At 42.6% G+C, this 71,604-nt stretch overlaps 3 protein-coding genes across 6 annotated transcripts; 1 reads left to right on the top strand and 2 right to left on the bottom strand.

Moving 5' to 3' along the window:
* Positions 1 to 4,673: 4,673 nt before the first annotated feature.
* Positions 4,674 to 7,038, bottom strand: LOC134628789 (nesprin-2-like). Its single transcript, XM_063475555.1, has 4 exons — positions 6,930 to 7,038; positions 5,916 to 6,064; positions 5,007 to 5,141; positions 4,674 to 4,928 (listed from the first exon to the last, which is right to left on the bottom strand). Exons 2-4 carry the CDS (start codon positions 5,970 to 5,972, stop codon positions 4,761 to 4,763), a joined length of 360 nt encoding a protein of 119 aa, XP_063331625.1. The 5' UTR covers positions 5,973 to 6,064; positions 6,930 to 7,038; the 3' UTR covers positions 4,674 to 4,760.
* Positions 7,039 to 12,968: 5,930 nt separating this feature from the next.
* LOC134629582 (SLAM family member 7-like) lies at positions 12,969 to 50,904 on the bottom strand. 4 transcript variants are annotated; one of them, XM_063477048.1, is made up of 8 exons: positions 50,810 to 50,904; positions 50,599 to 50,713; positions 35,818 to 36,126; positions 25,024 to 25,317; positions 24,831 to 24,947; positions 16,440 to 16,501; positions 15,714 to 15,878; positions 12,969 to 15,034 (listed from the first exon to the last, which is right to left on the bottom strand). In XM_063477048.1, the coding sequence occupies exons 2-7, from the start codon at positions 50,633 to 50,635 to the stop codon at positions 15,765 to 15,767; spliced, it is 933 nt and encodes a 310-aa protein (XP_063333118.1). In that variant the 5' UTR covers positions 50,636 to 50,713; positions 50,810 to 50,904; the 3' UTR covers positions 12,969 to 15,034; positions 15,714 to 15,764. The 4 variants fall into 4 exon arrangements, with proteins under 4 accessions (XP_063333118.1, XP_063333117.1, XP_063333119.1 ...); XM_063477047.1 differs by lacking the exon at positions 50,810 to 50,904 and having other exon boundaries at positions 50,599 to 50,803; XM_063477049.1 differs by lacking the exon at positions 50,810 to 50,904 and having other exon boundaries at positions 12,969 to 13,836; positions 50,599 to 50,803.
* Positions 50,905 to 66,630: 15,726 nt separating this feature from the next.
* Positions 66,631 to 71,099, top strand: LOC134629845 (uncharacterized). Its single transcript, XM_063477354.1, has 5 exons — positions 66,631 to 66,931; positions 69,275 to 69,568; positions 69,645 to 69,767; positions 70,384 to 70,433; positions 70,680 to 71,099. Exons 1-5 carry the CDS (start codon positions 66,631 to 66,633, stop codon positions 70,761 to 70,763), a joined length of 852 nt encoding a protein of 283 aa, XP_063333424.1. The 3' UTR covers positions 70,764 to 71,099.
* Positions 71,100 to 71,604: the final 505 nt, after the last annotated feature.

Raw genomic sequence — 71,604 nt, 5'->3', positions numbered from 1 at the left:
ACAGTTTAATTTTTCTATCGAGAAAAAGTTATTTCGCAATACATATCGTTATCGTTCTATCGCCCAGCTCTACCGCTGACTAAACTGGTTTACTAAAATGCAAACTAATAAAACTAAATATGCAGCAAGCCTTAAAAAAGTGGACAGTCTTCTATAACAGTGCATGACTCCACAGCTGCTGACACTCACAGACACTGGTGTTATACAGCACAGGTCATAAGAATTAAAATCGTTACATCTCAGAAACCGTAGCAGCACAAATGATCATTTTACCTGCACAAATCAGCACAAACGAAGCACTAACCACTCCGGATATTTGCCTTCACGTTTCAAGTGTGTGTGTGTGTGTGTGTGTGTGTGTGTGTGTGTGTGTGTGTGTGTGTGAGGGGGGGGGGGGGGGGGGGGGGGGGGTCAGCTTAACTCTGCTCAAATCAGCTGCTGTGAGCGTGCGCTAGGGGCTTTTATCCATCTGCCGCGTCTGCGCGAGCGTTCTCTGTGACGTGGCTGACAGACCAAAGGAATCTGCTTTTGCTCATCTGTTTGCAAATGTTCAACAGTCGGCGTTCTCTGAAGGAAGAAAACTCTCACACTATTAACTTAAATCAGGAAAATCACAGTTGCGACACAACAATGGCACCACCCAGCAAAGATGAAACTTCAGTCGTGGTCACACCAGAACAGATTATGCCACCAATCAACCGGTGCTTTGAGAGGCTCTCTGAAGTTCAGTGGAGCGTGATCGAAAATGGCACGTGCGACTCGGGCGTCCAGGCGGTGACCCCGCCGTTTATGTCAGCGGCAAATGTAGTAGTATTAAAAAGCTGCACCGCATGGTTTGCCACGCTGCCTCGTGCCTTAAAAGGCATGTAGCACATACGCTGCGCTGCCGGTGCGCGTCGAGCGGCTCTGATTCCGGTACAGAAAGCACGGATTCAAAGATGTCCGTGAAATCAGCAATCACAGAGATTTCTGTGATTCTGTCATCAAGGAGCTGAGATGGAGAGATGACAGATAAAGATGAGGATGAGGAAGAAACTCTAACAGAAAAGGAGGAAATCAAACCAGCTGCAGGAAGCCAAAGTATCCGAGCTCCAACCCCAGTAGAAGTGGTTGCAGCTGACATCGTAAATGAGATACTTGGCAACATGGATTTAAGCAGTGAAGAGCACTGTGAGAGGTGCAGCTTACCCAAAACTGCCTTTAATGCAGGATTACTTATCAACAAGCTGAGAGACTTCTTCTCCAGATGTTTGCCATCCACCTCTCACTCCGGGCTCAAAGCACGCAAACAGCGCTTTTCCATGTTTGCGAGAAAACAATTTGACAAAATGAAAAAAGAGCTGAGAAAAGTAATAAAGGCAAACAGAAAATTTTTTGTTTGTCTAAAAAACATGTGCAAGTACCCCAAGAGTGACACCGTGCCCTCAGATGAAGGTATGGTTTCCAGCCTCCCAGGGTCCCAGAGTACAGAGGCTCATCGAGCCCCTTCTCGAAACACACTGCTCCGTTACATACGTTCCTCTCCCGTCGACTTTGACGCCATTGGAGCAGACGTTAATCAGTTATTCGAGAAAATAACGAAGAAAGAAAAACTCTTTGTCGTCCACAAAACAGTGGAAAACTTTAGAACTAGTGGGGGAACCAGAGATTTTACTGTGGAGTTAACGGCAAAAATGTTTGATCTACTCATGACGGATCGGCTGTATCAAATCCCCGAACCTGTAATGGGTAGATCTCTCTCAGACACCGTCATCTGCAGGACTCCACAACCAGCACATGGATCAAAGCGTCCCTTTTCTCCTGAAGTCCTCTATGTGCTCGTAGAAGACGCAGTAGAAAGGTTTGTACAAAAGCTTTTACTCTGGGTGGAGAACGAAGATCAAGACCAACTGATTGAGGACAAAGTTTCTGTGGCTGTGGAAGACATCCAGAACCTTATGAAAAGAACAAGGACCCCAACAAAGGAAACAAGCACAGATTCAGATGGCAGTGGAAGAGAATCTGTTCCATTACCTGTAACACCAAAATCTGGGAGCATTACCCCAGAAAAATGCTCTCTGGAACCTGATCGGACACCTGATCAGACACCACAATCTGGGAGCATTACCCCAGAAAAATGCTCTCTGACTCCTGATCAGTCACCTGATCAGACACCAAAATCTGGGAGCATTTCTCCCCAAAAATGCTCTGCCAGTGTTTCAGGCTCACCCAAGGATTCCTCTGACATGTCAGAGATGAGATCTGTATCAGTGTCATCTTCTGATGCTGAGAAAATTTCCAATGACCTCGCCCTTATCCTCATGATGAGAATCATCAAAAAATCAAAACCTGAAACTCCACAGTTTTTTACCAGGATCTCATGTACTACAAAAGAAATAGACGCGCTCCTCAAGCGTCTGAGAGATGTGATGCAGCCTGAACTCAGCAGCACAGAGTCCGCCACAAGTCTGATGAAGGACAAGAAGAAGTTCATCAAGAAAATAGCCAAATGCCTCATCAAGGAGTTTGGCTCCCCAGACAATGTGTTAAAGGCTGCGATGGCAAAGGATGCGTCTTTTGATGAGGCTCTGATAAAGCATCTAAAAATGCTCCTTGGAGTCATCCCCAGTCCTCCCAAAAAGTCCAAAATTTCCAGGTTTTTTTCAGCGGTGGGAAAAACTCTGGGAAAACCCTTTAGGTGGTTCACTAAAGCCAGAGAGGATTAAAATGACCATCCTGGCTTTTCCCCGCCGCCCTGCTTCTTTTAACATCTCGAAGCAGAATTTTAGCACCAAATCCAAATTTTAACAACTGTAGTTCACGCCATCTCGTCTCCTTTTTTGATTTCCATCCCCCCAACCGGTCGCAGCGGATGGCCGTCCCTTCTGAGCCCGGTTCCGTTGGAAGTTTCTACCTGTTAAAGGGAGTTTTTCTTCCCCACAGTCGCCTCGTGCTTGCTCAGAGGGGGATCATTTGATTGTTGGGGTTCTCTGTAGTACTGTAGGCTTTTGACCTTACAGTACAAACAGGGAGGAGACTTTGTGATTTGGCGCTTGATTTTTAAAATATCTAATTCGGCATCAAATAAAAAAATCTAAATGAAAATACATTCTGGCTTTGTTTGTGTTTTTCTTCTGTTGTCAAATATGTAGAAAGTGTTGCACGTGTGATTTCAGTCATTTTGCATCAACATGTAGCCAACATGTGTCTGTTTGTGATCATGTTGCATCTATTTTTGTCTGATTTGTCTTACTTTAGTCGGTTTACATCTATTCTGTGGACCAATTTAGTTGTCTTGCATGTATCTGTGGCAGAATGTGTGGATCCTGTTTGACAGCTTTGTCTTAATGCTTCACTTTGGTTGTTGGTGTTTGTGCTCATTTTGCTTCTACGCAGAAAAATAAAGGTGCCAACTGGAACCAAAAGTGGTTCTTTAGACTGATGCCATAGAAGAACCACTTTTGGTGCCACAAAGAACCTTTCAAGCAATGTTTCTTTGAAGAACCATTCCTTTCAGTGGTTCATTGAAGAACCTTTAAAGGTGCCCCAAAGAACCATCAAGAAATGGTTCTTTGGGGCACTTTTAATGGTTTTTCAAAGAACCTTTTTAAAAATGGTTCTTTGAAAAACCATTTTTAAAAAGGTCCTTCAAATGGTTCTATAAAAAACCATCTTAAAGAACCTTTTTTTTTAAAAATTGGTTCTTTAAAGAATAATAATTAAATATTTTTACTAGACTATAAATAAATACATATAAAAACTATACTAAGATAACACAACAATAGACTATGTGCACGTTAGCATATGCTACTTCCGGTGCGGAAACTCCTGTGGGGAGCTTTGTTTCCGGTGTCCTATTCGCGCCTTGTTTACGGTCCAAAACAAGTTAAGCAAATGAATGAATCAAGCAGTGATTTACATTTCTATAGATGTCTTGGGCATTTACCCAATCCATCCATCCATCCATCCATCTTCATCCGCTTTATCCGGGGTCGGGTCGCGGGGGCAGCAGCCTAAGCAGAGAACCCCAGACCTCCCTCTCCCCAGCCACCTCCTCCAGCTTATCCAGGGGAACACCAAGGCGTTCCCAGGCCAGCCGGGAGATATAATCTCTCCAGCGTGTCCTGGGTCTGCCCAGGAGGCATTTACCCAATATATCTGTAAATGATATATTGGGTAAATGTCACTATACAGAGATGTGCTTCTGAATGTGGACGATGTGTCTTCTGATTCTGTAATGCAGTTCTGCTTGTGTTGAGTGATGTAAACAACTGATCGATCCAAACTCTTTAAACGTCAAAATTGATCATTAGATTTTTTATGACACAACAGTGGTGAGTGTTCCCACCTTCTGCTCTTTGTAACTTAACGCGATCTTTCCGTTTTCGAGTTTTGGACATGATTTTGGAGTATATCTTCGCAGTAGCGATTGACCGCAAAGTAAAGCTACCGGAAATGTACAACCCTACATCCGGTCTCAAACCAGGAAGTTAGCATTTTCTCGTGCACAGGGTCTATTAATACATGTATTGTTTAATTAATAAAACATCAGAAAGTGATAAAAACACATTAGAAATAGCAATAGCTTCATAACAGACCAATAAATCAAGACATTTTCATCAGCAGATGTTTGCATGTACAGTAAAAATATTTCAACAACAATATTTTGATTAAAATTATCAATGAATTTCAGCTTTATGTTATGTAAGGTAAGTTTCATGTTGGACTCATGGTCCTTTGTTAGTCCAGTTTAGGACAATGTCTCTGACGTATGTATCATATCAAATATATGTCATATCAAAACAAGCCCACACCTGCAGTTGTTTCAGTTTTTCACAGGTGTTTCCTGTCAGCTGGTCAACCTCACTCGGATGGAAATCTACATCAGCCAACCAAACGACAAGCTCCTCTCTTTGTGCTTCAAACCCCTCCCACTCTGAGACAAGGAGCTGAGAGAGAGAAAACAAGGGTCAATTATAAAGAAGAGAGAAAACTGAAACCCTCCTGAGAAGGTCTGACTCGCATACCTGCAGTCGAGCTGTGATGGACTCCGGTTTGGCGTTCACGTCATCCCAGCGGTGGCCGCACTCCCTCGCCGATGCCAGCAGCCAAGCCTGCAGGGTGCCCTGGAAGAGCTGATGTCCTGCCTCTCGCCGCAGCCTCTGAACACACAAACACAAATTGCATGTGAAGCAGGAGGTGCAGATTGTTTTTTGCTATGCTTTTCTAATTCCAGGCTTGATCACGTGGAAGTATTTGGAAACTATTTTGGCCAGCGGACGACTGTTGTCTTGCAGAAGTAAGAACTGGAACCCAAATCAAATGTATGCGATACACAATCAATTCACAAGGACGCATTATAAAATAAAGTCCCATTCTTGCCTGATTTCAACTGAATTCTGCATCTAAACAGGGTGACAGAATTATAACGAGTGTTTGCAGCAAATGTGAGCACAAAGCTTCACTTTGTACAAGCCTGCTATTAAAGTTCTCCTCTATGCAGAGGACTTTCCTGTTTTCAAGGCACAACTTGGTTCTGCTGTATGAATTTTATAGATACACACTAAATGAAACAGTAGTGTGCACAACTCCAGAGTCTGATCCCTCATCCTAATATGGTCCCAAAAGGCTCACAAAAACCAACATAGCGATAAAGCAAATGTTGAGGCTTCAAAATACAAAGTCCATAAACCAAAGGCTGACATGGGTTTTATCACAAGGGTGATAAATATACAACACATGGTCTTAAGACTAAAAGTATGATACAGATTTTAGTCCGTCTGAGAGATCTGATGTTCATTTACCTGCAGACGCACTATACGTGCCTGCTCCGTGGTCTTGCACAACGTTTAGCAAATAACTATTTAATACAAGAAGTAGGTGAACTACAACAAGGTCATCTTTCTTTGTGAGAGGACAATATTAATGAAACAAACCTCAATGACATCATAGAGATCCCTAAAGATGCTCCTGCTGCTTCTCTTCCTCCTCATCCTAAGCTTCCTTCTCCTTGTCCTCGACTTCCATCCAATTGTAATTCAGCCTAGTTGTTTTTCTCCCCCTCCTCTTCCTCATTTTGTTGGAGCTGTGAACAGAATTAGTGTGAATCTGAATTAATTTGTGAAAAACGAGAAAAATCAGCTTTTTGGTCAGAGGTGGTCTTGTGATTTAAGCCGGGTAGATGTACGTGTTGATGCGACCTGCTTCATCTCTGCGACTGGCTGCTGAGTGATATTTACACCCCGGCTCGATTACAAACTTTATGGGCCAATGTTCAGTGTTGATACCTCTTGTTAGTATAATGACCTCTTCTTGACTTAATGTACGATGGTGGATAAATGAAATGTACAAAGAAAATTTAACTATATTACAAAAGGACATCTATCTTGGTAACATCAAATGACCGGAGCATAACTTCTCAACTAGTCCGAAAATAAGTTATACAGTAACAGTCAAAGACACACCTTCTCGTGTGTCACATTTTTATTGATTCAAAACACTTATGCATAGCTGTATTTTATACAGCTCTTACAGAATTCAGTACGGGCTCTTGTGAGTATTTAATGTACGGCTCAGCTCTACTGAATTTCTGAGTTTCTAGAGCAGACACACAGCTCACACAACAGGCTTCAGGCGCCATTTTGGTGACTTTAACAGTATTATAAATTTTAATATCGGTCTAGCTGGCATTACGTTATGTACGCAGCACGCAACAGAACCACATATTTCAGAAGCCAAAGGTTCAAATTAGTTGGGAGCACCTTCACTTAATTATAACAGTGGTTTTGTTAGGAAAACAGTTCTGTATACCGGATGCTAAATTGCGTTAAGGTCAGCGGCTAACGTACCTAGCATAGCTAACCGTTACTGTTAGCACAACATTAACAGCAAGCTACAATGACGAGTAACAAAAACAAAACAGTAAAAAGGTTTTAATGAAAATGTTTTACCTTTTCCAACAGTCCCAGAATCCAGAGCTTCAAAGACCAGCAGGTACTGAAGACTTTATCCGCTTCGCTGTCACCGTCCGTGAGAAACAGTATTTTTTCCCTTAAAAAGGTCAAGGCCCGCAGCTCGCGCGATCTGTCTGCGCATGCGCATCCCAACGTACGACGTGTTCTAACGTCACTCTCTCTCCCTCTCATTTATTTGGCTCGACATACATATTGATAAATTGCTCAGTGATAAACAAGTACTCCGATCATTTACCTGAGCAGTGTGCTTTGTCAAAACTAAACATTATGCATACAAAATGTTACATTATTATAAGGTTCAAGGTTCTTTATTTGCCACATGCATAGTTATACAAGTATAACACACAGTGAAATGTATCCTGACACGCTCCTCGACATGTGCAAAAAAAAAAAAGGGGGGGGGGGGGGGGGGTAAAGGAAGAACATTATATATATATATGTAGTATATACATTGGGTGAATGTGCAGTAGTAGCAGCAAGCAGGTGGATTCTGTACATTAATAAGAATAGACATCTGACTATTTTACAGAATAGACAATATAAACATATTTAAAGTTAAAGGAATTTGAAATGTACATTGTGCCTGGGTTTAGAGTGTCTGGAAGAGAGTCCTGTCTCAGTCAATTATAGATGATGTGAGAGGGTGGGTGTGTGTGTGTTTAGGGCCCGGATGGCTTGAGGATAGAAGCTCCTCTTGAGTCTCTCTGTCCTTGCCCGGATGATGCGGAACCTTCTACCGGATTGCAGAAGTTGGAACAGTTTGTTGCCAGGATGGGACGGGTCCTTCAGTATCTGCGCTGCTCTAGTCCGGCATCTCCTGGTTGACATTGATATTGACATTCTGTTGTGCAATTGTTATTTACTTATTTTATTTTATAACTTGACTTTACATACTGCTGGGTGGTTTGTAAAGTTCACAACAACTATTATTATCATTATGCTATAATTCTTAAAAGTAATGCCTTGAAGCAGAAAATAGTAATAGTTTATTGAAACTTAAAACTAAAGTACAGTATTTGAATGTGTGTATTGTGTCTACTGTTTGTTAACTTACCATATTCATAAACGGCTTAATAATAGATTCCATATTCTATTACCACATTATTTGTGATAAGTGGGGTTGCAGGGTTAGGGGTGTGGGGGGGTAGGGTCTTTAGGCTTGGCCCCCACTCCTGCCGCCAGTATATTTTTAAGCAAGTATTTCTAACTTTTATTTGAATGTTCAGTTTTCTACCATCTGCTCTTAAAGGGTAATCGCCACGAAACCCGCCCTTCCCCTTCGCACACACATGCACACAAACAAAACACGCAGTATAATTCACAGCCTCATTATAGTGAACAAATATTTATGCTATTTTACACCATCAAACTTAGATAGCTAAGCATGAAGAACCTTTTGTTCTTTAAAGAACCATTTGTAATAGCTAAAGAACCATCTACAAAATAAAAAGGTTCTTTGACGTATGATGGTTCTTTATAGAACCATGAAGACATCTGAAGAACCATTTAAGAACCATAATTTTTCTGAGAGTAGATGTAGACCTGCCATCTGAAAATCAGCACCTCGCTCACTTGGACCATTTCCTTTTAGTCCAGGGGTTAGCACCTTTGTTCTTTCACTGACCTTGTGGAGTAACATGAAAACAAGCACAAAGCAGTAAAAGCATCGTCAGTTTCATTGACCTGTAGACCCTTCTGCCCCCGCTCTTTTATTACCAACATGAATTTATGTCAACTTTTCTCACTTAGTGGAACAAATGATTTAAAGCACTGAGTGAGCTCTTCAAACTGTAGTCACATTTATAAAAGTCGGTGTAACTGCACTGGTGATGGATCAACTTTTCGTTGATGACTTACTTGGCATTTGTGTATCAGTGAAGATGATATTAGTCAGTTACTGGTGTCAAACCAGTAATAACGCCAGCCCCCACTTTCTCTTCTTATTTGTGCATATAAGTATTGTTTGATGTTTAGTAATGACGCTGGATTCGTGATTCCTTGCAGGCTTTGTTTACTATGTTGTTTACTATGTTGTTTACTATGTTGTTCACTATTTTTAAAGATAACTGTGTGAAATCATTTCACCCAGCCTCACACTGATCCCGCTCACCTCCATCTGTGACACACAGTGGCGGTCCTAGCCTGTTTGGCGCCCCGGGCGAACACGCCCTCTGGCGCACCCCCCCCCACACACACACATACACACACACGCACACACACATATATGACCCTATATATGAAGAGAGAGAGAGTATGCATAGTATGCAAACGGCTACCAAACAGACATCATAATTCGTCATACAATGAGAACAGGACAAATCAACAATTGACACTGACTAATTAATATTATATTACTGTATATATTGTTTGGAGTTTAGTCTGTTACTGTTACTATTTTTACCATTTCTTCTTGGAGGAACTGTAACCCACATAATTTCCTTAGGGATTAAGAAAGTATTCTGATTCTTAATGTTTTAGGATACATGACCTGCCATTATCCAATGACACATCTGCTTACCTGTAGCTTTTGCTCGCTTCTCCTTGTAGGAGCCATAATTAAATGTATTGAATTTTAATGATCACTGGGTTTTCATTTGTTTGGTTGCTATGGTGATGTGTAACGGGAGTCACGTGGGTGCTAGCGGTGACATTAAGAGGGCGTTGTCAGTGTGTCTTTCACTGGTTTGATTTTGACAGAGAGGAGGGCTGGGTAGCCGTAGTTTTTGTTGACCGCAGCACAACGAGTTTCCCCTTGTTGCATTAGAGCTGTGATGTTTTAAGAGTTTGAATCGCGAGCCGATCACATTGCTCTGTAAACTTTTCAAGCACTTTAATAGACAAGCAAACAATTCCACCTCTCGCATTATTGCGTACAGTTGACAGCGCGTCAGGCAAATAGGCAGGCTCCATCCCCGGCCTCTAGCGACTGTGGAAGTCGCTACACTCCTCCTCTTCTTTCTCTTTTTTTTAAACTTTAAAAACGGGTTGTGTGTGAGACTTTAAATCAACAAAATATAAAATATACATTTTAAATTGTTATTGATCCCTTTACCCCTGGTCCTAAAGTGTATATTTATTTTCTTACTCTTCTTATATTTATTGTTTGTTTACTTGCACTGCTGTAACTGGAGCCTCGTCGTCTCGTCTCTCTATATACTGGACTGTATGTAGCGGAGATGACAATAAAGTTTACTTTGACTTCAGCAGCGAGCAGGCGCACCGAGGGCTCTCGCGCTCACTTTTCGCGTATAGAATTTAGAAAAAACATCGGTGCAAATTATAAGTCTGTATCATAATGTCTGCTGTTTTCGTGTTGTTGGTTTGTTTTTATTTTGTTTTATTTTGCGAGTTGGTTATTAGACGCTGCTCCAGACACCCAGAGAATCCCCCGCCGCCCCGCCCTCTCCTCCCTGTGCCGCAAGCAGCAGGCGCACCTCGCAAACGGAGGGCGCCCTTACTCCCAGCAAATGGGCGATAGAAAACCGATCGGTGCCTATGCCATTCCCAATATGCGCTGGCATGATGTCGGGGCAGCATGAGTACGAGCATTTATTTATTTTTTTGCCGATGCCCGCGATGCCGCCCCCCACCACGATGCCGCCCCGGGCAACCGCCCGTGTCGCCCGTATCTAAAACCGCTACTGGTGACACAGCAGCTAAATACTGATAGCTGATAATACGCAGACTGACATTAAAAGAGACACCACACAATAAACCTTTGTTACCGCATTGAGAGCTCATTATTATGAGCTCAGGGTGCAGGAAGAGAGAGAGCAGGAACGTTTCAGTAGGCTGGCAGGGCTGGAGACAAAACAGAACGTGAGTCAAAGGATGAACTCACTGAGGACAACAAGACTGGCACAAAGATCTGAGGACGAGTGGGAACCAAAGCCAGTGAATAATGGAAGTGTTGATGAGACCAGGTGTGTCGTTGCTAAAGGGCACGTGGAAGGAACAAAGAGGCAGACAGGAAGGAGGCAGATAGGAAATAACAAAGCTCAGCCAAGAAAGACCTCACAGACAGTGAGTTATCAACGTCTGGCTTCTGTTTTTAATGAACATGCCCACTCAGTGATCTCAGTCAATGAAGCTCTGTGATGTTTTATTTTTTAAATACAGTTTTCAATTACATTCACTTAATCACAACAACAGTTTATTATGAAGTAAATGTAAAGAGAGAGCACACCAGTGCAATGACCACACAGCACCACAAGGGGGCAGAAGCGTCTCACTGGTGACAATTTTTACACCAAAACAATGAATACAAGCAAAGAAAGACTGTTTAATAGATTTTATGTGAGTACATTTTAGTAAGAGGGTTAAGCCATTGCTGTTGTTGCCATATAAGGGAATCCCCACAGTTTTATAGCAGGTTTTAAAGCTCATGCGGACCCTCCCCCAAAGGTCGAGGCTGAATGTATATATGTGTAGGACTGAGGGAGGGGCTGCCCCTCAGATCTGCTGGTTACAATTACAGGATCTCCCTCTGCACAGAGGTTTGGTTTAAATAAAAGCATTACAAGTGTTTGTGATGTCAGAGTTTCTTTTCAGCTGCGTGACAAACAGATGTGATTTATAACAGTTTGAATGTGAGTGTGCAGGTCTGTGAAGCCCCCAGAGGCCCTCCACACCATAAAGAGGGTCTCTGGGTGGGTTGTAGAGGGAATTGTGTAGGGTGTGGTACATTCTTGAATGTTAATAACCCTGCAACAGACAAAGAAAGAGCCGGAGGAGGTGCTTATTCTGGCTGCCTCGCTGTGTTTTCATGTTCTCTCTCGTTCTCTCTCTATGAAGCTGTCACAGAAAGTGTTTCTCTCCTGTTTCTTATTAAATATTCAAAGGTTGATTATTAGTTTGTTTACTGTTTACATTCTCACCTTCCTGTTTTTCTTTCAGTTCTATTATAACTGTTACTTTGATAGTTACTTGTCTCCATCTTCTCTGATTGCCTTGCTGTATATTTGTAGCGCTGTCACGTGTGCTTCCTGTAAACACACATTTCACAGTGTTTAACCTGCGGAAACGTCGCTGCCTCTCATATCTTTGGTTCGTCGGAGTGATGGATTTGGAAACTGTAACATTAATCTGAAGGAAATGTTCTCTGATCTTCATGTTTTCACTCAGACTCAGTTTTACACTTTTTTGTACGTGATTCCAAAAAAACCCAAACATACGTCGCTGAGACAGATCAGCTATTAGAGTCATAAATAATAATACATGAACAGTTACAGCCCAGCTTTCACATAATCATTAACTGACTCTCACATCTGAAGCCAGACATCATGTCTGCATGTGTGTTGAAATGGTGAAAAACATTAGAACAAAGAAAATGGTTCAAAACGTTCCCCATGAACCGGGAGAGCCTGTACATCACATCCTGTCCTCGTCGGTAACATTATCCCATCGACTGTGCCTCCTGCCATCAGCTCATGACCTGTAACACTGATGGTGGCTGAGAGGAGTTTGGATTTAATAAAGTAGCTGAAAACAAACTCCACACTTCCTGTTCTCAGTTTTCCAGGTGAAACATTTACAGCCTGATATCTGCAGCCTTACAGATCATCGGCTCTGCAGTGTTTCGAGAATAAACTCGGCCTCTCCCTGTCTGTGCTCAGCTGTTGATAAATAATTCAGAGGAGTTGTTTCTGTGCATTCCTCATTAGTGTGTCACTCATGATCAGATTACACCCACAGCAACTCATGCTTCACCCTGTGAGTCTTCCCCTGGATATCAGCTGTTTGCAGACTTTAAGGGGAAAGTCGCTGTCCCTCCATCCAGTGTGATGTAGAGGGCGACCAGAGGGGCGTTAAGGGTCTCCAACCAGAACCATGTGCACTGCTACCTAACCAGCACCAAAATCCTCAGACCTAATTAGTAAGTCATTTGGTATCTTCCAAACGAGCTCACTTCCTGTTTTACTGACCTCTGATGTTAAGAGTCCACCACAAAAATGCTCTTTTCCAGCAGCACTCAGTATCTGTAGCAGCGTTATCAGTAATACCAACTTCACCATAACAGTCTAATAAGTTCAGTCTTTATTGGCATGCAAATATAAATAAATTCATGTGTCATTAGTTACATGTTAATTACATGTTTGTAGAATATCACAGAATATGTGGGCAGAAGAAAAAAAACATTTTAGCTGTCAGACATTATTAAAGTAAAACTGACATCATACAGGCACAGGTGTATTATTGATTAGGACATTATAAACTAATAAATGTTGTTGAACATCAGTGGTCACGTTTAGCTCCAGAACAGGACAGAAACCAAAGCTTAAAACGTATAAAACCACCAAATATTAATTAATATTAATTAAATAATTAATAACTAATGATTAATAATGTTGAACTGATATTAAGGGGAAGATATGACAATAAGAAGTAGATAGATGACAAACAGAACAGACCCCAGTTTAGATCCTTGGGTGGGAGTTCAGAGAATAAACTGGGTGCTGACATTTACCAGCCTGTTTCTGTGCTATGGAGGAGGCGGAAACCACATGTTATTGTTCATGAAGGTTACTGGCAGAGAGGTGAGCATGAACCTCAGGAGCCGTTTCCTCCAGGATTTTAAACACAAAGCAAAAACTGGACGCAGGACTAAAGCGACTGAATCACTGGATTGTGCAGGAGTGCAGTTATTATAGCTGAGAGACGAACAGATACCAGAGGTGAGGTGTAAGCTGGCTTTAACTGAGTCAGCAGAAAAGAGGGTCTGATTGGCAGATGGATGGATTTCTGATTGAGGTCAGACATTTCAGTATTCAGCAGTGTTACAGTGAGCTGGCGAGGACATATGAGGTGCAGAGAGTTGGCTGGACTATGTTGTTGACTGTTGAGAAGACGGCTCCAGAGCTGCTTTGACCGGACCTGGTTGGACCTGTTTAAGGAGTAGATGGTGCTGCTGAGTGTTCTTGTAATGTTCAATATGGTTATTACCAGTGTTGGGAAGTAATGGAGTACATGTACTGCCGTTACGTATTTAGAATACAAAATATGAGTAACTGTATTCCGTTACAGTTACCGTTTAAAAAGGTGGTATTCAGAATACAGTTACTTTGTTGAAATAAATGGATTACACGGCGGTATTTTCATGTTTCATATGTCAGGCTGTCCCCTCTCTATTTTTGGTAACCCAGACAAAACACGCATTAAGAGGCTCTAATGTCTGTGTCTCAATCTCACGGCTCATGTCACCTCTACTTGTGGCTGCAAAATGACACGAAGAAATATTTTTTAAAATTATTGTTCAAAAAATGATTTAATATGAAGGCAATAGGCAGAGTGTTACAGGCATCGCATGTATGAAGCATGTAAATATAATAATAACCACTGCAGCCAAGAAGAGTGCCTGACGAGCCCAGCTATAAGTAAGCTATTAAGACTCGACTGTACACTGTGTTCATGTTTTCCTCTGAAACAATAAGTTCAGTTGGAGCCTTTCAACACCTCTCTCTGTCTCTGCTAGCAAAGTTGACCCAGACAACAAAGTAAAGCTAGTTTTCAGCTACGAGCCCGACACGAACCCGACGTATTAGCCAGAGGTCCCTTTACTACGGTTCGGAGCCGCGGACCTGTTTTATATACGCGCAGAATAGTTTTCTATACGAGATCGCTGCAAAAAGAGCAGCCTTACCTAATGTCCACCTACTGTTACTCATTTATATTAAGATTTTAACATCTAGTTGGTATGGCGAGTAACCTTCAGTAATAGTAATAAATCACATAGCAATAGGACATTCATGTAGTTGTAAAAAGCATGATAATATATTAAGTAATCCAAAGTATTCAGAATATGTTACTCTCATTGAGTAACGTAACGGAATACGTTACAAAATACATTTTGGGGCATGTATTCTGTAATCTGTAGTGAAATACATGTTAAAAGTAACCTTCCCAACACTTATTACACATTTCTCAATTGGAAAAAAGTCTTTTTTTTGTAAGAGAGGTTCCAGATGATGTTGATCCACTGCTGCTGATGGAGAACCAGAGGACGGCTCTGGACCAATGGAAGCATCCAGGGTAGGGGATAGATTTATGGGAGTATCACCTGACAAGCAGCATGTAACACTAGTCTGCAGGCAGAAGGAAGGACCCACATGCTGAGCAATAGAAATGTTTGAACAGGTTTATTTACAAAATGAGGTTATGATATTTCCAAGAAAACACACAGAGAGAAAACCAGGAGTGGGAGAACAAGACAGAAAACATGAAGGATGAAAGGTTTTTGGGAACCAGTCTGAACATAAATCACCAAAAGTATCAGCCAATAGTTCTGGTGAGATTCCACCATCAGCCTGCACAGTCTGGGCTGAACAAGGAAGATAATTTTAACACTGGATGGAGAAAACATGTAAAGACTGACTCGCTGCACGTCTTGTGGTACAAAATTGTGTAACTCAAAAGTGGAACCTGGTTGATCTCTTTCACACAAAGCCGATGTTTGGACATCATGGCTGCTTCGCTGCATTCAGTCGACAGCTTTAACTATGAAACCAGTCCAGCTGTACCTGAGCTGAGTGTGTTAGTTGTTTTTAAATCATTGACTCATTTCCCAAATTCCTTCATGCACAGACTTTTTATTAGCTGCAGGAAGTGAAAACAAGCTTTGCTGTGAATTAAACTGAAATGTGAGACTCAATAACAGAAATCTAACAGGGTGACGCAGAGGCACATGCAGTTCATAAAATAAATGAAATGATATAAATTAAATGAAAGCAACTCATTCAGTCAAAAAACAAACAAAAAAAAAACCTGAAAATTTTTCTTTCTGGAAACTGTCAGTTGGGAATTTCTCGTGTGGTCTCAGGTATTTTCAGCATCGTTGTCCGTGATCATGCGATGGACCTCCAGCTTATCGTATACTGTGGTCAGGTTGGCGTGGTAGATCGTTGTTGATGACTCTGGTAAATTTTCCCCCTGGAGAGGAGAAAATACAGGCATCAGATAACAGAGTAGAGTGGAAGAGATGAAACAGATACTGCTGTTCCCGTAACAGCATCAGGGCGTTCCTGTTATCACAGTCCATTCTGCTGATGTAAACAGGGCTACTGAGCATGACTCAATAAATGGCAGGAAATGAGCTTCAAGGTTATTGTTTTATTTTCCTTGGAAAAAAGAAGGATTTCTCCAAAATGTTCATGTCAGGCAAACAACGCTGTAAACGCAGACGCTACACCAGCCGAACATTTATGGTAGATGGAATACTTACACAGCACCTTCCTACTGAAAGTCTCATTCACACACACGCACACAAACACACACACACACACACACACACACACACACACACACACACACACACACACACACACACACTCGCACACAGGTGCTGCAGGTGCTATTTGCATTCAGTTTCCAGGAACTGGTGAGAACAAACACAGCATGTTTGCTAACAGACACATGATGACATCTGCCATGGAGACCGGCCGGATGAGCACAGCTGCTAATGATAGAGTTTCTCAGTGAAACATCACCAACCTGTCTGTTGTTGTTTATTTGTATTTCACTATATTGGACCTCTTCCTGCGTGCCTGCGGGGCCTGCAAAACATACAAAGCTGAAGTTAACACACTTTAAAACCACAAACTGACAAGAAAAAGTGAAACAAAAAAGTGAAAGAACAGAAAATAATCAGGTCATGGATGCAATAAAATGCTTCTGATGATTTATGGTCCAGAGGAGAAAAAAGAGGAAGCAGGAATAAACTGTCAAAAATCCCGTTGGATGCACGAGTAAACCCCTAAAAAACCCCTAAAAAACCCAAAAGAACCGAACCAAAGCAAAGCTGTGAATGTGACAGAACGAGGCTCAATACGGGCTGATTTGGAGGTTACTACTATAACCTGGAAACCAGGGCAGCAAAAATGTTTGGGAAAGTACAAGAGGATGCTGGAAAATGGGGAAAACTGTGTGGAATTCCATCCTGTTACAAAGTAAACCACATCAGCCACACCTCTGCTGGCTTTTCTGACCATCACAGCTCTCCCTACAATCCTGTGGAGTCTTTAGTTTAGAAATCTCCATGAGAAGACAGCTGCTGCTGCCTGCAGCTATGGATTTGAACTGATGCCAGAAAATGAGAGCACATGGAAACAATAACACACAAAGACTCTGTAAGGTTTGCACCAGTCAGCACAAACTGTTAAATACAACTTTCTTGATTAAAAACTGAAGTTGAACCAGCAGAGAAAGGTGTTCCAAGCACTGCATTCAGTTATTCATGTGTATATAAAACGAGTCTCAGTGAAACCAGAATGAATCCACACAGATTCATGTTCATGGGAAACAAATGTCTCCATAGCAACTCTGTTTGCATCACATCCTCCATCAGGAAGGTGACACTGGTGGTCATAGAAACACTTCAGGTGCTTGGATGCACAAAGGAAAGATACACAACCCTTACATGACCTTCAGACTCACAAACATACCTGTGCTGTGCGCTTGGCTAACTCTAGATGAGCGTTTGACTCTTGCAAACGCTGAGCGAGCACAGACACGTCGAGGCCTGAAGCAAACTCTAAAACTCCCACAGCCGTCGCAAAAACAAAGAACAGGAGTACAGAAAAACCTGTGTTCACCTCCATGTAACATCTGGCAGATGTTATGATGTTCATAAAAGAAGAAGTTCTACGTTCCCCTCTGCTTTTAATTAAAATGAGCTTCCTCTTATAATTACCAATAATACAGCAGCAACGCTGAACCGATGCTAACACTAATCAACAGCCTGCATAAATTTTAAGCAAAGTGTTAAATTCATGAGTTAAAAAGGTAAAAATAAGTATCTATATTCATGTACCCAGTGTGCATGTACAGGGTGTTTCTAAAAGCAGCATGATGTGAGGTTACTGACTCAGCAGCCAGTTGACACCTGATAACGAGCCGAAGGTTAAAAACTCACACAGTCTTCTAACTTCATCTACAGACTTCCTGTCTGCGATCAAGTGTTATTTCCTCTCCTGCTCCTCTTCTTGGTTTGCTTCACCAGCTCTGTGCAGGCTTCAGGTATGAACTTTGACTCTCATGCATCAGTGGAGTGTGACTCTGCAGCGCTGCAAACCTTATAGAAGAGAAAGTGTGGAACCTCTGAGGAGCCACAGCTTTGCTCTTTATGTGCCCACCACTGAGCTGAGCTACATCAAAGCTCTCAATCAAAGATTATTTGCCATCTACTCTGATTAATCACACAATCAGATCAAATCAAATCACCTGGTGGAGTTAATGCACTACTACTGTCACCAAGGTGCTGCTTAGCAACCACCATTAAACAGCAGGATGGAGGAAGAACTGCAAACCAACTAAGGTCTGTGAAGCAGGATTTCATCATAGTCGGGTGATGGCAGGGTTAACCTGGTGTTCAGTATTACCAAAGCCTCTGAGGTAAATCACCTCAGTAAGAGATCAGCAGGTATGAGGTCACTGCCTGATGATCAGTCAGGTCTCCATAAAACAGAGTCGCCATTCCCAGAAGAGTCCTTGGAGCTTTGTGTGGACAGTAGGAGGGAAGTTTCCCCACAAGTGTCAAATCTCTGTTTTATTTTCTCCTAAAACAGGATTTTATATCAAATGTTCATGTTTGAGTTCTTTATTTTCACACCTCATGAGGCGACAACCAGCTTTGTGTAACAGCTGACTGCTGATGTTTGGTAAGTGATCCTGATGATGGAAAGATAACAACTGTAAATCGTCATAACTCACTTTGATTGTCTAACACAGCACACCTTTCACAGGCTTCTGTATGAAGAATCTGTGTTTTTATATCACTGGAAACTGAATGTGAGTATTTTTAAAGCATTTTAAAGCTTCTGTTTAAAATTTGTGATTTAGATTAAACTGCCTGGACTTGACAGCTGACATGAGAGGAGATTATTTTCATTCATTCTTATAGTTCAAACCTCAGGTAAACTTTTCAACTCTAATAAAAAAATCATGAATTTGACACTTTTCATTGGCTGAATACTTTGACTGTGTGATTATAGTCTGCAGGTAATCAGTCTGCTGAGGTAACAACTATGATGATCAATAACAGTTTAACATTAACAAACACTGAAGACCCAACAGCAGTCATGACTGAAACACTTTCACCATCAGAGCCAGGAAGTAAAGTACAAATACTCTGTTACTGTATGTAAGTGGATTTTTTTGGTTTGTCTACATTTGCCTCTAAAAAACAGACTTGTTACTCTCAGTACTTCAGTGTGTAGCTCGTCCTGCAGAAGAGGAGCGAGCATAAAGGGAGCAACATGTTGTGTCAGGTAATTTAAAATGCAGCCTTTCTATCAGCTCAACAAACATCATTAACACACAAACTGTTCGTGTGCAGTTTGTCTCACAGTGTGTCGCAGCCAAAGGTCCAGCTGCTGATTTCACAGGGAGAGAAAAGTGTTTGTACAGAAATATTCACTGCTTCAAACTGGAGCAACACAGAATATGAGAGAGACTAAAGTAACGATCGATTTGATAACAAAGTGAAAGGTACAGTTTAATGTACTTTTAATAATAGATTATTCAATAGATCAGTTGTGTGAATTCAGCTGAAAACGTTCTTTCTTCCCCTTCACCACATGATAACGCCCAGAAGCCTTCAGAGCTCACACACTGCTTCTTATTGATAACAGTTGGTGGGTGCGGTTACTTTGCTGCTGCTCTGGCTCCTCGAATGCTCGCGTGTCCTCTTTCACTTTCCTGCATTAACGTCTGACCCTCCTCCACCCTACATCCTGCCTCGCCCTCCTCTGCTTCCTGAAGTATGAAAGTCCTGCTGTCCACACACAGACGACACTGAGTGAATGTTTTGCTTGGAAAAGCTTCAAACTACTGCAGATTTCTGAAAACCTTTTAAGTTTTCAGGTAAAGAAACTATTGGATTTTAACAACAGAAACATAATCTCTACATAAAACAATCACTTATTGCTGAAAACAGACGTCCTTGTATTTGAATCAATCCCCACAAATGTAGCATCACTGGAAGTCCAGGATGTCCTCTTTACAGTACAGTAGGATCAAATTAATCACATAAAGTTTGCCTGATGTAGATCTCTCAGATCCACGTCTCCCACAGAGGGAGAGTATCAATTAAGGTTATTGACTTGTAATCATCGCTGATGTGAGCAGGCAGCACTGAGAGGAAGAAGAGTCACAACTATCAGAACCAGAAGCACAAAAACAGATTCACTGATGTTATGATCAAAACTACGAAGAAACAAAAGGACCGTTCATGGACACAGGATCAAACAGGAAGTGGACACAGCTGGGGAACGAGACACAGGTGCAGGTAATCAAGACAATGAGACTGTAGAAAGAAAGAACTGCAAAGTAAAACATGGACAACAACCACTGAAGCAGGAAGACATGAAGATAAAAACACTAAACACGAGAGAACTGTGTCAAAAAGGAAAACAGGAATGATGTTTGAAAACACAGCGGGGAAGAAACGGGAAAGACACAAAGATGGAGACCAGAATACCGTCACACTTAACTCTGAAAGTGACCCAATAATCTCACAAGACATGAAAGTCACAGTTAGAACAAGTCACACAGACAGGAAGACGATTAGTCCTCAGTATTATTAGATACAGGAAACCAAACGTTAGCTTAACAATGAAACCCAAAATCAGTTTTAGAGCTTCTGGAACAAAAACCCTACGACCCCGACACACAACCTCACAGAGTCCCACATCCTGCTTTTAGTACTTGAGTCCAGAGTGGGCCGTGTCCTCCTGAGACCAGCCTGCTCATTACGTCCTCTGTAGTGGATTCAATACTTTTGTTCTCAGGAGGACAAACGACGACAGACCCAAAGGAGTTAATGAGCAGAAGCATTTACAGTTTTGAAGTGAACAGAGGTTTACCTTCACTACGTGTTTGCTTTCTTTTCAGTCAGTTCCTGTTGTCATATATAAGACGCACAGTTTACATGTTAATGGAGATTTAAATGACTTCATTGTTTTGCAGAAAATTCTCTCACAGAGTAAATGACACTTTAACTTTTGCTCTAAGCTTGGCTCGTCAGGTTTAGTCAGATGTGATCACACACAGCGCTCACAGTGACAGCTGCATGTTTCTACTGAAGCAGCTCGTATGAACCAGAAGATCCTCTCTGACACAACATGGCAGCATCAAGCTGTCAGCCTCAGCGGCCTGTTCTTAGTGCTGATAGTGATGCACTGGAAGCAGCTCATAGTTCACTAACAGGACAAAGACTCTACTGAAGTCAGTCACACTACAGTTAAATACAGATGTGTTACAGCTGGGCTGAAATGTAGTTTGGTCTAATATGATCTGGATCTGAAGGTCAAGGTCAAATTTATTTATATAGCACATTTCAAACAGCCGATGCTGCACAAAGTGCTTAACAATATAAAAATAGCATTAAAAAGCAACAATGTAATACAATAATAACAATAAAAAAATAAATAAAAAAATAAATAATAGGACAATAAAAGAATTAAAACAATAACTAAAACTAATTCAAATAAGACCAAAATGCTTGGATCATAGTGTGTTAAAAGCCAGGGCATAAAAATGTGTCTTTAGTAATGATTTAAATTCATCAAGTGTTTGTGCAGATCTAATATTTAACGGGGGAGACTATTCCAGAGTCTGGGACCTGCCACAGAGAAGGCTCTATCACCACGAGATTTGAGATAAAGGGATGGACAGCATTAATTTTGAGCTAGACCTCATGGTTTTTCCTGGAGCATAGGCAGAGAGGAGCTCAGACAGGTAAGGAGGGGCTCGGGCATTAAGTGACTTAAAAACAAAAAGTAAAACTTTAAATTGGATCCTGTAGGAGACAGGAAGCCAGTGTAGAGAAGCTAAAACTGGGGTTATATGCTCTCTCCGTTTGGTACCAGTTAGCAGGCGAGCAGCTGCATTTTGAACCATCTGAAGACGATGGATGGTGGCCTGATCTAGACCATAATACAATGAATTGCAGTAGTCTAATCTGCAAGTAAGAAAAGGTGAATAACACGCTCAAAGACGTTAGCCGGGAGGTATGGCTTTACCTTGGCTCGCTGTCTTAGCTGAAAAAAGCAGGACTGAACTACTGCACTCACCTGCTTATTCAATTTAAAAGAACCATCAATGTAGACACCGAGGTTTTTTACATGTGTTTTACAATACGAGGAAAGGGCGCCCAGGGTGCTGTCGATATGATTAAAGGTGCCAAAAATGACAACCTCAGTTTTATTTTCATTTAGCTTTAAAATATTTAATGACAACCACTGTTTGACATCGTCAAGACAGCGTAATAAGAGCTGGGGATGGTATGACCCTGCTTTTAAAGGGAGATAAATCTGCAAATCATCAGCAAAACAGTGAAATGAAATGCTGTACCGCGAGAAGATGGAGCCCAATGGCAACAAATAGAGTGCGAACAGGGCAGGACCCAAAATAGAGCCTTGAGGTACACCGTATTTAAGAGGGGCTATTTTGGAATTGTGGGGGCCCATATTGACATAAAAAGACCTTTCTGACAAATAGGACCGAAACCACTGTAGGGCAGATCCTTTTAGGCCAGCATGAAATTCTAGCCGTGATAGCAGGATGTCATGGTCGACCGTGTCAAAAGCTGCTGACAAGTCCAACAGTAAAAGGGCAGCAGGGCTGCCAGAGTCCAGAGTTAAAAGAATATCGTTAAAAATCCTTAAAAGTGCCGTCTCAGTGCTATGTAGTGATTTAAAACCAGATTGAAATTTTTCAGAGATCATATTAAAATCAAGGTGGGCCTGCAACTGTAGGTAGACCACTTTCTCCAAGACTTTAGACAGAAAAGGAAGCTTTGAGATGGGCCTGTAGTTGGACAGAACAGGTTTTGTTTTTTAAGAAGAGGCTGAACTACAGCTTGTTTAAAGCATGATGGAATGCAGCCTGTAGCAAGGGACATATTAATTAATCTCAGGATAAAAGGCCCAACAGTATTAAAAGCTTGGAGGGAGACAATCAGAGGGGCAGCGTGATGATCTTAGGTTACTAACTACCGCAGTCAAGTCATTAAGGGAGACGGGATCAAACTGCTCTAAGACAGCTGAGCACACAGGAGAAAGACTCGGATCTGAAGCAGCACACGACGAGACAAGAGCCCTAATCGATAGAATCGATAGAATCTTTTAGCATTAAAAAATGCTAAAAAATCATCGCACATACTTGGTGAAGAAATGACTCCAGCATTATCACGTGAACTAAGAAAACGATTAAGGACATTAGAAAGTACCTGAGGCCTGTGACTGTTTACTGACACTAAGTTTGAGACAAACTTTGTTTTTGCAGTTTTTACAGCTTCTTGGTAAGCAGAAAGACGAGTCCTTAAAATCTGTAGGGAAACGTGCAATCTGTCCTTTTTCCATCTCCTTTCGGCGCGTCTGTAGTCACGTCTGAGGGAGCGCGTATGTTCGTTCAACCATGGCTTTGATAAATGTTTAGCGCGCACAGTCCTGAGCGGAGCAATAGAGTCCAAGATATCAGTGCAGGTAGAATGAAGAATGTCCGAAACACTTTTACAGTTGGAGTTCATTATTCCAGAATCCATAAAGGCAGCAGAAAAAGCGGGCGCTGTTAGAGCGTTAAGCGCTCGCTTTTTGCGCGCTGGAGCGTACGGCTTGTCTACCGAGCAGCGCAGCGTTAGAGTGAACAACACAGGAAGATGATCGGAGATGCGCAACTCGGATATTTCCGTGATGCACACATCCAGCCCGTGGGAGAGCACCAAGTCCAGTGTGTGACCTTTTTCATGCGTGGGACCGGTAACCCACTGGGTCAAGTTAAAATTGTCAATAATATTTAAAAAGTCCTTGACCAAAGGTTTAGAGTCACAGCAGACATGGATGTTAAAATCACCAAGGATTAAAAAACTGTCGAAATTAAGAACAATTCCAGCCATAAAACCTGAAAACTCTTTGATAAAATCCTTATTAAACTTGGGAGGACGGTATATGAGGGCACACAGCAAAGGCGCAGCAGAGTTTAGGTGTAGCTCAAACAGCTGGAGTTCAAAACTAGAAAATGAGTCGTGCTGTAATGTTTGATGGCAATGAAATCGAGCGTTGAACACGGTGGCTAAGCCTCCCCCCCTACCAGAGGGCCGAGGGAGGCTGAAGAATGAGAAATTAGGAGGAACCAGTTCCGAAAAAGCTACAGACTCACCGGGTTGAAGCCATGTTTCTGTCAGAAACAGAAGTCCAACTGTTGTGACTTTAGGAAGTCATTTAATACAAACGTCTTGTTTGCTAATGATCTTACATTTAGTAAAGCCATTTGGAGAGCGTAGATCCTAACATCAGATGTTCCAGCTCGGTTAAGTGTGCGAAGATTTCTGTGGTCCACACCGCATCCACGGGTCCGAGGCCGCTTAGGGAAATAGAAAGCTGAGAACGGGGGATCAAGTGTCGTGGGAGCTCCAGGGACAACAGGCAGGATCCATCTAAAGATGCACTCTGCTGGTTCAGTAGTTCCACGAGAAGCACGGAGAAGAGCTCGGACTTTGATGAGTGTACCAGCCCGCTTTCCTCGTTTCCTTGGGCGCTTCTTCCAGGAAGTGGTGTAGGAGTGTTGGCACAGATAAACCGGAATACAGGGCTCAAAAAGTGGTGGAGGAGGCCCATAATCATCTCCTGTCTCTGTTTGTTTAAGAGCCAGGTCATACGATGCTTTGATTTCTAAGAGTAACTGGCGATTGTACACACGCAGAGCGAGGGCATTTTGGGATAAAATAGAAAAGGATAAGGCTAGCGAAAGCCAAAGCGAAGCTAGCAGAGTTGACTGACGTGTCGCCGTGCATGCTGCTGGCGCCATCTTGCCTTGAAGGTTTAGACCTACAAGCTCCAAAGAGGTTAGACGCAAATAAAATAAGAAGAGAAAATAAATACCTGCCTTGTGCCTGTCTGTTTGTCTTCTTGCTTTGGGGAAGACACTTTGACTTGATGAAAAAAGCAGCAAGTACGATCATCACAACCGACAGGACACAGAAGATTATAATGAGGATGTTATCTGTCAAACAGGAAATCAAATGTCAGCAAACACAGTGAACAACATGTTTAAAAATGACAGTTAGAAATAATCTCACAGTTTCTTGGTTCAGTCGAGCTGTTGGTGTCGTTGTTGTTGGTGTCTCCACAGGTCGTTTTCACATGGACAGGAAGAGTTTTCTCCTCTGCAGGGTTTGCAGCCACACATCTGTAAGAGGAGCTGAAGTCCTGTTTGTGCACAGTGAGAGGCAGAGAGAGCGCAGAGCTGCTCTGGTTCAGTATCTGCTCGTCTTTAAACCACAGCAGTGTGGTCTCTCTGTCCACCAAACACAGTAAGGAGCAGCTCTCAGAGCTCACACTCACTTTCTTCACTGCAGGAGTCGGTACAGAGTCTGGGGACGAAAATTGATGGAGAATAAAAATTAACATCAGAAAAACGTTTTTAACTTTCAGGACAGCAGAGCTCTGGTTATAATTGCTTTAATGCAGTCAGTGAACATTAATATGAAACTGCTCGGCTCAAATTTTAATTTTTTAACCGAAGCAGCTTTGCCTGATTTTTAGCCCCACCCCATACCAGCCTTCTTCTTATTGGCTGTCCCTCACAAAAAACTGTTTTGAATAACGTCGGCTTCTCTGATTCGATCGTGTTTTTATCACAAGAGAAATATTGCTAAGTGAAGTACTGCTGTGTAACACTGAAATGAAATCATGTATTATACAAATAATAAATAATAACACATGCTTCATGCATTCATTTCATCATGTTTGGATTACAGTTGTTCCTTGTTCACATTTGTAAGCAGAAACTCGCTGGAACATCTACAGGTTGTAGCAGCTTCCATCTTTGAACCTTTGCAGCCAAACCAGCAGGAGATGATGGTCTGCTTACATCACACAAGGCTGAAAACTAAAGGAGACAAAGCTTTTGTCACAGCGTCACACTCTGCAACTTTCTCCCTCTGAGTTTGAGCTCCGTGGACTCAGCGGTCTCTTCTAAGAAACAAATAAAAACTCATCTTTTTAAACTTGCCTTTAGTTCTTTTTTAAGCTCTTTGTGATGGCTGTCTCGAAAGGTGCTATATGAATACTATTTTATTTACTTACTGGGGCTTCTCTGGTCAAAACCATTGAACTATTGTATTAAGGATATCTTTATCTGTTATATCTTACAGATCCAAACACAGAACAGTCTAAGCTCTTCTGTTTGATTAGACAAAGGTCAAAATCAGCAGGGAGGTAAATTCAGCTGTGGGCTGAGGTCAGGCTCTGGATGCAGCAGGAGGAAGACTGTGGTGGAAACACTGATCTAGCAGCTGGGAAAAGTGAGGTCTGCCACAGCAGTGTGGGCACTGAGAGGAAAAACAGGAAGCAGAAAAGGAAACGTGGCAGTTTAAGCCAGAACATAACAATCACATCACAGAATAGAAACACGCAGTGAAGAGTTGCTGTCATAGAGTGAAGATGTGATCATCTACAAAGGAGGTCAACACGTTTCCAGACAGTCAGTCCTGGAAAGCCTCACAGAGCTGCACATGTTCACATCACTGACAGACTGTTGGTTTCATTTCTTTGCATTTAAACTTTATGAAAGCAGCACTTTGGTCAATATTTCTGAGATGAAGGAAATAAGACTGGAGGAGCTTTGACATTTGTGGCAACGTCAGATCAGGATTCACTGAGGCAGGAGAGGCTGTCGGTGTTGAGGCTGACAGAAAAGTATAACTGTGTGTCGTCTGTGTAGCAACAGAGAATTCACTGATACCATTAACTGGTCCAAGGATTGATCCCTGTGGGACTCCACACAGCAGCGGTGCAGACGAGGACTCACACTGATTAATATGAATTCTGAAGTATCGCTTTGATAAAGTGAAGAAAAGGATTATAGAGCAGCAGCAGCGATGAGCAGCATGATCAAACAGGCTGCAGACACGTCGAGCAGGAAACAAATGTCTTCACCTTCGAGTGCAGAAGTATCATTAGTAACTTTAATGACATTGTTTCTGCCTGTAACTGGAATTTATTGACGATGTTTCCTTCAACAAGCTGAAGAAGCTGACAAACAACAACTTTTAAAAGATTTTGGAAACAAACAAGTTTGGAAATCGGCCATTAAACATCTGAAACAGTGGGATTGTTTTTTCCAGTAGAGCAAAGACGCCGGCTGCTTTAAAGTAATCTGGAATGCAGTCAGATGATGATTTATCAGCCAGAGACAAAAGAAAATGATGTAGGAGAGATGATGTCACTGACAGGATGAGGCGTGCATGACGAGCTCTGCAACGTTTCACAGTATCTGAAGACGTGGGAGTGAAAGCAGAATGAGGAGGATGAAGGATGCTGATGGCGTCAAACACGAACCCCGAGCTGGTTTTCATGAATCAAACATGAGATGTTTTCACGTCTTTGATGAGCTGGTGTGATCAATAACTCCTTCATAAGGAGAATGAACATGGAGATCAGGCTTCTTCCATCTACATGCAGCTTTTCTGCACTTTCTGTTGATGTGATGATCCAGGGGGAAGGATTCATGATTGGTGCTAATCTGACTTTGCAGTAAGGAAAGAAAAGAGAGCAGAAAACCTGAGTGCTCATTAAAGATGTGAGATTTAGACAACAGTGGATACAAAACTGTGTCAAAGAGCATGAACGTGTGATCGCAGCTCAGACATGTGGAAGGAATTTAGAGATGAACTGAGAGTAAAACCCAGATCTGTTGTTTGGGGCCAGTAACATGTCGCACTAAATAAAATGATTTTTGTAATGTTAATAAATTCTGTATCAGGGCAGTTAAATAAATCATTAATATGTAAATTAAATGATTTGATCAAAATAAATATTTACAGGTCAGAGGAGATTAAAGAATTAATTCAGGAGATTATTGCAGGATTTGGGAGGTCGATAGATTACAACACGCCCTCATACAGACTGGCGACCTGTCAGGGTGTAAGACAGCTGGGATAAGCTCCACCCCCCTGTGACCCTGGAAGGGTAAGTGGAAAAGAATGGATGATTACAACACAGTAAACTGGATCTTCATGTTGAATTTTAATGGTTAGAAATTTGAAGGAGTTAAAAGAACCAGGATTAAATGGGACACAGTTTAGATGATCCTTATAAATCACTGGTGTTCCTCCACTATAAAGACTCCATCACAGTGCAGATCAGTACTGAGTCTGGGTGCACAACTATGGAAAACATCGGAGTTTTTCCTCTCTGTTCCTTATAATCGCAGGAGTTAATAAAGAGGTGGCCGACTTTGAGACTGAGAAAACAGGTGAAGTCGTGGTATCAGTGGTTATGCAGGTTAGCAGGTGTGACACCGTTTAGTAGTGATGGTGAGAAAATATCAGTAATAGCATGATAACATGACTTTAGGCGACACGCTGGTCTGGGCTCAGTCCTACATGAGTGAAAGGTTAGTTCAATGATTGTGAGCAGATTACTTGAACCCCAGAGGTTTGGGTGAAGGGGGTCTTGTTTAAAAGTTCAGGGTGCTGGAGGACTGTCTTTACTCCTGCAGCAGCCCTTCAGCCAAATGTGCAGCTGATGCAGATGGCTGAACAAAACCAAACAAGGAGAGCACCAGCAGACTTTCTGGTGTCCAGCAGACTCTTCACAAGGTGCACAAAACCTTGTTCGAGGGTCTCCAACTGACTGTTTTTAAGTGATTAGGGTGATCGTGGCTCAAGAGTTAGCAGTTTGTTTTGTAATCGGAAGGTTGCCGGTTCGAGCCCCGGCTCCGACAGTCTCAGTCGTTGTGTCCTTGGGCGAGACACTTCACCTGTTGCCTACTGGTGGTGGTCAGAGGGTCCGGTGGCGCCAGTGTCCGGCAGCCTCGCCTCTGTCAGTGCGCCCCAGGGTGGCTGTGGCTGCAATGTAGCTGCCATCACCAGTGTGTGAATGTGTGTGTGAATGGGTGAATGACTGGATGTGTAAAGTGCTTTGGGGTCCTTATGGACTAGTAAAGCACTATACAAATACAGGCCATTTACCATTCATTAGAGCCAACTAGTGCTGAGGCTTTGTGGTGAGTTTTCTACATCTACAGAGCAGGTCAGAGTAATCCTCCACACAGGCGCCATAATAGCAAAAGGCATGGCCACCATGTTGGAGGTGCCAACAACCACACTGTGGACAGACATGGCTTTGAGGAGATGGCAGATGATGTGGACCTCGGGGGCTCAACATCATTTGAGGTTGGAGATGCAGCTGTGGAGGCAACAGGAGGAATGGCAGCAGTGCTCTGGAGAGAAAAGCCTGGATGCTCAGCTTGGGTGTCAGGCAGGTGTTTGCACTATAGCCAGGTAACTGGGAAGAGTAATGGCAAGGGAGCCCAGGAGAGGACACAGCTGCGGCAGCCAATCACAAGAATTGGCAGGCTGACGAGTGAGGTTAGTGAGGCATCCCTGTCAGTCAGCCATTCCCCTCTTCAGTGCCGAGTGTCGTCAGGTTTAGTGAGGATGTAGATGGAGTACGACCCTTATTGTCCTTTACCACCACCCACACATCTGGGTTGCAGGTTGCAGACTCTGGACTTTGACCTCGCCCCTGAGGAGCGGTCACATCTCATCAGACATAGATAAGAGATCGACTGAGACGACTGGCCCTCCTGTAGATGTGGCTGAACTGGTTCCAGTGGAAAGTGGTTTGTGAGCAGCTGGGGCTGAGCACCGAGTGAACGGGCAGCAGGTTTCTGTACTGAGATGTGTAGAGAAGCCAGGTGGTTAGCTTGCGTGGTGGCCATAGATGAAAACTCCAGGATAAGCTCGTCCTTCATCCTAAGGTCCTGCTTCAGTTGTCGGGTATCATCTTGTAAAAGTATGTCAGTAGGTAAAGCCCACAGACAGCCGTAGCTTCAGGGCAGCAAACAGTTAGCAGACAGGCTAAAAACAAGGCTAGCTAGCATAGCCCTGGTAACAGACTAACAAAGTTTGGAGGTTCGGCAAGAAGACGTCCCAGTCTCAAAACCACCCAAGAGATAGCAAAACCATAGAAAACACATGTGGTTTGTCCTGTTCAACAACACCTGCCCACTGTGGGCGTTCACAGGGATGTTTGCTGGCACACTATTTATAATAAAGGGAGCCCCATAAAGAGTAATGTGACTATTGTGGGGAAGATGAAATAAGAGAACATTTTTTAATTTCACTGTCATAAAAATTGGTGGCTGTAGCTCAGGTGGCAGAGCAGGCCAGCCACTAACCAGAAGGTCGGTGGTTCGATCCCAGGCTCCTCCAGGCTGCATGCCAAATATCCTTGGGCAAGATACTAACCCCATGTTTACCTACTGGTGGTGGTCAGTAGGCCTACTGTCAGTGCGCCCCAGGGCAGCTGTGGCTACAATGTAGCTTGCCATCACCAGTGTGTGAATGTGTGTGTGAATGGGTGAATGACTGAATGTAGTGTAAAGCGCTTTGGGGTCCTTAGGGACTGAGTAAAGCGCTATACAAATGCAGGCCATTTACCATAAAAATGCAGATTAGAGACAGCGACTTATTCCGATCTTAAACCGGATATCACTGATCTGAACAAGAACTCAGGAAGTGAAAGATGTCAGGACATCTTCTATTTACTAACACATACTGCTTGTTCTATAGTATTTTATGTGATGTCTTTGAGGGCAGGGGCATAGTGCGGTAACGTGTTTGTGTAACAACCACAAGAGTGTGGGAAGAGACAGCGGTGAGAGCTGTGCAGCAAAGAAGCACAAACACACTGAACAAAGGAACAGTGTGTGCATGTGTGAGGGTTCCTGCAGTGGCAGACATGATAAAAACACAGACGCTTTGGTGTTTGGACCAACATGTGGAGTAAAAATCTGCCAAAATCAGCTCTGCTATGACCTCCTGTAAAAAAGGGAGGAGCTAAAACGACCTCTCTTTTTGAGGATTATTCTGGTGCGTACTACATACCAACTGGTGGCAGTAAAGTCCCACACTGTCTGTTGTAGACCATGTGGCCCACACCTCCCCATATGAACTGTAAGGGTCTGTTTGTTGGGTAAGCAGCGATCAAGCCGGTAACCAGAGCTTTGGATTTCAGGTGAGCTACTCTGATTCACAATCAACACAAACTCTTTTTGTGCTTGTTTCCTTCAACCAGCAGCTTCTGACTGTTCTGTTCAATCGTTTGTCTAAACGTGCTCAGTCACATCTTTCCTGTGAAGCTCTGTGGACTCAAAACCTCAACTTCTGTGGAAGCCTTTCTTCTTCCTCTACAAGGAAACAGATTTTCTTCCTGTCTCAAGTTATTTGTGTTACTGGTTAAATCAACTACAGGTAACATGATGATGGTGATGAGAGGAGATTTACTGCAGAACTGTCTGAAAACAAACCCACAGGAGAGACAGCAGACTGCCAAACCACCATTATATACAGGTCCTTCTCAACAAATTAGCATATTGTGATAAAGTTCATTATTTTCTGTAATGTACTGATAAACATTAGACTTTCATATATTTTAGATTCATTACACACAACTGAAGTAGTTCAAGCCTTTCATTGTTTTAATATTGATGATTTTGGCATACATAACTCATGAAAACCCAAAATTCCTATCTCAAAAAATTAGCATATTTCATCCGACCAATAAAAGAAAAGTGTTTTTAATACAAAAAAAAGTCAACCTTCAAATAATTATGTTCAGTTATGCACTCAATACTTGGTGGGGAATCCTTTTGCAGAAATGACTGCTTCAATGCGGCGTGGCATGGAGGCAATCAGCCTGTGGCACTGCTGAGGTGTTATGGAGGCCCAGGATGCTTCGATAGCGGCCTTAAGCTCATCCAGAGTGTTGGGTCTTGCGTCTCTCAACTTTCTCTTCACAATAGCCCACAGATTCTCTATGGGGTTCAGGTCAGGAGAGCTAAATACATTCTACTGCAGGTTTGAGACGACCACCACCACCCTCCCCATTTCAGACTCAACGACCACCATCACACCTCTCACCCCCCTTTCCTCCTCCCTGAAACTCAGAATACACACTGAGGACGTGAGCCGACTATTTCAGAAACAGAAGCCCAGGAAAGCCCCCGGACCAGACGGTGTCTCACCCTCCTGCCTCAAGACCTGTGCTGAACAGCTGGCTCCCATCTTTACCCGCATCTTCAACAGATCCCTGGAGCTGTGTGAAGTTCCATCCTGCTTCAAACGCTCCACCATCATCCCTGTTCCCAAGAAACCTACCATCACAGGACTGAATGACTACAGACCTGTCGCCTTGTCATCTGTGGTCATGAGATCCTTCGAACGACTGGTGTTAGCCCATCTGAAGGACATTACAGGCCACCAGCTGGACCCTCTGCAGTTTGCCTACCGGGCAAACAGGTCGGTGGATGATGCTCATTCAGGATGGTGATGAGTCTGCATACCGGCAGGAAGTTGAGCGGCTGGTACTCTGGTGCAGTCAGCACAATCTGGAGCTGAACACTCTTAAAACCGTAGAGATGACAGTGGACTTCAGGAGACATCCCTCAACTCTGCCCCCCCTTACCATATCAGACAGCCCTGTATCCACTGTGAAGATCTTCAAGTTCCTGGGTACCACCATCTCCCAGGACCTGAAGTGGGAGACCAACATCAACTCCATCCTCAAAAAGACCCAGCAGAGGATGTACTTCCTGAGACAACTGGGGAAGTACAGTCTTCCACAGGAGCTGCTGATCCAGTTCTACACTGTGGTCATTGAGTCTGTCCTGTGCTCCTCCATCACAGTCTGGTATGGTGCAGCCACTAAACAGGACAGGAGCAGACTGCAGCGGACTGTACGGGCAGCAGAAAGGATCATCGGCACCCCTCTGCCCTCCATCCAGGATCTGTACCTCTCAAGAACCAGGAAACGGGCAGGGAAAATCATCACAGACCCCTCACACCCTGGACACAGACTTTTTGATCTGCTGCCCTCTGGCTGACGGTACAGAAGCCTGCAGACCAGGACCACCCGACACAGGAACAGTTTGTTTCCCCTCGCCATCTCCCTTCTAAATAGTTGACCTGTCACACTGCTCCCACTCCCAGACTGCAACTGCACCTTGTGTACATTCTGTAGTATTCATTCCACCTCATTTCATTTCTGTATTTTATGTATATAAGTTTAGATTAGTTATTTATAGTTGGTTTACACAGCTTTGTGTATGTATGTGTATGCATGTGTAATGTATATATAGACACGTGTGTGTGTGTGTGTGTGTGTGTGTGTGTGTGTGTGTGTGTGTGTGTGTGTGTGTGTGTGTGTGTGTGTGTGATTTACATTGCTGTGCTTGAGAGCCACCATCTACCGGAACCAAATTCCTTGTATTTGTCTGCACATATACATGGCCAATAAACACGATTCTGATTCTGATTCTGAGAGTTGGCAGGCCAATTGAGCACAGTAATACCATGGTCAGTAAACCATTTACCAGTGGTTTTGGCACTGTGAGCAGGTGCCAGGTCGTGCTGAAAAATGAAATCTTCATCTCCATAAAGCTTTTCAGCAGATGGAAGCATGAAGTGCTCCAAAATCTCCTGATAGCTAGCTGCATTGACCCTGCCCTTGATAAAACACAGTGGACCAACACCGGCAGCTGACATAGCACCCCAGACCATCACTGACTGTGGGTACTTGACACTGGACTTCAGGCATTTTGGCATTTCCCTCTCCCCAGTCTTCCTCCAGACTCTGGCACCTTGATTTCCGAATGACATGCAAAAGTTGCTTTCATCCGAAAAAAGTACTTTGGACCACTGAGCAACAGTCCAGTGCTGCTTCTCTGTAGCCCAGGTCAGGCGCTTCTGCCGCTGTTTCTGGTTCAAAAGTGGCTTGACCTGGGGAATGCGGCACCTGTGGCCCATTTCCTGCACACGCCTGTACACGGTGGCTCTGGATGTTTCTACTCCAGACTCAGTCCACTTCTTCCGCAGGTCCCCCAAGGTCTGGAATCGGTTCTTCTCCACAATCTTCCTCAGGGTCCGGTCACCTCTTCTCGTTGTGCAGCATTTTCTGCCACACTTTTTCCTTCCCACAGACTTCCCACTGAGGTGCCTTGATACAGCACTCTGGGAACAGCTTATTCGTTCAGGAATTTCTTTCTGTGTCTTACCCTCTTGCTTGAGGGTGTCAATGATGACCTTCTGGACAGCAGTCAGGTCGGCAGTCTTACCCATGATTGCGGTTTTGAGTAATGAACCAGGCTGGGAGTTTTTAAAAGCCTCAGGAATCTTTTGCAGGTGTTTAGAGTTAATTCGTTGATTCAGATGGTTAGGTTAATAGCTCGTTTAGAGAACCTTTTCATGATATGCTAATTTTTTGAGACAGGAATTTTGGGTTTTCATGAGTTATGTATGCCAAAATCATCAATATGAAAACAATGAAAGGCTTGAACTACTTCAGTTGTGTGTAATGAATCTAAAATATATGAAATTCTAATGTTTATCAGTACATTACAGGAAATAATGAACTTTATCACAATATGCTAATTTTTTGAGAAGGACCTGTACATTTGAATCTCATTATAAAGGTTTATGAGGGATTTCTCAGGTTTCCTGTCAAACTAGCATCACTATCAGTAGAAGGTGCTGAAGAGGACACAGAAGAAACAAACACTCTGATTCAAATCCTCATTAAAGGAAGAAAAAAGCCCATTAACAACCAGAAAAAGCTTTAAACAGGTTAAATTCCTGAGGCTCCTGCTGTGCACCACAGCTCATCCATGATGCTTTGTCCACATTCGTCTAGTTTCACTTTGATTCTGATGTGAAAAGATGATAAAAATCCAAATTTAATGTGAAGAAGACACAGGACAGTGAATTTATTGAACTGGAGGAGCCATCAGAGCATCACCAAAGAAGTAGTAATTATTTATAATTCTATTATAAATCAGGATTTAAAATCCAGGCTATAAATGTTTAATTCAACCTTCACGTCTCTGCAAAGATATGAAGTCGTGCATTTTTCTCAGGAAGTGACTGAACTGCAAACAAACATGCAGCTGCAGCTCAGCATGTTTGTGGATCAGACAGCTCCATCAGCTGTCTGATCCATTTATTTGGACATTTGAAAGGTTTCCTATTCCACAGACTCACAGCAGGAAACACAAAGACGGGACATTATTCTGTGTGTGGGTGCGTTCCCATAACTACACGACTGTCATTGGTTTCTATGACACAGACAGCAGCTTTGTAGTCAGACACAAACATTACAGCAGAATGTGTTGCTTCATGAGTGGAAACCACAGCTTGTGTTTTGTAATGTGTTCCTCTCACAGCAGCAGCCACAGGAAGTCACCATCAACAACAAACCCATCAAAATAAAAGTGTCTGTTCTGCTTGTTAGGCTGTGTAACACTGTAGGCCATACAAGACTGACAGGTGGCAGCTGGGCTGTTCAAATATACATGTTTCACTGTAAGAAGTAACTGTTAATGCTTCATAAAGAAGTGAAATACCTTAGAAACTCACAGGGTGCTGTGCTGAGCTGTGATTGGTCCATAGTTAGGCACTAGTGGGAACATGGCCAATGAGACTTTGTGTTACTTCTCTGTGGATTAACGTGACCATGAAATGGGAAACATGTTCAAGTAAACAGGAAGTTTTGTGTTTTGGTAAAAAAAGCTGTTAAATAAAAACGTGTTAATTTCAGTTGTTCTGCAGGATTTTCTAAGAACAGTGTTTAAACTTTCTGCTTTGTCCTGTTCTTTCATTCACTTTGTACAGATCAGTAATGTTGGTGAAAACACTGAAGTCAAAGCTGATTCTTCCTTTCACACCAGACATTTGTGGGATTATAAGAACAAAAAGCTGTTTTTATTCTGAAGGGATGATGTGACCAAACTAATGAGGAACATACAGACTGAGGTCACATATGAAGCTGTTACACAAAAATATACATACCAGAATAAATATCAGACTTACCGTACACTGTGAGCTTATATGATTTCCTGTTTCCTTTTCCTGTTTTAGAGTCGACAGTATAAATCCCTGAGTCGTTCCTCTGCAGCTCTGTGAGTGTAAAGAGTCCAGAGTTTCTGTTCCACTGAAGTCTGTTCTTGTATACTTCCTCTAATACTTTAAATTCTCCATTATTCACCATAGCAATATTCGTTCCTTCATATAACAGGAATCCTAACTCTTCCTCCTGCACAGAGTCAGGTAGAGTGATATTTCCTCCCACAGTGCCCGTCAGCTTCTTCTTCACTTCCTCAGAAGCAGAAAATCTCATCACTGTAAAATATGAAGAGATCCAACAGTCAGTGAGAACTTTAATGAAAGTGATCAGAGATCTTACAAAGAGCCACAGAAAGTAAGTGAGGATTAAATCCAGGCAACATGAAGCACGAGGAGGGTGAGGCTGATACATGTGAGCTGCATCAGTGACAGGAGGAACTCAGCCTCACACATTTTACACAAATCACAACAAGTTCTTACTTTTTGATCTGGTTGTGACAAACTAAACATTTACAGCTGCAAAAAGCTTGTTGGTGTCAAATAATGTTCAAATCTCATGAAGCCACATTTTATTCACAATAGAAGATAGAAAACATTTTACATGTTTAAACTGAGAGAGCTCATTTTTAATCTGATGGCAGCAACACGTCTGTAAACGTTGGACGGGCTCATGTTTCCTCTGCATCCACCTTTCAGCTCTGATGGAGCCTCTGCAGATGTGCAGATTGATGAACTTGTTTATTTCTGAGAAACTCGGCCTCTCGAAGACTACGTCCAGACGTACACGGGTATTTTTGAAAACAGAGATTTTCTGTTTCTGTTTAAAAAAAATAAAAATCCTGTCCTAACGTAAACGCCAAAAATGAAGGAAAACGCTGCAAGGAACATGCCAAAGCAACATGTGGCGACATATTCCTAACCGTGTGGAAAAGTTGGCCAATCAGAAGTCTAGAAGCCTGGGTGTGAAAGAGTAAACAAAGATGGCGCATAGAAGCAGAACTGAGTCCTGTGTGTGGAGGGACAGTAACTGTGTGTGTGTATATGTAAGCATTTAAACACTGCAGAGAGTAAAATTAACAGTAACAGTATTTTGTGTAAGTCCGCCATTGTAGAAATTTATTTCACCAAAACAATAACGTGGCGCACAGTGTGACGTCAAAATAGGCGCACACCTTTGACGCTGCGTTTTCTCCGTTTTCCTCGTCCACACGTAAACGCAAAAACTGAGTTTTCAAAAATCTCCACCCTGGCAGGCGTTTTTAAAAATCTCAGTTTCCTGTGATCAAAAATGCCGTTTACATGTGGACAAAAAGTGCAAACGCAAAAATACCTGGGTACGTGTGGACGTAGCCTGAGGGGGTGTCCAAATTCATGGGCTGCATCCTCCTGAGGACGCATTTGTAGACTGATTACGTCACAGCGACGCGACAAAGGCTGTCCAAATTCGTAGACTCCTCCGAATGCAGATGACAACTGCGTCCTTCTTTTCCCTGAATTTGAAGGATGGGTCGGATGTGTCCTTCGTGGCCCACCATATCCCAGAATTCATAGCGCGGCTCAGCCAATTCCCGTTTTTAAGAATGGCGACCGCTACTAAGTTTTAATATTACTCTTATTAATTTTTCTGGGTGACAAAATAAACTCTTAACATATTTTCAGGTGAGAATGTGGCTGTGTAAACTTCAAATATCTGCAGGACGTCAGATTACTTGTTCTTATCACTTAATGATGCACACTTAATATATAGAAATAAAAAAAAACAAACTGAAGTTGTGCGCTATTTGAACACGTTGCCTGCCTGCAGCACTAAAGGACTCTTTCTAGAGACGTCTGTCTCGCCTTAGCAGCACCTGTCCCTCTCCTCCTCTTCAGTTCGCCTCAACATACGCTCGTCATATTGTGTGATATGATTTACTCTGAGGTGTCTGACGAGGTTAGTGGTGTTGCCACAACACCTCACTGTCTTGCCACATGTATGTCTGCACATTTACACTCAGTCATTGTTGTGAGTGCGCATGCTGGGGGCTGCCACACATTTATACAGCTGTATTTCGCACATGACTATGAAAGGCAGAAGAGGAAGTAGTTCCTTCGAATGTAGACAATCCGAATGGTATCGTTTCTTTCCACTTTGTTCCTGTAAATGATAAACTAAAAAATTACCCAAAATTAATAAAATATCGATATTTTAATATGAGAATTGATTCTAGAACATAAATTACTGGTATGGGAGGAATCGATATTTCAGTATCAATCGGCTCATCACTAATATTTGCAAAAGTGCTCCGAAGTTTTCGGAGACGTCTGTTACCCACCAGCTCGATAGCTAGCCGGGAGCTCGAGGGTCACCGAAGCCGCCGAGAACAGCACAGCTCCGGGCACATCATTTTCAGATCACCGTGAACTTTGGCTACTCAGGTTAAACGTAATATAAGTCACTTAGACAACCTAAAAATGTTATTGTTTGGCTTTTTTCAGTGTTTTATTTGTTCCTGACTAAATCGGTTTGGCTGAGATTAAAGTTATTAGATTAGATTTCACTAGCTGAGCCCACATCCTCATTTTAGGTTTGACAGTGTTTTAGTAGGTAAAGGTGATGCTTGGACATGAATTGAGCTGAGGTTTGGGGAAGGCCTCGAAGGGGACTGGCGAAGGCTCCCGGGCCTGGCAGATCCCCGTGTACTAAATAGAAATGAAGAAGTTAAGAATTGAGAACAAGGAGGGAGGGTGGGGCACGTAAACGAGAATGAACAGTTCGCAGAACTGGGGGAACCGATATAGGTGACAACCGGAAGGAGCGCGTTTGGATGCATGGTACATAACATACATACATACATAATCTCCAACAGATAAAAAAACCAAAAACTTTATTAATCCCCCGGGTGGGTTCCTCCTTGGTTTTCACACAGCTGAATAAACGTCAAACAGAAAACTGATTCAACAGAAGTGTGAGACGGTCGACAGTTTACACCAGTGTCCTGTTATATTTTAGATAGCAAGAAGCAGACGGCCGAGTTTATTAAACTCCACCGAGACATGGATGACGCTAATCAGAAAGCTAGACCGTCCAGTTTCACAGCCGTTTACTTCCAGCCTACCCGACCTTCTGAGGACCCGGCCCATGTAGACCGTGAAGGCCGGGTCCTCAGGAGGATGCAGCCCATGAATTTGGACACGACTAAAGACTCTCTTTAGACCCAATCATGTCACTAACCTGAGGATATTTAGGTTATGATGTTTTTGTAGTTCGTTTGTTTTTTGTAAGTTTAGTTCGTATTAATTATTCTTTGCTTTGATTTTATATTTAGTTATATTTGTTTCCATGTCGTCTCAGCTCGGTGTCTCGTCTCCCTCGTCTGTCATGTACGCCCATCATGTCTCGTTCCCTCTTCCTGTGTTGTAGTCTCCTCTCCTCTCTCATGCTTCCTCCCTCTCCTCCTCCTCACTCCCTCTTTCTGTCTTTCATACCAAGCTTGTGTGTCCCGGTTGACATCTCTTCATGTTTCCTGTTTTGTTTTGTGTGTTTAGTTTTGCTTCCCCTGTGGCATCATGTTTATTTTTCTCAGCTGCAGGGGTGGGTTTGAATTATTGATTTATCAATTCTGGCTTGGATAACGTGATATCGATTCATTAAATCCTAAATCCATAATTCTTCTTCTACACCACTGCAATCAGGAAATATAAAATATATAAAAAAAATAAATATAAATATAAAATATTTAGGTAATAATGTTTCTCCCAACCTTGCAGATCTAACTAAATTAAACCATATCCCACTGTTAAAGAAAGTAGAAGGCGATCTGGCTAGATGGAAATGTCTACCCATATCACTCATGGGAAGGGTTGCCGCTATAAAAATGATGGTATTACCAAAAATAAATTATTTATTCTCAATGATCCCAACTAAACCGCCACAAGATTGGACATATATGAATCTAGAGATCTGAACCAAATTCCTTTGGAAAAATAAGCCCCCACGTATAAGCTTAAAAACACTACAAAAGACCAAGGATAAAGGAGGATTAGAACTACCTAACTTTCAGCACTACTTCTTAGCCAACAGGCTTCAGTTTATCTCAGGATGGCTAAAACATACCCTCTTAGATGAACCTTGGCTAGATGTAGAACAAGCACTTTGCAATAATCTAGAGATTTCAGATCTACCATTTATCAGCTCAAACATTCAACGACATGAATGCTTCAAAAGCGTCAACATTAGCTCCTCTCTGACAGCATGGTGGGAGTTTCTGAAGTTGACAGAGTCTTCATTAATCCCATGCAAACGTACACCTATCTGGAACAACCCTGACATATTACAAAACAATAATATGATAAACTTTTCAGATTGGAGTGGTAAAGGAATCAAATATTTAGAACATATATTAGAAGGAACAGAATTTATTCCATTTGACAGACTAGTTACACAATATGGGATCAACAAGAAAAGATTTTTAGAATATCAACAAATTAAATCCATAATAAAAAAGAGATTTAAACCGGGTCAAGTTGAACTACAAACACCACCAAGTGTGGTTCAATTTCTTACTCTTAAAACCCCCAAATTACTATCCAAAATATACAGAATGCTTTCTAAAACAGATGAATCAATATCACTTCCTATTGCAAAATGGGAAGCGGATTTATCAGTTAACTTAGACCAAAACTTCTGGTCTCAGATTTGCTTAAAAACCTTTCATCTAATTAGAAATCCCAGTCTTCAATTAATTCAATACAAAATACTACATAGAGTACACTATACAGGTCATCGGATGTTCAAGATGGGCTTTACGTCTACCAACAACTGCTCACACTGCCAAACCAATTCACCGGACAATTATATCCACGCTCTTTGGTTCTGTCCACCAGTTCAGAAGTTTTGGCGTGAGATATGTGAAGACTTATCGAAGTGTCTGAAATGTAACATTCCAACTTCCCCTTTAGTGTGTTTGTTGGGCAGCTTAGATAATGTCACTTCAGAAAAGAATATAGCCCACATGGTTTTCACTGCCCTATGCATAGCCAAGAAAACAGTCCTCATGAACTGGAAAAATAAAAATAATCTTAATTCTAACCAATATAGAAATTATCTATTAGATTACATTAGTCTTGATACAGCCTCTGCCACCACATCAGATCAATTGCTCTGGGCTCCTTTGATCAGCTCCATCACCTAGTGGGGGTGGGGGGTCATAGTTTGGTCCCACCTTCACTGTTGTGATTGGTGTGGAGGTAGGGACAGGCTTAGGGCGTCGGGGGGTTCCCCAGGAGCATCTTCCTTGGGGGGCTCAACCCGGGGTAGCGGTCATGGCCAATTAGGGGCTCTGTCGGCTCTTAGGTGACGGTTTCCTCGTGGCTGCGTGCAGCGGGGCTAGGGGAGGGTCTGTGCTGACGGATGTGGGTTACTGACCTGGTAGCCTGGCTGCCCCTGGGTGGGTCCGGGATGGGCGTGAGGTTCTGGGGGCGCTCCGTCTCTGGGCTGGGGCCCTGACCGGGCCTCGGGTCCTGGTTGGTGTGTTGCCGGGGTTGTGGGCGGGTGGGTGTATGGGGGCCCAGCCCTGGCGCAGGGTGCCGCCGGTGCATCGAGCCACCTGGGGGACTCTTCAACTGGTGGGGGAGGATGTCACATCTTGCAGGAGCTCTCCTCTCCTCAGGAATTCTGTCTGCAGGAGGGGGAGATATAGGAGAGGTGGAGGAAGATCTCAGCCTGGGCCTCTATTGTCTTGTGTAGTCTGGAAGATGAGTGGATGATGGGGTGGGTGCAGTTTTCTCTGTGGTGGGGTCGGGTGGACTCTCCCGGGCTCTGTGGGGCCGGGCGGCGCTGCTGCACTGGGCCCCGGTCCGGATGGGCCTGGGCCCCCTTTCCCTGGCGGGTTGCAGAGTATGGGGGTGCCTACTGGGGTCAGCGGGGGAGCTGGCCCCAGGGAGGGGTCACTTGCCCCTCCCTTCCTTCCTTCCCTCCCCATCTCCAGCTGCCTCCCTCTTCCCGCTCCACCACAATCACCCACACATGCAGGGCCTTGGGGTAGGGGTGTGTCACCAGGGTGCAGGGGAGGCATCCCCCCCCCGTCCCCTTCTGGCTGCCTGTGCCTCAATTTTGTTCCACAACTTAGACATTCACATTACTCACTCTCATTACACATACATATAGGACCTTGGGGGTGGGCACACTACATGGCATCCAGAAGACCATCAGGGTGTACACCTCACCCCTGGCGTCGTTGCCCACATCTCAATTTTAAATACACGTATACATTGAGGGCTATCAGGAGGGGCTATGCGCTTACCTGCTGCTCTCTGGCAGGTAGCTCCATGCAATCCTGGGTTTTAAATGCACCTTAGAACACACATACATCAACACTACATATGAGCGGGTAGAGGGAGGTTTGGAGTCTTCACACACCCCCGTTCTCTGCGGCCTGCTGGAGAGGGGGGGCTAGGAGGAGGAGTTGGCCGTCCGACTGGGGTCTGGAATGTGGGGCCTCCCTGCTGCTGCAGAGTCGGGGCGGTCTGCTTCTCTCCACCCCAGGGAAGAGGGTAACACTACCTGGGTCTGGGTGCAGTTTCCCCCTCCAGGGGCAAGGGTATCTAGACCCGGTTCTTAGAGTACGCTTGGGGAGTGTGATTGTGTGTACAGTGTCTCTTTATGTGTGTCTCCACGTTGGTTGAGTGTGGAGTAATTGCATATGAGAGCATGAGGGTGGGAATGGATGTTTGTATCTGTGTGTGTCTGTATGTCTGTGTCTATATGTCAGGTTGGGTATCAGGCAAGGTATGGAGGCCTATCTCCCCCCACCACCTCCCCTGCCAGTGGCAGACGCCCTCAGACATCAGTGCATTGGTGGTTCTTTGTGTCCGGGGATGGGCGTCCAGGTACACACCGGCTCACTCCTGGTGGCTGCTTGTCGGGGCCTGGAGCCTGGGGCTCGCTCGGGCCACTTCGGGGGTGGGGTGCCCTCGGCCTCTCGCTCGGTCACTCTGGCACAGCTGGCTGCCAGCGGAGCTCACGGGCACGTTACTGCAACCCCCCCCCCCCCCCCCGGCTTCTGCTCCGCGGCTGCTGAGTGACCCCTCATCCGGGGCTCTCCTCAGCTCTTTCCGGGATAGTGGCGCGGCTGCCCCTCTGTTGTTTTTTTTGCTTGTTTTCTTTTTTCTTTTTCTTTTTTTCCCTTACTCAACAGGTGATCCAGGTGATTGATATATGTATTTTTTGTCTGTTTGTCTTGTTGTTTTTTGTTGTTTGCCCTTTATTGCCATTCCTCTTCCCTGGTGTTTTTCTTTCCTTCTTTCTTTCTCCCCTTTCTTTTCCCCAGTCAAGTCTGTCCCGTATTTAGAAAGTGAAAATAAAATAAAATAAACAATAAAAGGTGAATCAAATAGACCATTACGGCAAGGCTGGGATGGTCCATTTGGTAATCGTAAATCCGTTGGGCATCTTTCTTCACCTTTAGACAATAATTCTGATGGCAAAAGAACCAAACGGGACATGCAAAGAAAAAAAAAATCCTAAATCCATTTTTAAATATAAATTTATTTTGCCTGAAGCGCCAGAATGTCAGGTTAAACCTCACAAAATTTCAACAACCACCAAACTGCTAAAACAGTAAATGAGAGCAGGTACAAGGATTCTGCACAAAGACGCAAACACAAAGCGCAGACCTGCCGACGCATCAGAATCAGTGAGATGTCGCCGTTCTTACCTGACGGCCCGTACACCGACACGCCGTTGGGTCTGAAGGCCGACAGCTCACTGATTCTGATGTTTCGCCGGGTCCACGCTTTGTGTTTGCGTCTTTTTTGCGCTGATTCTGAAGCTGCAGGTTTTTATCTCTCTCCAAAATTCACATAAACAGCAGTAAAAAAAACATCCAAACTACGCTTCACATAGACATCGTCATGAATTCTCTCTGACGTCTGTACTGAATTTTCCGGAGGAACCCACCTGAGGGATTAAGAAAGTTTCATCTAATCTAATCTTACTTTTGTACGGAGCCCCGCGAGAGACATGGGAGAAAATTTTTTTTTTTAGCATTATTTGCTGCTTATTATGCACCAGTCTACTGTTGTGTTGTCATGTGTTGGCTGTGTGCAGGCAGGAGAAGGACCCAAACGCAAAACTCACAACAACAAAATTAAACTCAAAAAGCTGCTTTATTGCAGAATGGCATGGAAAAACTAAACTAAACTAAACTGGGACATGGATAAACTGACACGCAGGGAAACACAGCCATGAGGGAGACTACAACACTGACAAAGAGAAACACAGGGCTTAAATACACTAAGGGATAACGAGGGAATGAGAGACAGAAGGAGAGCACAGCTGGGAGTGATCAGGCTGGACGACACAAGGGAAGCAAAACTAGAAACACTGACATGAGACACGGACCTTCAAAGTAAAACAGGAAACACACTGACTGAACTCTAGACATGTAAACTTAACAGCAACTGGGGAGACAGAACATAGGAACCTGAAACATGGTACAGAAAGGCACAGTAGACACAACATGGAACACAGTGAAGCCATATTACAAGAACTAAGCCTATGATAACCATAACTGAAACCTAGGGAAATAATAACTATAAAGATGAAAACAGCACAACCCACATGAACATAATGAGCTCGCAGGGAAAGAGTAAAACTAAATACAGTGAACATAGAAACACAAGACCTCTTCAAAATAAAACAGGAAACATAAGACACAGACATGACAACCTGAACTTGACAACGTAAGACACAGACATGAAACACATGAAGGGCAAGGGAGCCTTAACAGGGGTTGGAGGACACGAGGGGAATCTAATAACAAAGAACTATAACAACCTAGGCATGATAAAAAATTAAAAATTGTTTAAACCTAAAGGGCTTAAACATGAACATAAACTAAAACTTCAAAACGCTGGGTCATAAGACCCAGGATCATGACATGTGTACAGCACTGTTGGCCACTGTTTTATAAAAACTTTATTTTATTTAAATGACTTCCAACAAGAAAGCCTAATTTCTGCTGTTCAATACCGAAGAAACATTTTAAAATGATGCCAAACTGCAAAACTCTCAGCTGTCTGTAATCAAACCTCTGTAACTTTGCTCTGCTTCACTTCAGCAGCATCATCACAGGTCGTAGAGCAGATCAGCTACTGATTGAAAGGTTGGTGGTTCGATTCCTGGCTCCCTCAGTCTGCATGCCAAATATCCTTGGGCAAGATATGAACCCCAAGTTGGCCTCCAAAGTGTTCATCGGAGTGTGACTGTGTGTGAATGAAGTTTAGTTTGCACTTGTGTTTAGAAGTGCTTGCATGAGTGGGTGTGAATGAGGCATGATGTATACAACGCTTTGAGAACTCCGGGAGAGTAGAAAAGCGCTATATAAGAATCAGTCCATTTACCATCAGGTAATCTTCAGATGTTGGTTCATGGTCTCCTTCAGTTTTTGTTCTACAGCAGAATATTTTAAGGTTATTTGCTATAAAAGGCCAGAACAGGAAAATCTCCTTCATGTTTTTCTGTTTTGTCCTGAGTTACTTTGACACAAAGACCTCTGCTGTGATGTCACACCTCTGATGAAGTGTCAGCTTTCCTTTTATAGATAAATATAGCACTTCCTCGCTGTTACGTGGTTCACATTTTGCGGCCTCGCTGTTTCGCAGATTTTTTTTGGTGCAATTCTGCATGCTTTTTTTTTTTTTTTTTTTTTTAAACAGTGCATTGTGTTCTGCGTCCTGATTGGCTGTAGACCATCGTCAATCAATCTCGTGCCACGTCTCCTGTACAGTACAGAATGTGTTCAGTTTGTCAGATCTACATAAATCTTCGATTGCTTGCAGAGTGAGTGTATGTTTGTAAGTTTTCTGCCCAACAAACACAACAATGTCAATGAAACGTCGTCACCTGCTGGTTCCTTTGGCTTCATTCTATAACACTGAACTTATTTTCCTACAAAGGTTTGAACTTTGAGTGTTTAAACAAGAGAAAAGTGAAAATGTTCATGTCTGTCTGAGAAAAGTGCATAAAGTGTGTAGGGAGGGGTTTTACAGCATTAAACCATTTATAATAATTAAAAAACAAAAAAGTTGGGTACTTTGCGGATTTCACCCATTGTGGGTTATTTTTAGAACGCAACTCCCGCGATAAACGAGGGACCGCTGTATATTAAAAATATGGACATGTACTCATAAATGATCAGAATTATAATATTTCTGACTGTCTGAGGGAGAATTTCCCCGATTCAAATGGAATCTAACTGATTCTAGACGATACCCAGCTTTTGGCTACGTCCACACGTACACGGGTATTTTTGAAAACACAGATTTTTCCATGTGTTTGCACCTTTCGTCCACATGTAAACGGCGTTTTCGATCACTGAAAACGGAGATTTTTAAAAACGCTTGCCAGGGTGGAGATTTTCAAAAACTAAATTTTTGCATTTACGTGTGGACGAGGAAAACGGAGAAAACACAGCGTCAAAGGTGTGCGCCTATTTTGACGTCACACTGCGCGCCACGTTATTGTTTCGGTGAAATTAATTTCTACAATGGCAGACTTATACAAAATACTGTTACTATTAATTTTACTCTCTGCAGTGTTTAAAAGCTTACATATACACACACAGTTACTGTCCCTCCACACAGGCCTCCTTTCTGCTTCTACCATTTCCCACCCAGGCTTTACGTCTGGACGGGATTTAAAAAAACAAACAAAAAAACAAAACAAAACACAAAAACAGAAAATCTCCGTTTTCAAAAATACCCATGTACGTGTGGATGTGGAGTATCAAGTATCAGTTTCTCCAGGCTCATGTTTAGGTTTTTTCATGTCTGGTTTGGGTCATAAATGGTAAATGGCCTGTATAGCGCTTTACTTAGTCCCTAAGCACCCCAAAGGGCTTTACACGTTCAGTCACCCACCCATTCAAACCCACAAAGATACCATGCACATGCAAAAGTAGCCAATATCAAATAAAACTATCCAGGTCAAATCTGTCAGCACAACCAGCTCGAGGAAGTTTTCACACTAAAAAACTGTGATAGCTGTGAGCTGTGCATTAAAGTTACTCAGTGTGGATGAAATGGACTACTGTAATTCATTATTATGAGGAAGTCCTAAAAACTCCCTGAAAAGCCTTCAGTTAATCCAAAATGCTGCAGCAAGAGTCCTGACAGAGACTAGAAAGAGAGAGCAGATTTCTCCTGTTTTGGCTTCCCTTCATTGGCTTCCTGTTAAATCCAGAATTCAAAATCCTGCTCCTCACATACAAGGTCTTAAATAATCAGGCCTCATCTTATCTTAATGACCTTGTAGTACCATATCACCCTATTAGAGCACTTCGCTCTCACACTGCAGGCCTACTTGTTGTTCCTAGAGTATTTAAAAGTAGAATGGGAGGCAGAGCCTTCAGTTTTCAGGCCCCTCTTCTGTGGAACCAGCTTCCAGTTTGGATTCAGGAGACAGACACTATCTCTACTTTTAAGATTAGGCTTCAAACTTTCCTTTTTGCTAAAGCATATAGTTAGGGCTGGACCAGGTGACCCTGAATCCTCCCTTAGTTATGCTGCAATAGACTTAGACTGCCGGGGATTCCCATGATGCTTTGAGTTTTTCCTTTCCAGTCACCTTTCTCACTCACTATGTGTTAATAGACCTCTCTGCATTGAATCATATCTGTTATTAATCTCTGTCTCTCTTCCACAGCATGTCTTTATCCTGTCTTCCTTCTTTCACCCCAACCAATCACAGCAGATGGCCCCGCCCCTCCCTGAGCCTGGTTCTGCTGGAGGTTTCTTCCTGTTAAAAGGGAGTTTTTCCTTCCCACTGTCGCCAAAGTGCTTGCTCATAGGGGGTCATATGATTGTTGGGTTTTTCTCTGTATTTATTATTGTGCGATCTACTGTACAATATAAAGCGCCTTGAGGTGACTTTTGTTGTGATTTGGCGCTGTGTAAATAAAACTGAATTGAATTGAAATACTGGAGCCTGTAGGCACATCGTGCATATTTACATGATAACAGTGAGATAACCTACAAGATATTAAAGGTTTTTGCTGCTGGAAATAAAAACACAACCAAACATGGTGTAAAGACTACGAGGTGCTTTTGTTGAAGACAGATGCGTTATTTGTATGTCGTCTTTCTTACACAGTGTTTCATGTTTACTGAGTCAGAGCCAGGAGGAGACTCTGAACTGGATGCAGCTCTGGATCGATGCTTAATGGCTTCTATTGTAATATTCATGTCTGCTACATCCTGTTCAGGACTTAGAGTTATAACCTTTATAACCTTCCTCAATTTCTTTGGCAAACAGAAACTGTGTCCTGTAATAACACTGAGTATTAGTCTGACTGTTGGTGATAACTGAGGGACTTTATCGTGTTTGTCACAAACAGCTATCAGTGACCAGCAGACCAAAGAAAAAAAAAATGTTGGTAGTTTCCTGTTAGGCGCAGAGTTTGGTTCTCTCTACAGTCTAGTTTGTATTATTTTACTTAAAGTTCAGTGTGTGTGTGTGTAATATATATATATAACATTTTGATTTTTAAACTTTAGATATAAAAACAAAAAAAGAAAAATAACACTCACACTCTACTTTCACACAGCAGACCCCACAACTACCACTCCAAGCTGCAGAAGCCGACCTGACATATAGACACAGACAAGTGAGGGGCCGCTTTTCCCGCCAGTGTCTTAGCAAAACATTTTTTTAAAGTAAGTTCAGTATATTTTTAGTCACATTTTAATTTTTGTGTGATAAGTTAACTTTTATTTTTCTATTTGAATCGTTCTTATTCCTGACGTTTTATGAAGAATTTGAATAAACAAAGTCCAAACTGTGAACTAAACTAGAGGATCTTTTTATTCTAGGTCACAGCTTTGATTCGGACTCCAGTCGTTTCATCTGAAGCTTTATGACGAACGATGCTGCGCATGTTTTTGGTTCTTTCAAACTTCAGTTTTTGAAAACTGGTTCCTGCATCTTTGCTGTGACTGATGTCCTTCACTGACTTCACCTTTTCTGTCCACATAAATGTTCCAACATGTTTACTACAAAATATTATCAGTGACAACATCAGATCATCAGGTTACTTCTGTGTTTCTCTTCACTGTCAGTGATCTCCATAGTTCAGCTAATGTGCTCTTCATAAACAGACGGAGCTTCCTGCTTAAAACACACGAATAAACCAACAAAAGTAATTTGATTATTTACTCTCTGCTTTTTTTATTCTACTCACATCTAAGACAGAACAAAACCAAAAACACTGTTTTGATCCTGAACAGCAAATTTAAACAGCAAAGATCACCTTCGATATAATTATCTGTATATAGTAAAAGTGTATAATTAATGCTTCTGATCACAAGCCGTCCTCAGCACTTGATGCTGTAGCTCCATTTAAACTATGAACTTTTTTCTTTATAGCAGACGTGAAGTGGATAAACTGGGATGGTCTTAAGGGAATTATAGCTGGATGGCAAAAACGTTTCTGCAGCTGAACGCAGACGAGTGTTTAAGTCTCCAGAGAGCATCAAGCACCAAATTAGGCAACATCTGGGATCTTTCTCATCCAGAGTTAAAGTCACGATCTCGGGTTGATTTTTCATCTGTCTCTGACTTTTGATGCTTGCATCAAGTCTGTGATCCGCTCTTGTTTTTCCCATTTAAGAAATGTTGTTAAACTCAAGCCTGTTGTCTCACTTATTAATCAAGTGTTGAACCAAACACTTTATTTCTTCTAAATGTGATGAATTTGTGTTTGTAATGTTCTCATATTCATATACTTTCTATTCTTACTGAGACCTCTGCAGCACTTTATTCTGTACGATCACCAGTTAATCTCACTCCTGTTTGTTTATGGACTGTGGCAGGAAGCCAGAGCAGCTGGAGGAACTCATGTAAGCACAGGACGAACCAAAGAACTATTACATGTTTAAAATTAGTTTCTTTGGTTTTATATATTTTTTTCAGTTATCTGCAAATTATTTGCTGCACCAAACTGCATGAAAGCTGCTGTAAAAATAAAGTTTCACTGATTATAAAGTGGTGTTCCTCAGGGTTCTGTTCTTGGTCCTCTGCTGTTCATTAACAGCCAAATATCCTTCAATAATCCTGCAGCTGACAGATATTTCAAATACCAACAAGTGCACACAGTCCCACATGAGTGTATGAATATGACCTGGATATAAGTGAGACCAATAATCAGTCCAAGTATCAGTGGAATAGCTTACTGTGAGAGAGTAAAGACTACAGGAAGACAATGTGAGACTTTTTCTCTTAAAGATGTTAAATGTGTCATGAAATGAATAAAAATGGAAGAACTAAATACATAAATCTGTATGTGACAAACAGCACGTTGCAGTTTTAAATCTGTATTTTGTTGGTTAATAAAAAATTAATTTGCGGACACAAACCTGCAGGTTAAACACTTGCAGCTCGTCGGTGCTCTGACCAACGACACACAGATGTCGCTCTGTGAAGCTGCTTTCAATAGAAATCACTTAGTGTCGGTCAGTGTTCACGAGGCCGCTCGTTTCTACTTTGACCTGTTTCACGGACGCAGCCCGTGTACGTGTTAATCTGTAGATCATCATCTTTATTTATAAGAGAATTTGGCGCTTTATAAATAAAATTGAAAATGATGATAAAACACTTTAAACGCAAAGTGCTGCACATTGGAAGTAAATAATAAAACTACAGTTAGTCTCTGTGAGCATCACAGCCTGTCTGATCTCTGTCACAGTGAAATGCAGCTGCTGTAAACTCACCAACGAGAAGGACAATAACTCTCATACTTGACTCCATCGCAGAGTTAAACGGAGACGGTCATGACCAAATATCCCTGCTGCTGTGTCTCCTCACAAGCTGTCCGTCAAAGAAACACTTTTTGAAAAACGAGAGGAAAAATTATCATTATTAATTAATTTTAATTCAGACTGGAATTAACCCATAAAAGCACTAGCTTAGTCCAAAACGCACCGAGAGTCTGCAAACAAGCTGCAGCTGGCAGACTCCTCCTCCTCCTCCTGCTGACTCCTATACACGCTATAATGGGAAAACTCCGCGAGGCGAAGAAAGCACGAGAGTTATCATTATGGGGAATTTTGTAAAAGACCCAGAGAATCTCAGTGACGCTGTGATGGTGGATGTTACTGTGCTGGGAAACTACAAATGTCAGACTGCATCTCAGAGAGTCTGCTGCTCTCTGTGAGTTTAAACCTTCATACAGAATAGAAACACATGAAAAATGACCAAAGCGCTCAGATTTTAATTTAGTCTTTATTTCATATTTTAATTTGTTACATTTACTTTTGTATTTTCCTCCATTTACATCACAGCTGATCTCTGACCGCATTTGTTCCTCTGCTTCACTTTGTGCAGTGTGTGTGTCTGTGTGTGTTAAATCTTTCAGCTATTGTGTTGTGTATGTTCTCTCTGGTCATTGTTCAGTTTCCTGTTGGACTCCTGATCTCTTTCACATTAACCCTTAAGAACCCAGACCTATTTCTACTTTCATGAAAATTATGGGGGTTGTAAGTTATATCAAATGAATCATATATAACACATTTCTGAAGTTTTTTTTGTAATAGCTCCACCCACTGCCCCAGGTGTGAAATGTCACATATGCGTCACATTGGGCATACAAGGTACATTTGTTCCATATTTAGAAGGTAATTCTGTAAACACTTTCTTGCTTTTAAAACCAGAATTTCCTTTTTATTTTCAAATTCTTAACATGGATAATGATGGTAACACTTCTTGGTTTACTTCAACAAGCTTCTTGGAAAAAAAATAAAAAATAAATCAGCCCAATGAAGAAGTGTGAGCACAAGTGGGGCTGAGGAGAAGAAGTTATCAGCAAAAACTTTGTAGTTTTGCTCAGCTGGCAGAGTTTCACACAACTTCACCACAACATCTCCTCCAATCCCAAGTAAAGTCTTCTTCCCAGTACCACCTTGATAAACAACAAAATCATGGAGCATACCAGAGGATGAGCACCGGGCCCAGATTTTCAATCCCCAGGGGTGGGGCTTTCCCTTCACATACTGCCTTATTGGGCTGTGTGTCCCCTTGAAGGGTACCATTTGCTCATCAACAGAGTTGTACTCCTCTGGGACGATATCCAGGCATTGTTTGCGAAGCATTTCAAGCCATGGACGGATCTTCCAGCACTTGTCTTCTGCATCTCTGTGTAATAAATCTGTTTTGTCAGTGAAATGTAGAGATCCCAACAGGGTTTGAAATCGGTTGCGGGACATGTTATCTGCTACCATAGGACACCTGATGTCATTTTCCCAGTATGCTCGATTTCCAGGCATTTGGCATAGACCCATCCTCAGATAGAGACCAATGAGTATTTCTAGTTCTTTAACAGTGGTATTTACATTTCTCAGATGGTTGGATTTTTGTGCACTGTATAAATTTGTTTGTTCCATTAACAACAGCAGCATATCATCTGTGATGAAGTTTTTGAAGTACTCCAGTGGAGTGTGGATCTCATCTGGAGGTTTGGCACAGGGTCCCTTGAATGTGGTCTCAGCGGTTTCGAACATTTTCTTTCTCCAGGAGAATTTTTGTCCTTTGATAGCTGCCTTGGGCTGCCCAGTGTCTATATGGCTTGAATGTGTCTCTGTCTCTAAATCACTTGAATCACAACTGTCTGAATCACTGGATTCATCACTCTCCACGTCTTTGTGGGGGATGTTATTAGGGTCTTCAGAATCTTCATCTGAGCTACTTTCACATCCCTCATACTCACTGTCCTCTGCAGTGATAAACTGCAGTGCATCTTGAACACTATATTTTTTCTTTTTATCCATTCTACAAAAGAGTGAAAATGACAGAAAATAGGGGGTAACTGAAAAACGCCTCGACAAAGCTAAAGTAAAGTTCCATCACAAATTTAGGTAATTTAACAAATTAGGTATGCTTGAATTTAGTTAAATATGACTGAGAATTAACAACAAAGAATACATTTACTTAAAATAACTGAATAAGCTAAACTGACTAAGCAAATGATCAGTTTTTGTCTTTTTGTGACAAATATGTCACATCAGTTTTTTTAAGAAAATTTGGAGTTTAATGCCCGATGTGACATATTTGTCACAGCGATATTTAACAAACTGATTCTAGATCAAATTGTTTCACAAATATTACCAAACTAGGTTACAAGTGACCTATGACATCTTATCTAAAGTTTAGAATTGCTGAAGGAGTAAAAGCTTACCTTTGGAAAAAGAAAAGAAAGTTTTTAAAATTAGCAGAGTGGTCTCATTAGCTAACCAGGTGGATCAAGACTTTGAAAATGGTGTCTTGAACACCCAGAGTGCCTCACTTGTCACATGACTGAACTAGTTTGTGCAGTAGACGTCACTTAGGGACTTTATTAGTTAAAAGTCAAAGTTAAACCATTATAAATAGTTTTTCTCTAAGTGTAAAGGGGCGGTGACACCAGTGTCACTGTGGGTCCTTAAGGGTTAAAGGTCGTATTTCTCAGGCTCCTGCGTCATTTCCTGTCATTGGTTCACAAATTCACTGCTTTTATTCTGGATTTCTGTTTCTCAGATTATTGATAATCCTAAAGATGGAAACACAGCAGTGCTTTAACTGTGAGCAGAGCTGATGCAAACTGAATGATGGAAGCAAGGAACTACTTTATAAAAAAGATTTTATTTCCTCTCCTAAAGGAGGTAACAAAGGAAGCACTGAATCACCTTTCCTTTGTTCCTTACTTCCTAACTGATCCAGCTCGTTTACTGCTGCGCTGATGCTTCAGAAACTCACTTCAGTCTTTGGAAGCTCAGTGAACAAATTCTGTCACAGATCAGGAACTGAGACATTTGTAAGATCAGTTTGTGGGTCAGAGGCAGGACAGAGGACACGAGGAAGCACAAAACAGAAATAAGGAAAGGTCAGAGGGAAGAGAAAAAAAGCAGAACATTTCCTCTTCTGTTTTTACACTGTGGAATCAGTTGTTTAAACAGCAACTGTAAACAAAGATGGCAGCTGCTGCTCAAATAAAACCAGCCTGAGAAACTGGTTTAGAGAACAAACAACGACATCCTGACTGGTTTCCTGTGCGTGACTAACAGCTTTGCTGCTGATGTTCAGCCTCAGTCAGATTAATAAACGTCTCCATGCTGACTGAAAGCTTCATCAGGTCTCAGCGCCGACTACAAGCACTCACTGTGGTCTCATCAATAAAAATGATTTCACATCCAAAATAAAAGCGTCCACAGAACGCTGTTTATTTCAAATAATAAATAAATAATGTTAATGATGCCTGTGATTATAAACATGTCCGAGTCGTGTCACCATGCCAGTGTGATGTCAGAGTGATGAAGCACAAAACATATTTGTGCTTAAATATATGTTTAAATGGATTCACGAGTCCATCAACAGCTGCAGTGACAAATGTTCTTGTTTAAATATAAAATTCACATTAACACACACACACACACACAGTAGTGCACTGCTCAGCGCTCACTCACAGATGCAAAGCTTAAATTATCCAAATTACAAAAGAAACAAAGAAGAATTCATTTTGAAATACTCGATAAAATACACACAAATACCAGCAATAACCAGGAAAAGCAGTGGGCTTCATCCTCTGAGGCCTGCATGGTCCTTCAGCCTGCCTGCAGCCTGCACACAGACTTCAGTAAATGCATTGCTGCACGACTCGTCCATCTGAAACATTTACAAACACATGTTGACCTTACAGATACAAAAGCTCTGGCTTATTTAAAAGGTGTGGCCCTCGTCTTTGGCCTGGCTGATTATTTTTCTCTGGGACAAAGTAGCTGCTGATGATGGAAGAGTGCAGTAAACAGGATGTGACAGGATGTGGCTGCTCGTTATCTGGGAACAATGAATTAGCTGTACATGCAACAGTGGCACTGGCAGAGTACCTGCAGCAGAAGCTGCAGCAGCAGGACTGCAGAGCTAAACCACATCACGTTTCCTGTTCTGTCAAATGTGGAACGAATGCGCCTTTAACAGAAGAGCTGCTGAGCCGCTGTCTGGCTACTCTGTCCGGTCTGGTGTGCCACAGCTCTGCAGAGGCCACTGAAGACATCATCAGCTCTGCTTTCATTTCTGCAGCCACGACCACAGCACACAGCGTTTGTCACGCAGCACGCAGTCTCTGGCTTTCAACCTTTCCACCTGTGGGACGCTTCTCACACTAGCTGGAACAGTTCACACAGGTGCAGACCACACAGGTTCATGACTGAGAGCTGTGGGAAAAACACACCTCCAGTCTTTTTGGAAAGTTGTTGAATTAAAGACGATGTTTGAGGCAGGAGCATCATTGCTCCTCCAACACAGAGCATTTTGATGCATCCGCCCACACAGTGTTATAAATATGGACTGTGTTTATTAGAGAACCGTGCAGCGGTCAGGTCTGAACTCCCACTCAGACCGACCTCTACAACTTTCTATCTGAGCACACGTTCTCCAGTTTTCTGAGAACAGAAACATGATCTATGGATGTTTGTTATACATCAGTCAGTTATTGAAACAGGATGCAGATCAGAGATCTACAGAAATGTTTTGGCCTTTCCAAAAAGCTTTAAATCTACTTCAGATTCTATCACGGAAACTTGTTTCTTCCGACCACATGAAGACCTGAGACAGTGAGAAAACCCTCTGTGAGGCGTCTGTCTCAGTTTCCTCTGTGGTGTTTCAGACTGAGAGCGAGCAGACCTGAGATTATGAAACAGTTCATGCTTTCATCTCAGTGCAGTTACCTTAAGTTTATAGTTTATAATGCTGGTTTTTAAAGTGTCTGTTTTTCCTCTCCTGTGCTTCAGCTGGTGTTGGACGAGAGCGTGACAGTCAAACTATAAATTATGCAAATTAATTGGAAAAGCACCAGCTGCTCTTAATAACGGCTGAAACAGTCAATAAAAGAAGAGGAACTGATCTGACCTACATCCTCCTGTGAAGATCAGTGAGCACACTCTTCATCAGCTTTTATTGTTTGGACCAAAACATCGAACATGTGATGCACAAAAAACAAAGGAAAGCAAAACAAACGACATGATATCATTTTAGTCCCTGTTACACTGAGTCAGGCCACCATCAACACTAATGCAATATATTAATGCACTTTTTAAATGGAGTAAACTGAGCTCAGACACAGGGAGGCTGTGAGTGTGGATGTTTAGTGTGAATAAGTCCAGACTTGTAAAACATTTCTTCACATTTCACTGACACAGAGAGGAACTTTGCTTTTCTTCACTCTGAATTCATCTTCTCAGTTTTTCTGTTAATCTGCACAGAAGCAGTGAAACAAACAGAGACAAATATTTAAACTTGGTGTTTATGGGACGAGTTTTTGGGAAGATTTGTTTTGCAGAAGCTCGCTGTGAAAAAAAGAGGATCAGCGTGTCCTGATGTTTTAAACAAGAAAAGGGAGAAACTGAGATTCTGGTTCCTCCCGGTCTCCTGAGAAACAGCAGCAGGGAGAGTTTCATACATTTCATACTTTTGTGCATATTTGAGGATGAAAAGCTCCAGAGAGCTTCCAGCGCTCTCTCTCTTTGTGAGAATCAGATTACATTTACTGGCTGAGAAACACATTCAAACATTTACATTATAATTGTATAGGAGTCAGTGTTAATTACAGGTTTGCAGGAAGTTTGGTATATTTTATATCTCAGTAGACGTTTAGTGTCTGCTGAAAAAATGTTCTCATTCATCCTCAGGTTACACCCATGCTTACAAAAAATTCCCAAATGCTGTCGTCTCATTGTTGCTGTATCACGTCAGCTTCACCTGATCTCATCAGATTTCACTGAGAACAATATTTTTTGTATTTAAGCCTGATGTGTCTGCAGGGTCACAGCGAGCAGACGACAAAGACCAGAACAGGAAACATTTGATCCTGTTTATAAGAATTCAACAACACAGAGAAACGCACGGCTCTGTCAGCTTTATGATATTTTATCTTCAAACACATTTCAGTGAAATTCAGATCTGATCGTCCTCCACGACGTGCTCGCTCGCTGCCACAGCAGCATTCATCGTTTCCGCCTCCATGTGTGAAGGTTTCAGATAAATGCTGAAACTAAAACTGGTTATAACTGAATAAATAACTCCTCAACTGAAGGTGACCTGAGAACATGATAAAGCGTATTTACACATGTCGTTATTGAAATACTGCAGAGGGGGAAGCATAAAACACAGGTGTGACAGATGGTGACCAAGGTGAAGCCACGCCCCCTACACAGACAAAGACAGCCACAGACAGACAGGTGCTTTCATCCTGACACACCTTCATGCATTCATGTGAACTCAAAGAGGAAGAAGGATCCACTGTTAGCATGTTCCAACCCTGCACTTGGTTCCTGTCCTCGTTATCTCAGTGCTCCTGTTTGCTCACTTTGTGTTGTTTCATGTTTCACAAAGAAGAAAAACGACCTGAAGTCAAGATAATAACATCACTTTAGCTCTGACTGCATCAGACTGAGCGGCGACAGCTGCTGTTGTTCGTCGATAAGCTGGTGAAGTCAAACCATAAAAAGAACAAGGACTCACACAGAGAGTGACTCCTCTACCTGATGACCTGCATGTGTTATGGTGACAACATTAAGCTTGTTTTCAGAGCACACATGAGCTGCATGCACACACAGTACAGAGCATGCTCTCACAGAGCTGTGGGGGTTTCACAGCAGGCTGCTGCTCTCTGATTTGCATAAAGTTTGCATAAACAAATGTGTCCCGCCTGCTTTGGCTGAAAGGTTGAAGTCTGATTACTGAACTAAGCTGCTGCCCACAGCTGAAACATGAAGCCAACAACAAGATCCCAAAACTGCAGGCCATCTTTTATATACAGTCTGGAAGCTCATTGGCCTGGAAGCTGTAGCTCCTCCTCCTCATGGCTGCTGGTGTTTGGTTCTTCAGTCTGTGATTTCTAGCTCTGAGGTTTAGTTCTGTCTTCATGTTTATTTTCTTGTTCCACAGTCGGTCGTGTGTCACGTCACAGTTTGTTACTCCTGTCTCTGTCTCCGTGTTCCCTTTGTTCAGTGTTCACTCTCTGCCTCTGTCGTGTGTTTCCTGTTTTACTTTGACAGTCTGTGTCCTGTGTGCGGTGCGGCTGGTTTTGCTTCCCCTCGTCTCGTTAGCTTTGATTACCAGCTGTTCCCCATCCTCTCGTTATCCTGCCTGTTTAAGTCCTGTGTTTCTCTCTGTCAGCGTTGTGCTGTCTTCACTGCTGTGTTATGATAGTTTTCCAGTTGTTTTTTCATTCTTTAGCTTCCCCAGTCTCCTTGGGAGTGCTTAGAGCAGAGGTGTCCAACTCCAGGCCTCGAGGGTCGGTGTCCTGCAGGTTTTAGATCTCACCCTGGGTCAGCACACCTGAATCAAATGATTAGTTCATCACCAGGCCTCTGGAGAACTTCAGGACATGTTGAGGAGGTGATTTAGCCATTTACATCAGCTGTGTTGGACACATCTAAAACTGGCCCTCGAGGCCTGGAGTTGGACACCCCTGGGTTAGAGTTTCTTGTTTTGTTCCCTTGTAGTCATGCAGAGTTTCTCCAACAATAAAAGCTGCACTTTACGTTTAACTTCCTGTTTCTGAGTCCTGCATTTGGGTCCTTCATCCTGCCTGCAGCACCTGACATGACAACACATCCAGCACACGGCCCGTCTCTCTCAACCATCAGGTTAGGAGGGAACTGAGCAGGATCAGAGCAAAGATGGCAGTCGGTCCAGCAGGATGAAGGGTTGTCCGGTCCTGTTCAGATCATCTGTGCAATTTGGACAAAGTATTTTATTCTATTTTTATTGTTTTTCTTAATTTTTGCTGCTCTTAACTTTGTACTGTCCACTGACCAAGCACGTTTCCCACTTGTGGGACTGATGGAGGTTTATCTTATCTTATAAACTGACAGCAGCTGTTAGAGCAGGATGAAATGCAGACAGGTGAGTCAGGCAGGTGAAGGGAGATTCCAGAGGCTGGGAAATATAAAAAATGAGGAAGTGAGTAAGTCTGAATCAGTACATGAGTTGATAGATAATCATCATCACCAAACTGATTTATTTCAGTGGTTTTAATTCACACCTTTAATTTCACACCTTTGTCCACAGTTCAAACTCCTCATCACTGCCTCTATGACGGGGTGGGACCTCCAGGCCTCGAGGGTCGGTGTCCTGCAGATCTCACCCTGGGTCAGCACACCTGAGTAGCTCATTACCAGGCCTCTGGAGAACTTCACGACATGTTGAGGAGGTCATTTAGCCATTTAAATCAGCTGTGTTGGATCAAGGACACCTCTAAACCTGCAGGACACCAGCCCTCGAGGCCTGGAGTTCCCACCCCTTGTCACGGTTTGGCAGGGCAAACCGTGGGGGTGTAGGGAAGGAGGACCCAGGTGCGGTGCTCTGTGTATAAGCAGTGCGTTTATTTACAGTGTGGTAAACATCGATGCACAATTAATCCCCGTGCTCCCCAAGACTCCCGTGTGTGTCTTCCAGTGGCGTTCGTGTTCATGCTCCCCGCTGTCGTGGCTCTGCACACCCTGTGCGTGCTGTCCTTCCTCTCCACGCTCCTCCTGGGGGAAAACAATGGAAGCAGCCGTTAGACACTGACCCCTGCGGGCAAACACGATCAGTACTTCCTGGACTAACACACTGACTTGGGAGTCTAACTCAATGATCCCGCGTCGGTGGGAGCTCCAAGACTCTCCTAAGTAGCTCCCCCGACGAGCCCTGATCAGCAGCAGGTGTGTGGCTTCGTGTGTGGCCAGTCCCCTACCAGGGCCACACCCACCAGGCCTGAAGGCGCCTGTAAACAAGTGTTCAGACACACCTGCATCCATACACACACCCACACACACTCATATCTACAAGCATGGAGAAGAGGGGCAGCAACACCAAAAACACATATAATATAACAAGTCCATAACTGCTCAGGGATCCTGCGTCGCTCAGACCCAGGACCCTGACACCCCTGCTCTATGAACTCACAGGGCGCCCCCTTGTGTCCACTGAGAGAAGTGCAACTGATGCAGAAAGTGTTCACAAATTTGTTCTTAATTTACTTCATTATTACATTTTTATTATTTAAAACTTATGATCATCTTCCTGACTTAGTAGTTGTGTGATGACTCTGTGAGGTCTGTTTGGAGGTGATGTGAAGAAATGAGCAGTTGTGTCACAGCTGGATTAAATGTGGTCTGTAAGTGAAGCACAGGCCTGACTCACAGACTCCAGCAGACACATTTCAACATGCAGATGATGTTGAAATGTGTTGTGAAGCCACAGAACACGATGAAGCTGGTTATGATTACGCAAACATGTCAGCAGCTGTGAAACATGTGATCATTTACATCAAACCTGCTTTCAACCCTTTAACATTTTCTCAAACACATCATTGACTGAGGGTTTGACTGTTTCTTATGAATATTAAAGAGTTTATTAACATTAAATGATAAGATTTATTTTCGTTTTTTATATTTAGAGGTTTGTTCAGGATAATTAATCAAAGCATCAGAGTCTGTGATTCCTGAGGCCTCACAGAGGAGCTCAGAGGCAGCAGGCAGCAGGCTGCAGTCTTTCTGTGTTTCAGTGTAAAATCAAATGTTCATGTGCCAAAGATAAAAATAATAATAATTAAAAATAAATTTTAGATGCGACAGTTCATTTTTCTCAGAGTGGAGGTCAGAGGTCACTAAAGGAGGACTGAACGTGTCCTTTGAACCTCACTGAGGTCACAGTTCAGCTTCAGTTGTTGATTCTTAGCAAAGAGAAACTGAATGTTGGAGCATCTGTAACTTCATATATGAAACAGTTCTGTGGCTGCTGTGGGGAACTCGTGCTGTGCACATCAGACTGAACTCAGCTCAATCTTCTTTTCCACAAAGTCACGATATTTATGGCTGAAACAGGCTGAAAGCTGCAGGCTGGGTCTGTACGAGCATCACATGAGTCAGAGAGTAATCAGAGTAAAGTATAATACTCCAGGAATAATTATATGGTCGTATAAAGTTTTCTTTATTAGCAGCAGAGTTCAGAAAGATGACACAGTCTCAGCTTTAATTTAAAAATGCTGAATAATTTAAAAGTGTGAATGTTTTTAAATATTAATGTAATGATGAGTTTCTGTTTACGTCCTCTGCAGGACTCTGCAGTGAACACAGGGGGGCGCCTGTGAGTGCAGTGATGAGCTCTCTCAGGCTTCAGCTTCACATGTTTGAACTGTGGACAAAGGTGTGAAAACAAAGTGATGAAGTTTAAACCATGAGAATAAATCAGAGCTCAGTGATGGTTTCACTGTGAGGGTCGTCCTGAATATCTGCCTGCAGTCAGGACCTGAAATGAAACTCAAACTGGAACTAAAACGTTTGTTTTGCTGCTCTCCCGTCGTGTAAACTCGCAGGTCAAACCAGAGTTAGTTTAACGAGTTCATAACCAGCTTCGTGTGACCGTTTATCTCTGACGTGAATCCAGATAACGTGCTGAACTCAGAGCTAGCACAGCGCCACCTGCCCACTGACTCAGTCCCTCCTTCACACAGTTCCTCATATTTTTGTTCTTTGTGGTTTGGTCCCGTTTCTGTTTGCACATTTACAGTTTTCATCCTGCTCTCTGTCTGTTAGTGGAGCTGTGGGCACATCCTTCAGGCCCTTGCGTGCTCGACACGAGTGTAAATATGATGCTAATGATGTTGTGTGAGCTCACACAGGAGCAGGAGCTGTGCAGCATCTGCTGACAGTTCAGATCTGCAGACATTTATATCACAAACACCTCCAAGTACAGCAGCTTTCATTCTGAAGGAGTTTGCAGTTATTCCTCCATGAATGTGTCTGTGAGTGCTGCCAGCATGTTAACACTCAACCTGTTAATGTGACAGTGATCAGTAAAAGTCTCAGGTGGTGTTGGAAGCTTCTCACAGGCTCAGACACACACAGCTGTGAGAGGCTTCTGTGGTTGTTTCTGTACAAATGAAAGCTGAGAGCTGCCGAGCTCACGACGTCTCTGCTGTGCTGTCACGTCTCAGACTGTGGTCGACCTCACTGACCTGAGACCGTGGACAGTCTCAGCGTTCTTCTGAACCACACTGTAGAGCTTTCACAGAACAGGACGCACACGTGGTTTCCTCAGCAGAAAACAGGTCATCATGCTGCAGCAGCAAATCTACTGTGCTGCACTTACAGCAGCATTTAGAGCAGTACTTACTGTGAATTAATTGCAGTAGTTATTGTAGTAGTTACAGTAGTATTCATTGCAGTATTCACTGCAGCATTCAGAGCAGTATTCAGAGCAGTATTCAGAGCAGTACTGCTTCTTCTGTGTGTCGAGGTGTCAGGCAGTGCTGCATGTTTCTGGGAGAGAAATGTGATGATCTGTGACGGCATCATCAGGACCGGACGAGTTCAACATAACTGTGACTGCATCAGACACTCCCTGCAGTACTTACATGTACTTGTACACGAGTAAAAGTATTTTGTGTTGGGAGGTTTTGCACAGTGCTTGTATTGTTTGTAGCTGTGTTGTGGACAGAGACCTCCAACAGAAGCAGGCTCAGGGAGGGGCGGGGCCACCTGCTGACACCTGATGGGGGGAAGAGAAGAAAGAGGAGGAGAGCAGAGACGAGGCAACGTTAATGACATGCAGTATTGGCACAGAAACACACGGGGAGTGAAAAGAAGGCAACATAACCAAAGGAAGGTCGAAAGTCACCTGGTCCAGCCCTAACTATATGCTTTAGCAAAAAGGAAAGTTTGAATCTTAAAAGTAGAGATAGTGTCTGTCTCCTGAATCCAAACTGGAAGCTGGTTCCACAGAAGAGGGGCCTGAAAACTGAAGGCTCTGCCTCCCATTCTACTTTTAAATACTCTAGGGACAACAAGTACTAAAACATGATGTCACTGAGTCATTTTCAGTTATTTTATGACCTCTGACCTCTGTGTCATGGCTCTGTGGCAGCAGTAAATATTCTGTAGGAAAACTCCCATCAGGCAGTGTGGATTGATGTGGCTGACAGGTGTGGACAGGTATGTTGATGCATACAGTTTGTATCTGTTTCAGTTTCAGAGCCAAACTTTGGGAGAAGAATCTTCAACTGAGTCCCAGAAACATGATTTACTGACAGAAACAGACTTTTTAAAGCACGTCTGAGTTTGTCCTGATGTGGTCGTGATGGTTGTGTCACTGATTTGGATGAAATGTCATCAGAACAAGTCGTAACTGGATGGATCAGAGCTTCAGCTGTAGCTGTGTCCTGTAACTCTGCACTCAGAGTTCAGCCCACATGTTCCTGCACACAGAGACACTTTCATGTTTCCTGTTGCTTTGAGCTTCTATGTTAAACTGTATGTCAGAATACAGCTGATAATAGGACTGTTACTGTGTTCTGATTGTTACAGTAATATTTACTTTAATACTTTAAGTACCTAAAGTCTTAGCCTGTAGGTGGCGCTGAAACAGTCTGCTCATTGTCCAATCCCCCACATAGTTTAAAAAGCACGCTCTACTCTCAGACAGGATGCCAACAATCCCTTTAAACTCTGCACAGCATCAGTCCAACCCTGAGCTAACATCTGGTTCTTCCTCGTCCTCCATATACCCAGCTTGGCCGTACCAAACAGAAAATGTATCAGAGCCAGAGTCCATCTTTTCTTCATTGAATACTTCGGGCCAATAACAAAGAAAGATACAGAGAAATCCACCCACTCCCGCAAGAAAGAAAATAAACCCACTAGCTGTGGACAACAGACCACTAAGTGCTCCAGCGTCTCCCTTTGTGAACAGAAAGGACATCCCTCCCCGGTGCTTGGGTCCAGGTGGGCTCTGTGTCTGCTCGTGGCTATTGCTCCATGTACAATCCTCCACTGGAGGTCAGCCATCCGTTTTTCAACAGGAGGCGTATACAGGACCCCCCATCTGCCTTTAGGGGTAAATTTTGAGGCACAACAGTCCATTTTGACTCCCTGATTTCAACCAGTGGAAGTTCAGCACCTTAGCACAGCTATAATATAGCTGCTTCTTCCCACAAGAGCTGAAACTATTCAGCACCGCTGTTCCCGGGGAGACAAGTAGGCCACTCCCCTCAGGTTGCTCCTCAGGCAGGACTGACCATCAAAGAGTGAAGAACATCTTTGCTGTCATCAGCACATTGATCAGCTAGGACACAGTTTCCAACAAACTCTCTCAGTGATGTCGACAGGGATTACCAAATCTCCTCCACAGTCCTCCCCAGCACTCTGGAGGACTTCATGTGACACCACCAAGTGTTCCCATTGACATCCTTTTGAGATGATCCAGTTTGATAATACCAGCCTCCTCAAACCTGCTCCTTATTGTAGCAGAAGAAAACAAAGTACTTGGGAAAAACTCATTAAAAAACAGCAGCTCCTCAAAAAGTCACATCCCAGGTATGGAGTCAGGAGTTCATGCAACCTTCAGCACCTGCTAGGCGTCGACCACTGGCTGCAGTTCTGGATAAAACGTCCATTAGTCCTTGTCCCCCCCTGTCAACAGGAAGATACAGGCCAATGCTGACCAGACCAGACAAGCTTCACCAGAAGCTGCTGCACCTCTTCCAGACGAGCAGGTGGTGGCACTACAACAGTAAGTGTGTGCATAAGGATGAGGCAGCTACATATCTGCTACATCTAGATACCAACGAGACATCCGCTCTCTAAGCTGGCTGACAAACCCCTGCTCTTTCAGAAAATAACAACCGCTTTATTCATCCATGAAGCGTATGAAATGTTTCCATGTCCCACCTGCTCTCCTACAGCCAACAGCACCTGCTCGAGGGTGGTGCTCGGCTGCAGCTCCACCCTGACTCCATGCTTCAAGGACGGCGTCCCACTGGACGCCATCTCTGCCAAAAACACAACAAACTAACAATCACAGACAGCTCTGAAACGATCACACAACAAACACAGGAAGAAAACTGAAAAAGCATTTAATGAAAAACTCACACACTGTCACTCACACCCACCAAACTCCCAGCATGCAGTGCGAGCGAGCAAGATAAACAGAGAGAGAGAGAGAGAGGCTATTTTGGCTTCTTCATGTAAAAAGCCTCCACAGTAACAGGAAGTCACGATGCCTCAGATGAGTTTTATTCTCATGTTTTTAGGTAAGTTAGAACTTCTTCGTTGTTGTTCAGAGTCCTAAAATTCATTCTTCTGTGTATCAGTGACAAAAACAGGTGTTTGGCTCGTTCTTAGAGCGATGCAGCTTTTACCTGTGAACAAACTGTTCAGTCAGAAACGTGTTTATTGAACAAACAGCTGACAGACCAACAGAAGCAGCTTTAGCTTCACTACATCTGTCAGCAGATGTTTGCTCTGCCAGATGTGGAGGATAAAGTTTGTCTTTGGATCCTTCCAGGCTTCATAACGAGAGCAGAAATCAGCTTTATGACAAAGTTTGAAGAACAGTGTGATCATAATGATCTCACAGACATCACATTATTATGATATGAAAGGAAGGTTGGAGGTTGGCCTGTAATTAGCAGCTGGGTCTAGAGATGCTTTTTAAGTAAAGGTTTAACTACAGCCAGCTTGAAGGCCTGTGGTACATAGCTGATTATTAGAGATAGGTTGATCAGATTTAAGATTGAAGCATTAATTAATGGCAGGACTTCTTTGAGCAGTTTTGTAGGAATGGGGTCTAAAAGACACGTTGATGGTTTGGAGGAAGTAATTATTGAACTTAACTCAGAAAGAGTTGGTGTCACAGGCTGGCTCTCTGACTCTGAGTATATTTTTGTATTCGTCTAATGTTAGATTTGTGATCATAGTTCATGTGTTATTCTTATTTAGCTTCAGTTGAGCTTAAAGGCAGCCATTATTTATTATTGTTGCCATGGTTTCTATGCTTGTCTAGTTTTAGACTTCATAGAGTCCCTTCATGTTTCATAGTATAATCTGTGTGTATATATATGTATATATATATATATATATATATATATATATATATATATATATATATATATATATATATATATATACATATATATACATACATATATATGTGTGTGTGTGTGTGTGTGTGTGTGTATTAGTCATATAATCCAAATAAATAACAGTGTACTGTAACAAAAATATATAAACCTGAGATATGAAATTTACTGCACGTTTAGTCGTCGAACCTTTCAAACAGTTTTTTCTTTCTTTGTGCTTTAATTTGAAACTCTGAGTTTTATTTAAAACTGAGCAGTTGAATAAAATCATGTTGAATCTCTGTTGCATTAAACTGAGATATTTTACTGTTTCATGAGATCATTTTGTGTTTGATGGCAGCAGATCTCAGGTCAGTGACATGATCGGGTACAAAGAGTCTTAGAGAGGCCGAGTTTCTCAGAAATAAACAAGTCCATCAATCTGCACATCTGCAGAGGCTCCATCAGAGCTGAAAGGTGGATGCAGAGGAAACATGAGCCCGTCCAACGTTTACAGACGTGTTGCTGCCATCAGATTAAAAATGAGCTCTCTCAGTTTAAACATGTGAAATGTTTTCTATCTTCTATTGTGAATAAAATATGGCTTCATGAGATTTGAACATTATTTGACACCAACGACCTTTTTGCAGCTATAAATGTTTAGTTTGTCACAACCAGATCAAAAAGTAAGAACTTGTTGTGATTTGTGTAAAATGTGTGAGGCTGAGTTCCTCCTGTCACTGATGCAGCTCACATGTATCAGCATCACCCTCCTCGTGCTTCATGTTGCCTGGATTTAATCCTCACTTACTTTCTGTGGCTCTTTGTAAGATCTCTGATCACTTTCATTAAAGTTCTCACTGACTGTTGGATCTCTTCATATTTTACAGTGATGAGATTTTCTGCTTCTGAGGAAGTGAAGAAGAAGCTGACGGGCACTGTGGGAGGAAACATCACTCTACCTGACTCTGTGCTGGAGACAGGATATCTGTTATATGGAAGAAAGGTTATTGCTGATGTGAAAAGCAGGATATTTGACATACCAAAAGAAATTTACAAGAACAGACTTCAGTGGAACAGAAACTCTGGACTCTTTACACTCACAGAGCTGCAGAGGAACGACTCAGGGATTTATGACATCGACTCTACAAAAGGAAAAGTTTTCACATCATCATATAAGCTCACAGTGTACGGTAAGTCTGATATTTATTCTGGTATATATATTTTTGTGTAACATCCCAGCTTCATATGTGACCTCAGTCTGTATGTTCCTCATTAGTTTGGTCACATCATCCCTTCAGAATAAAAACAGCTTTTTGTTCTTATAATCCCACAAATGTCTGGTGTGAAAGGAAGAATCAGCTTTGACTTCAGTGTTTTCACCAACATTACTGATCTGTACAAAGTGAATGAAAGAACAGGACAAAGCAGAAAGTTTAAACACTGTTCTTAGAAAATCCTGCAGAACAACTGAAATTAACACGTTTTTATTTAACAGCTTTTTTTTTACCAAAACACAAAACTTCCTGTTTACTTGAACATGTTTCCCATTTCATGGTCACGTTAATCCACAGAGAAGTAACACAAAGTCTCATTGGCCATGTTCCCACTAGTGCCTAACTATGGACCAATCACAGCTCAGCACAGCACCCTGTGAGTTTCTAAGGTATTTCACTTCTTTATGAAGCATTAACAGTTACTTCTTACAGTGAAACATGTATATTTGAACAGCCCAGCTGCCACCTGTCAGTCTTGTATGGCCTACAGTGTTACACAGCCTAACAAGCAGAACAGACACTTTTATTTTGATGGGTTTGTTGTTGATGGTGACTTCCTGTGGCTGCTGCTGTGAGAGGAACACATTACAAAACACAAGCTGTGGTTTCCACTCATGAAGCAACACACTCTGCTGTAATGTTTGTGTCTGACTACAAAGCTGCTGTCTGTGTCAGGGTTTTAATAGTTTTGCAATTTTCATTAGTTTTTGTTTTTATTTAGTTTTGACTTCAGATTTTCAATTTTATATCAGTTTTAATTAGTTTTTACCAATTGTTTGCTAGTTTAGTTTTTATTCTTTTGAAAATCCTTAGTTTCAGTTTAGTTTTGATTAGTTTCAGTTATAGTTTTAGTTGTGTTTGCAATAATTAAGTGTAACAAAATCCCAGTTTCATCATATCAGTCCTGCTCTTCTGCTTATCCTTGGGTATGTTGCTATTCCAGCTAGCATACCCTGCACCCTGGACAGGTCGCCTGTCTGTCGCAGGGCTAACACGCAGAGACAGACAACTCACATTCCCACCTATGGGTTCTTTAAATAAATAAATTAGGGCAGATGAACAACCATTGATACCAGGCAACTATAAAATGTATATCTTGGCCCCAGTGAGACTATTAACTCTTGCAGCACCGGGTGTTCGTAATTTTGGTTCAAGTGAATTGATAAACTTTTTGAAGACTCACACAGTTGTGTAGATATCCCAGTCCTGTTGTCTCGGGATGCATCACGCTGCCTTGCCTGGTGTTAGCTTCTGTTTCTGGGGATGAGGGTTGAGTGTGCTCCCTTACCTTCTCAAGGTAAGCTAGCTTAGCCTTCTTGTGTGAGCTTTTCAAGTGCACTTTAAGGTTTGTGGGATTTTTTTCTCTTTAGAAATGTCCCTCATAATTTGTCTCTTTCCACTACAAGACACTTACTTTATACAAAACACAGTCATATTCAAAGTAATCCCAAATTGGAAGCTGGCGCTTTCTCCCGACTTTTCCTGACATGATTCTGCGAGTGGACGGAGCAGCAGACGACTCGACTAACGTACTGCCACCTGCTGGCATAATGAGACACAGCAAGAAAAAAACCTGGAAACTAAACTTCTTTTTCACCCTTGACTATTGTATGACACGCACACATCAACGAGAACTAAACACATTTTTGCTATAAATTCAGTTAATTTTAGTTAGTTTGTGAACACTCATTACAGTTTTAGTTAGTTTTACTTTTTTCGTAAAGTCTCGTTTTTATTTTTATTTCCGTAAACGAAAATGTTTTTTCACTTCTAGTTTTCGTTATTTCATTAGTTTTCGTTAAAGATAATAACCTTGGTCTGTGTCATAGAAACCAATGACAGTCATGTAGTTATGGGAACGCACCCACACACAGAATAATGTCCCGTCTTTGTGTTGTTTTCTTCCTTTCCTTTCATGAGGATTTGAATCAGAGCGTTTGTTCCTTCTGTGTCCTCTTCAGCACCTTCTACTGATAGTGATAGTAGCTTTGACAGTTTGACAGGAAACCTGAGAAATCCCTCATAAACCTTTATAATGAGATTCAAATGTATATGATGGTGGTTTGGCAGTCTGCTGTCTCTCCTGTGGTTTGTTTTCAGACAGTTGGGATGAGCAGTTTCATATTAATGTTCACTGACTGCATTAAAGCAGCAATAACCAGAGCTCTGCTGTCCTGATGATGTTCACTAACAAAAAGCAGAAAGTTAAAAACATTTTTCTGATGTTAACTTTTATTCTCCATCAACTTTCGTTCCCAGACTCTGTACCGACTCCTGCAGTGAAGAAAGTGAGTGTGAGCTCTGAGAGCTGCTCCTTACTGTGTTTGGTGGACAGAGAGACCACACTGCTGTGGTTTAAAGACGAGCAGATACTGAACCAGAGCAGCTCTGCGCTCTCTCTGCCTCTCACTGTGCACAAACAGGACTTCAGCTCCTCTTACAGATGTGTGGCTGCAAACCCTGCAGAGGAGAAAACTCTTCCTGTCCATGTGAAGACGACCTGTGGACACACCAACAACAACGACACCAACAGCTCGACTGAACCAAGAAACTGTGAGATTATTTCTAACTGTCATTTTTAAACATGTTGTTCACTGTGTTTGCTGACATTTGATTTCCTGTTTGACAGATAACATCCTCATTATAATCTTCTGTGTCCTGAGTGCTACCCTCATCATCATCATCATCCTCATCATGAAGAGGAAGCATCCTGTCCAAGACAAGTTTAAACTCCTACAAGCTGCAGGCAGGGGTTTGTGTTCTTGAATATTTCTTTTCATATTTGTAATCTTGTTCTGAGACGTGAAGATCAAAGTGTAAAACATGTTTATGGAGGAAGTGCAGCAACAAACCCCCCATGACCAAACCACCAAACCAAAGCGGTGCTACAGCACAGAAACAGCTGTGAGCAGACCGCTGTAGAACACCAAGACCTGACAGATTACTAGTTACTACAAATGTAAGAAGTAATCCGAGTATTTTCACTGGACCGACTCTGAGGAAAGTTTCAGGTTTGAAGCTCAGGTCCACCTGGTTCTGACAGACGCAACAAATGAGCCAAAAATCATTTGAAGCTGAAAGTGTGAATGTGCTGCCAGGTGAGTGTCACCTGTCTGCTGCTTGGAGGTCATTTCCTGTCACATGTGTTCCAGCTGATACAGCTGTGATGAGCCGGCTGTCTTTAAACAGCTGAAACAAGAGACACACAAAGCTGTTTTCTACATGTACTCAGCTCCACACACTCACCAACTGTAACTGATTACAGTAGTAACTAGTTACTCCTGACACTGCAGAGTATGATGAAGACGTGGACAGAGTAGGTGTCACATGTCTAACCTGAAGCTTCCATGAACTTTGTGTTTCCACAGCTCCTGTGGATGAAGTGGTCCTTTATACTGACACAGGTGACAGCAGACAGGTGGGTACCTGCTCACACCGTCAGCTCAGAGTTCATGTTCATGCAGCTCAGTGGAAGCTGACTACATGCAGACACACGACAAACACACTAAAGTCAGGAGTGTGTTGGAGTCACAGTTCTTCTGCTGGAACATGAACTTCCACACAGATCACCTTCTCCCTCGGGCTGCTCTCCACCAGGAGAAGAAGCTGTCTCCCACTTCCATGTTTCACTGCGTTGCTTATTCCCGTGTTTTTCCTTCTCCAGGGTGGGATTTTAGCGGCTGTATCAGGAACCAGTGATGACTCCAGTCTGACAGCGGTGTCTTATAAACTGGTGCTCGTCACATGATGACAGACTCTGCTGATAACATCTGAGACCTGAAGCTGCTTTCAGCTGCTCCCTAATTTACAAGGAGTGACCAGAGTGAACAGACGCCACCTTCCAGGGATTTGTGTCTCCTCCACTTTTTTCTAGAAAAGTCTAATTGTTGTGAGATGATGTAATTTCTTTGGAACGTCACAGTGAACTCTCATGACAACTCTTTTTCTTTCCACTTTCAAGTTCTAACATTGTTAGGACCATTCCTCTGACGAGCAGATTCATGGTAAAAAGTGCAAATTTCAGACTCCATCCTTGAAACTGTTCTATTAACAGGTACGTCAGATATTAAATATGGGAATCACAGATGCTCAGACTGAGAATTTTTCTTAAAATCCATTTATTGATATTTACTGACCAACAGTCAAACTGTGTCACAGAGATGTTCACACACACACTTTTTTGTAAAATTGAACACTGTAATAAAAATGCCACCCTCAGTATTGTGGAAGGCACCAACAATTAAATGTATTGTTAATATTATTATTATTATATAAAAAGCAGTAGTCTGTACCTACGACCCAGCTGTACCACATATCATATTAAGTGTCAGTTCATTAAAATGATGGTTTCAAAGACAGACAGACGCTGTATGCTATGAGAAGTGAGCTACTGGAACAAGAAGCATCAGTGGGCAACAGACGACAACAGCGCGTTGTTGGAATGCAACTATGCAGCGGAAGGGTTACATGAATAGGATGAGGGACCTGTGGACTCTTCCATACCCAACATCCACACTAACAATGAAACAACAAGTAGCTCAGTGTTCCAACATTTGACAGAAGCGACTCCTCTCACTGCTAGAGACTGA

Source organism: Pelmatolapia mariae, linkage group LG6, assembly GCF_036321145.2.
Source record: "Pelmatolapia mariae isolate MD_Pm_ZW linkage group LG6, Pm_UMD_F_2, whole genome shotgun sequence".
Classification (NCBI taxonomy): Eukaryota; Metazoa; Chordata; class Actinopteri; order Cichliformes; family Cichlidae; genus Pelmatolapia; species Pelmatolapia mariae.
Note: the sequence above shows the minus strand (reverse complement) of the source record. Positions and strands in the feature narration are given on the sequence as shown.

What these genes read in the sequence shown, in the direction of transcription:
- LOC134628789 (XM_063475555.1), bottom strand. Translation starts at nt 5,972, where the DNA reads ATGAGGAGGAAGAGAAGCAGCAGGAGCATCTTTAGGGATCTCTATGAT. An exon ending in ATCTCTATGATGTCATTGAG is followed by an intron (nt 5,142 to 5,915) that starts GTTTGTTTCATT and finishes TTGTGTGTTCAG; the next exon opens with AGGCTGCGGCGAGAGGCAGG. An exon ending in CCATCACAGCTCGACTGCAG is followed by an intron (nt 4,929 to 5,006) that starts GTATGCGAGTCA and finishes TCTCTCTCTCAG; the next exon opens with CTCCTTGTCTCAGAGTGGGA.
- LOC134629582 (XM_063477048.1), bottom strand. Translation starts at nt 50,635, where the DNA reads ATGGAGTCAAGTATGAGAGTTATTGTCCTTCTCGTTG. An exon ending in CTCGACTGAACCAAGAAACT is followed by an intron (nt 24,948 to 25,023) that starts GTGAGATTATTT and finishes CCTGTTTGACAG; the next exon opens with ATAACATCCTCATTATAATC. An exon ending in GACAAACAGACAGGCACAAG is followed by an intron (nt 16,502 to 24,830) that starts GCAGGTATTTAT and finishes TATGTTTTGCAG; the next exon opens with GCCCCGCAGGCACGCAGGAA.
- LOC134629845 (XM_063477354.1), top strand. Translation starts at nt 66,631, where the DNA reads ATGAGATTTTCTGCTTCTGAGGAAGTGAAGAAGAAGCTGACGGGCACT. An exon ending in CTCGACTGAACCAAGAAACT is followed by an intron (nt 69,569 to 69,644) that starts GTGAGATTATTT and finishes CCTGTTTGACAG; the next exon opens with ATAACATCCTCATTATAATC. An exon ending in ACACAGGTGACAGCAGACAG is followed by an intron (nt 70,434 to 70,679) that starts GTGGGTACCTGC and finishes TTCCTTCTCCAG; the next exon opens with GGTGGGATTTTAGCGGCTGT.